The 72089-nt window shown below is 36.3% G+C and overlaps 3 protein-coding genes and 4 pseudogenes across 7 annotated transcripts; 2 read left to right on the plus strand and 5 right to left on the minus strand.

Annotated features, from left to right (window-relative positions):
• Window positions 1-3766: 3766 nt before the first annotated feature.
• Window positions 3767-5931, plus strand: LOC120209973 (glucan endo-1,3-beta-glucosidase 8-like). Its single transcript, XM_039208825.1, has 2 exons — window positions 3767-4224; window positions 4818-5931. The coding sequence occupies exons 1-2, from the start codon at window positions 3866-3868 to the stop codon at window positions 5929-5931; spliced, it is 1473 nt and encodes a 490-aa protein (XP_039064756.1). The 5' UTR covers window positions 3767-3865.
• An 11345-nt stretch (window positions 5932-17276) lies between these two features.
• LOC120209972 lies at window positions 17277-22876 on the minus strand (annotated as a pseudogene).
• A 344-nt stretch (window positions 22877-23220) lies between these two features.
• LOC120209970 lies at window positions 23221-24385 on the minus strand (annotated as a pseudogene).
• Window positions 24386-26147: 1762 nt separating this feature from the next.
• LOC120209975 lies at window positions 26148-27609 on the minus strand (annotated as a pseudogene).
• A 3580-nt stretch (window positions 27610-31189) lies between these two features.
• Window positions 31190-34341, minus strand: LOC120209977 (tudor domain-containing protein 3-like). Its single transcript, XM_039208832.1, is given in 7 exon segments — window positions 31190-31375; window positions 31466-31611; window positions 31614-31730; window positions 32125-32319; window positions 33298-33517; window positions 33798-33965; window positions 34048-34341. Coding segments are annotated over 7 exon segments (1281 nt in total). The 5' UTR covers window positions 34312-34341; the 3' UTR covers window positions 31190-31204.
• A 5032-nt stretch (window positions 34342-39373) lies between these two features.
• Window positions 39374-46486, plus strand: LOC120209978 (annotated as a pseudogene).
• Window positions 46487-46570: 84 nt separating this feature from the next.
• On the minus strand, window positions 46571-55337 carry LOC120209974 (transcriptional corepressor LEUNIG-like). Of its 5 annotated transcripts, XM_039208828.1 has the most exons (18): window positions 55238-55337; window positions 54753-54850; window positions 54555-54664; window positions 54185-54466; window positions 54023-54108; window positions 53834-53921; window positions 53646-53721; window positions 53520-53569; window positions 50070-50372; window positions 49829-49945; window positions 49266-49508; window positions 48672-48789; window positions 48459-48568; window positions 48190-48339; window positions 47740-47892; window positions 47500-47616; window positions 46676-47034; window positions 46587-46639 (listed from the first exon to the last, which is right to left on the minus strand). In XM_039208828.1, the coding sequence occupies exons 1-17, from the start codon at window positions 55267-55269 to the stop codon at window positions 46678-46680; spliced, it is 2490 nt and encodes an 829-aa protein (XP_039064759.1). In that variant the 5' UTR covers window positions 55270-55337; the 3' UTR covers window positions 46587-46639; window positions 46676-46677. The 5 variants fall into 5 exon arrangements, with proteins under 5 accessions (XP_039064762.1, XP_039064761.1, XP_039064760.1 ...); XM_039208831.1 differs by having other exon boundaries at window positions 46571-47034; window positions 54023-54084; XM_039208830.1 differs by having other exon boundaries at window positions 46572-47034; window positions 49829-49927.
• Between the last annotated feature and the right edge of the window lie 16752 nt (window positions 55338-72089).

A 72089-nucleotide genomic window follows, 5' to 3' on the forward strand; every position in this document is an offset into this window, starting at 1 on the left:
CCCTGAGCCCTGAGCCCTGAGCCCTACACCCTGAGCCCTGAGCCCTACACCCTGAGCCCTGAACCCTGAACCCTAAACCCTGAACCCTGAACCCTAAACCCTGAACCCTAAACCCTAAACCCTAAACCCTAAACCCTAAACCCCGAACCCCAAACCCCGAACCCCGAACCCCGAACCCCGAGCCCTAAACTGTTTCTGCTTTACAGTTTCTAGGTACATATTTTGTTCCAGTGTGATATTTGTATATCCATATGTTTGTCAATGTGTCTTCATGTGTGTGTGTGTGTGTTTGCGCCTGTACTTCAGACAGTTGTTCAAGCATTCCCTATTAAATAACTTTACTTTGGCTGATAGGGTGGATAGATTTGTTGATTTTTATGGTACCTCAACTTCACTGATTACAATTGTAATCATTATTCCTCTGTTTTCTTGAATTGATTTTTTGGGTACTGTTTTGTGTATATTGCTGTCCTTCCTACACATGCTACCTGTTTATTATTTTTTCTGCGTAACACCCTTCTGCTTGAAGATTTAGTCGAAGAAATATATATTTTTTATCCTCAGATGCTTTCAGAGCTATTATCTCAAGGAAGAACTGGCAAGGACTGCTTCCATTGGTTCACTGCTATTGCTTCATACGAGCAAATGAAGCTACAGAATCAATAATATCAGTAAGTCTGTTGTGCTATGATTTGTGTTTCTAATTGCTTCTGTCAGTCCAAAACCTGGATGATATTATTTCCCACCATTGTCTTGTCCTTTACATAAGCCACTGTTAATCCAGTTCATTTGGCAAGTTCCATAGGATGGAAAAACTGATCATGAATCTATGGTTATTTTATTCTTGCTGTTAAAACTGCATTTTGATATCTCAAATCTTTTACAGGAGGCAGAGTCTGCCCTAAATGCCAAAATAAAAGACCCAGTATTTCATAGGGCTAGGAATGTTGCTCCGAACAAGGTACACAAACTACTATATAATTTTAATCTTTTCTTTATTTTATAATTCCCATCTCTTTTCCACCAAAGCCCTCTTTGTCATCGAGGGTAGAGGAGTTTGCGCGGATTTCCAATAGCCTCTACTGAACCATGCACTTGATGGTGCAGGCAATGTTTTGCTTAAGCTTTAGGCTGCCAGAAGCGTGCTTTATTGAATACATCACTGACTCTACATGTCATGCCACTAGTGGGTTATGAGTTATGATCCGAAAAAGTATCCAATTTTTGAGTAAATGAAATTTTGTTGTAACTTGTAGTGTTAGTATTGGCTAGGGGGAAAACCCCATTCACAAAATTTGTCTTTTTTTATTATTGAGAAACAAGTGGCTTGCGGATAAAGAAAGGGTTAAGATTTGGACATTAAATTTGTTGGATGTCATTCATTTAGGTGTAATTGTATGAATCAATTGGATCAAAGTTCTGAATTCACAAGTTTATTCATCGTTCTCTCCTCCCTTGTATGAACGTTCAGGCATTGAGATACATCTCTCGGCTCTCTTCGAAGTCGGGGATAAAATCTTGCTGAGTATGTTGCTCTTTATCGCAACGGCTTCTAAGTTATTAGCACAATGCTATAAGTGGTCGTTTTTCAGTGCAACAACACTCAAAAAGAATAATACATTGTAAAGTGTAAAGCTAAATGGGGTTTCATTGTCCCTTTCTTCTCTGTAAAGTATAAAGCTAAACGGGGTTCCGTTGTAAATGGGATTTCATGTGTCATTAGTTATTATATTGGTGGTTGAGACAAGGTTATATTTTTTCGAAAACTCTCGACCTTTCGACATTGAACGCTCACACCCTTGATATCTATGGTACTCGAACTCGAGTCCTCTTGGAATAACAATTCCTTTACCATGATAGACAGCGGATTCGTGCTGCATATCTATACATTAATAGTCAGTTTCGGAATCAGCATGCTCTGGAAAATGGGTTTTAAGTGAATTAAGGAAGGAATCTTCACATTCCTTTTTTGCTTTTCTTTTCCTCTCTAGCTTTTGCGTATTATAAAGCCACTTTTACCTCGGTGATTAAGTGGCATTAACACTTTTATAGTATATATAATGAACGGTAAATTATAAATTTAGTTACTGAAATTCATTATAGCTCATATTTCTCTCATTGTACATTAAATCTTTTTAATTATTGTAAAAATGAACATGAAGTTTAGAACATATTTATTATATAAGGTTTAATAGAAAAATAAGTGTATGAACTTTGCATCGAAAAATATTTTAGTGCCTAAATAAATTTTCGTTAAAGATCGGTGTCTGTTTTTTTCGTTGTACTTTTAGGTCCTTACCGTTAAATTTGACAATGACACATGTCAATCTCTGTTAATTTTGAGAATTTATTTAAAAAATTATTAAAAAAACTAACATCTCATGAACCCCCTTCTCCTTTCCTCTTTTCCCCTTCAATGGTTGTCAGTCGGCCAACCGTGACTGTCCTGCTTAGGGCTGTAAGTGAGACGAGACAGATCGCGAGCTACTCGAGATCGACTCGATTAAGGCTCGATAAATACTCGGATCGAATGGATTCGACTCGAGCTCGAGCTCGACTCGAGTTCTTAACGAGCCGAAACGAGCTACTCGATATTCGACTCGAAAAGCTCGTGAGCAGCTCGAAAATATAATATATTAAGATTTTATTTTTTTAGAAAATAAATTATTAATAATATTAAAAATTTATGTATTGATTTATTTTTAAAATTAAGTAAGATTTTTATCTATTTAAGGTTCATGTTCGAGTTAAGTTTAAGATTTTTTTTTTTCATTTCGAGCCTTTTCGAGCTTATCACGAGCTTCAGTTCAGGATTTCGAGTTCGAGTCGAGCTTGAAAATTTTAAACTCGCGAGTTTTCGAGTCGAGTCGAGCTCTATTTCAGAGTTTTCGAGTCGAGCTCAGCAATACTCGAGCTCGACTCGGCTCGTTTACACCCCTAGTCCTGCCACCGTCATTAGTACCGACGTCGACCCCCGATCAAATCTCATGGATCTTTTGTCGTAAGCTATCACCATTTTCCGTGGAGAAGGGTTCAAATGTTCGTCGGATTTTAAGCCACCATCGTTGTTTTTCGTCGATTACGGCCGATTCCCACGACCATAAGTCACATCGCCAACACCATTCGAACCACCATGTAATTCCGCTTAAAACTCATCCTCGTTGTCACTCCATCGGTGCTCCTCCAGCGTTCAATTGTGGAGATTAATATTTTAAAGGTTTAGGGATTTGGATATTTGGGATTTTAGAGATTTAGGGGATTTGGGTGACGGTAAGGGCGACGTTGATCAATGGGTGGGTGACGACGGGTTGGTGATCGCTCGGCGATGACGATGGTGACCGGAGATGACTGACAACAATTGGTAACGGGTTGAAATGAGAGATTTTAGTTTTGTAGATTTTGTTTATAATTTCAATAAATTTATGTTTTTTATAAATAAATTAGGTTTCTTTAGTTTTTTTTTAATTTTTAAATTAAATAAACAATTTTTTTGTTATTAACAAATATAACAGTAGATACATATATCTATAACTGAAAAAAAACGCTGCGTATAAATTTTTAACAAAAAATTCTTTAAACACTAAAACGTTTTTCGATCTCAGACTTATTTTTATATCAAGGATTTATATAATTGTGATATATTTTAATCATGGTCTTTTCAATATCAACTGGAGAAGAGAAAAAAGAGTGACCACATCATACATTACTCGTTTCCTTCCTTCCCCAAGGCCTATAAAATCAAGAATAAAAGCCAAAGCTACTTCCCTTTCCCAATCATCATAATTCCTTTCTTGATTCTTTCTGGATCTAAGAAAGATCATTATTTCAAGAGAATCCCATTAAAAAAGGAGCAGAACAAAGAAAGATGTCACCAAAAAGAATGTTAGACGGCCAGTTTTATCATCTCTTGCCACTCTTCTTTCTTGCCTCAGTGACCCTGCTTCATGGTGGAAACGGTTTCGGGGTGAACTGGGGAACCATGACGACCCACCAGCTCCCGCCGGATAAAGTGGTGAAAATGCTGAGAGATAATGGGGTTCACAAGCTGAAGCTCTTCGAGTACAATGAAAGGATTATGACGGCTCTAATGGGGACGGATATTGAAGTCATGGTGGGGATTCCTAATAGCATGTTGAAACAGATGAGTGAAGATCCCGGAGCCGCCGCTTCTTGGGTTTATAATAACGTCACTGGTTATTGCTACGACGGCGGAGTTAAAATCAAGTAATCGAGTTATAATATATATATATGTGCGCGCGCGCGCGCGTAACAGTTTCTTGGCTCTGCATTTCTTCATGCATGCACTGTTCCTGTACTGTTTCATTCATTGATCTTCATTTCCATTGCTTGATCTTCAATGAACTTCTTGAATGGGGTTTCTTATCTTTAGTTCTTTTCTTTGCTAGTGATGATCGCTAGTGCTTTTAAGCTCGAATTCCCTGTTTTCTTTAGGTCATTTTGAGCCCTTGGAATATAGAGAAAGCCTAGGCTATGGGGATCTTGGGGAATGTAAGTTACTACTAAAAGACGTTCCATTTGGTAGGCTAAACTCAGATTCTGGGAATTTTAGAGTCTAATTTTTCCTTAAAATTGGATTTTCATGTTAGTGGTGACTCAAATCTCCGGCCAGGGGTTCAACTTGCATGCATGGTTTAACTATAAAAGGGTGGCCCAAGGGCGTATTGTTACCTTCGGAAATGTTCTAGCTCGGTAATGTCTTTGATATAGTCTCATTTCTGAGCTTTAGAACAAGCTGCATATGTATCACAGTTTTTTTTAGTCTTGTGGCATGAATTTGCTTTGATTTGGTTTGACAGGTATGTTGCAGTGGGAAATGAACCTTTCCTTCAGACATACAATGGCACTTATCTACAATACACATTACCAGCTCTCAGAAACATCATGAGAGCGCTTGATGAATCCGGGGTTAAATGCCGGTACAAAACCACGGTTCCTTTCAATGCCGACATCTATAACTCCCCGGAGTCCAATCCGGTTCCGTCAGCAAGTGACTTTCGGCCTGAGGTCAAGGACCTCACGATTGAAATACTCCAGTTCCTGTATTTACATGATGCGCCGTTCACTGTCAATATCTACCCTTACCTCAGCCTTTACGGAAACAATTACTTCCCCGTGGAGTTTGCATTCTTCGACGGATTAAGCAAGCCTCTCAGAGATGGTAATAAAGTTTATAAAAATGCATTTGATGCTAACCTTGATACTCTGGTTTATGCTTTGAGTAAAGCTGGATTCCCTGACATGGAGGTCATAGTTGGAGAGGTTGGTTGGCCGACCGATGGTGACAAAAATGCAAAGAGGTTTAACCAAGGATTAATCAAGCATGCTTTGAGTGGAGATGGAACCCCATCCCGGAAAGGAAAGATCGAAGTTTATCTATTCAGCCTCATCGACGAAAATGCTAAAAGCATCGAGCCTGGTGGGTTCGAGAGACACTGGGGGATTTTCGAGTTCGATGGAAAGCCGAAATATCAGCTCGATTTAACTGGTTTAGAACTCGAAAAAGGGCTAGCTCCGGTGGAAGATGTGAAGTACCAACTCAAAAGATGGTGCGTTCTGGATCCTAAAGCGACTGATTTGGATGAGTTGCCCGAAAGTGTTAGCTATGCTTGCAGTTTATCGGATTGTACTACTTTGGGTTATGGCTCTTCCTGCAATCACTTATCTGCTAAAGGAAACGCTTCTTATGCTTTCAACATGTACTATCAAATGAATAACCGGCAAGTTTGGGACTGTGATTTCTCCGGTTTGGCTATTGTCACCGACGATAATCCATCGGAGGGGAGTTGCCAGTTCCCCGTCATGATAGCTTCTGCTCATTCTTCCTTTCTGCTTCACAACTATGACTGTCTTTTGGTTGTTTTACTGAGAATTATTGGAGGATTTGTTACACTATTTTCACTTCTGATATGAAAGATCTTATGACAATTAGTTTCCTCTGTTCTTTGAATCCATATAATATTATAGGGTATAATACTAAAAAAAAGCTCCCAACGTTTATTATAATCATTATTTTGTCCCCTATTCTATTTTTAAAGCATTTTGACACCCAATATTTCACTTTAAGACATCAGTTGGTAAGAGCGAAAGGCTTTTAACCTTGTGGTCATGGGATCAAGTCTCACGGTGGGCAATTCATAATTCTGACTGCCGGAGGTCTCCAACGGAAGCTGCTCTCAACCTGGTGTTGGGGGCAACCTACTATCCTACCTCCCCTTACTCCATTACATATGGGAATAGGGTCAGCTAATTATTATTAATGCTCTAAAATAGAAGCTTTTTTAATTTAAAATAAGACGTTGAGGGCTAAAACATCCCAGAACAAAAGAATATGGGACAATGTGATTACTATGTCAAGTGTTAGGGTTCTTTTTAACTTAAAATAAAACGTTGGGGTCAAAATAATCAAAAAAATAAAATAGGAGACAAAAATGACCCTTTTTATAAACATTAGGAGCTAATTTCGGAGTTAAAGGGATATTAACAAAAGAATTAAAATATAATAATAGTTTAAGGGTTAATGTAAAATATTTTAAAGTTAAGGATCAACTTAGAATATGATATAGTTTAGGACATCTTATGTAAACTCCGTAGTTTATCTTATTTATCTTTTGCATCAATACGTGTATGTCTATAAATTGTCAACTGCAACAGCAAGCAAAGCTCGTCTAGCTCGGTCAGCGCAAGGCTCTTGTTGAGTTAATCGATCGACTTAATCGGTCAAGAGATGATAAATTGGTAATTAAAATTTTGGTGGAAGCTTTTGCAGAAAATTGAAAGTAATTGCACAGCGATTTAGAGTCGTTCGACTTTCTCAATCAAAGTCTACGTCTACTACCTTAGCTATCCACACTAAGGATTTTCCAACAAATTCACTAATTTGTTCTTTCTTTTGAGGCCAAAGAGATAAACTTACAACTCCCTCAAGAATATACCCTAATTCTTGAGAACACTCTTTCTCAAAGAGAAGACTACAAATTTACAAACTTACAAGGAAATCCTAATAAGATAGAATGTTTGCACAATTTTAGAACAAAGAAAATAACACTAAAAATGAATACAATTGAGTACAAGTAGTGTTCTTGAAAGTAAAATGAATATTGAATGAAAAATAGGCTTGAAATGCTCAAACTTGAGGTTTGATGTTTTCTCTTTGATTCTCTCTTGATTCTAGTTGATTGTTGTTTCTTGTTATTGATCAATGGCTTCTAAGCTTGTTTAAATATACCTTTAAATGATTCTGAACGTTGGGGATGATTAGTGGAGTCAATATAGTCGTTTAAGTGTGAAAATAATTAATAAAATCAGTTGGGAGCGTCAGTGCATCGATGCATACCCATGGTGCATCAGTGTAAAATTCAAATATTTTGACCGTTGGACCCTTAGTGCATCGGTGCACTACGAGTGCATCGATGCATCAAGTGCATTTGATGTTTTCATAAAATTCTGAGTGCATTGATGCATAGTATGTGCATCGATGCATAGTATGTGCATTGGTGTATGAAATGCATTCGATGTTCAATTTATTCATGGTGCATCGATGCATGTGTTGGTGCATCGGTGCATCACTCTGAAAAATTGATTTTAGACTTGATTTTGGTTCAAAATACTTTGTGAAAATTGTTTCAAAAATATATTAAGTATAAAACACAATTTTACACATTTAGTAAGGTTTGAAATTGATCTTGAAAGACTTTGAGTAATAATTTGATATTCGATTAAATAGATCGAATATACTTAGAAAATCATTTGTAAAATCTTAATATTCATTTAAACATAGTTTGTTATATCGAAATATCAAAATATTTTCAACAATCTCCCCTTTTTGATATAACAAAACTCTTGAGTAATTTTAAGATTTTCTTTGAAAATAAGTTTTGAAATCAATCTTGAAATTACTTCCCCTTATTATAACACTTCTCCCTTTTAAAACTTTTAACACTTAACATTTCTCCCCCTTTTTGTTAAATCAAAAAGACTCAAAAACTGAGTGAAAGAAGGCTTTGAAAAACATAGCCAATTGATTAAACATTTTAATTGAATATACCTTAAGCTGCTAAGATCAAAGATCAAAAGAGAGGTTAGCCATTAGTGTTCATAATCAATATTCAAATCAAATGTGAAATGATAAATTGGTCATAATGCAACTAAGATGTCAATAATGCAAAAATTAATAAACATGAAGCTCATAAAGATCAAACCAAATAAATAAAAAGTTCAAACATCTAACAATAGTTAAACAATTCAAAAACAGAAAAATGTTTTAACAATCCAAGTTTTAAGTTTTAATCCCAAATACAATCAAAATAAAATAAGTCTAGTCATCCATAGAAGGATCGGGAGGCGGAGGAGGAAATCGGGCTTGCATCTCAAGAGAGAGAGCATCCATGCGTGCAAGCATCTCCCTTTGAAACTCAATCTAACGAGCGTTGATTTACTGCTTCGTGAGTAGTAGTCAAGTGGAATTCGATGGAAGCATATTGTAGATCAAATGTCTCCAAAAACGAACGAAAATACGGAGGCATTTGATCCTCTTGTGGAGATGGTTCCAGTGCAGGCTCGTCATCGGGTACGTGATCAATGATGTCTTGCATAAGCTGTTGAAATTCAGGATCATCATCAGTAGTCGGAGCTAGAGGAGGAGGAGGAGCACGAGAGGAGCTAGGAGCAGCTCGTGAGGAACTAGCTCCCGGAGTTTGCTTACCGGGTCTAAAAATCCATTGATCGGTTACCTCGTCTTGTTTCTAATCTCCTTTCTTCAAGGATGTAAGATTGATTTGGTTTTGGAGTGGGATAGGATTGTCGAGAGAGACGTCTAGACCAATTTTGATAAAGAGGTTACTAAGAAGACATCCATAAACTAATGTTTCGACATGTTTTGAAGGAACAATGTTTATGACATCAACTAGTTGACTGAAGATAATGTGGGGTAGATTGATTTTGATTTTATTCTTGAGATGGTGCATCCACCATAAATCCCTAATATGAAGAGTGGAGTACCTACCTCCGGATGGTCTAAACCACCAAGAGATCATCAGATGAAGAAAACGATCGTGATGAGATCGTAGAGTACTAACACTAGCGTTTGGAACATAGGGATAATCTACAGTTTCATTCTCATTATATATCCCATCATCATCTAACCCAAAATGGAAAACTATAGTCTCGGGGTCAATATTAATATATTGGCCTAAAAGATAAGATCTAATGGCTATAGTTCCACATTGAGTTTCGTTTTGAATACATACCGCATTGGAATAGAAAATGCGGACTAATTGTTGATAGGCGATAGGTTTGACCTGAAACAATTTATCAAACTTCAAAGCTTTAAGAATCGGAAGGTATTCAAAGTTAATATCTATCATAGCTTGAAGAGAAGGAATACGCGCTTCCCGGATTCTATAAGTTTGAAAAGAATTTATGTACCTAGAGTACAATTCGTCTCTACGACGCTCAGGCATGTTAAAACAAGATCCTAATAGAGATGTAGGTGGAGGAGGAACGGGATTAGGAGGTTGGTTTGAACGAGAACGACTCGACGAAGTCCTAGGGCGTTTGGGATTAGACATGGTTTAGAGATCAAAAAAATGAACGAAATAGATAACCTGCAAATTGAAAAACATGTATGCACAATAATCAATCCCAAAACTCAATTGAGTCCGTAATAATCAAGGTTCTCTAAAACAATCCTAATGGGCAAAGTTTTGAAAACTATTTGAAAATATCATTGGAAATATTGTAATACATAAAGTTTTCATAAAACAATATAATGAAGTCAAAAACTCAATGATTTTCGAAAATATTTTTTTTAATTTCGAATTTCAAAGAAAATTTTGAAAAATTGTGTGTTTTTGATGAAATTTGTTGTAAAATCTAGTTTAGAATCATCATATAACCAATACCCAATATAATGTTCATCCTAGAACTAATCAAAACTAGCCCTAAGATCGAAAATTGATAAAATGAGTTTTTAGAAAAGTTTACCTTGAAATTTCGGATTGAGAGGGATGTATTGATGTTTTGCACGAATTAATGATTGAAGCAGGATTAGGAGTTGAAAAGCTCGAAGATTCCGATCAAAAACCAAGGATTTGGAGCAATTTTGAGAGTAGGAAATAGAGAGGAGGCGAACGGCTAAGAGAGTTTAGTTTTAGGTTTTGAAACAAATAAGAAAATAAGCTTTTTTAACCTAAAACCCGACGGATGCATCGATGCATGACCCTGTGCATCGATGCACATTCAAGGCGTGCATCGGTGCATCAGCAAGATGAATCGATGCACATTCAAAGGGATGCATCGATGCACTGTTAAGTGAATCGATGCATTAAGCACAAAAATGTCAAAAATCTGTTTTAAACACTCAAAATGCTAAATTAATTAGCTCTAATGGTTTTGGTAACTCATATTGAAAATTAATCATGTTCAATCAATCAAATTATTCTTTAAACTACATTTGAACATAAAATTAATTTTCACCAAATAACATAAACTCCCCCTAACTAATAGCATAGAATGCAATCAAAAATTATTATTATAAGCATTTTTCATTTATTCTTAAAAGTGCTAAAATTATTTTAAACACTAAGTGAAGATAGGTTGGTTAAACCTAATTCTCTCCTAAGTGTCCAAAATCGTTCCTTGTCTAAAGGCTTTGTAAAAATATCCGCTAATTGGTGCAAAGTATTAACAAATTCTAGAACTACATCTTCCTTAGCGACATAGTCTCTAATGAAGTGATGTCTTATTTCAATATGCTTAGTTCTAGAGTGTTGGATGGGATTTTTAGTGAGACAAATAGCACTAGTATTGTCACACTTGATAGGAATAGTACTTACTTCAATTCCATAATCAAAAAGTTGTTGTTTCATCCATAAAACTTGTGCACGACAACTACCGGCTGAAATGTATTTCGCTTCACTGGTAGATAATGCAACACAATTTTGTTTCTTTGAAAACCAAGAAATCAGCATATTTCCAATTAATTGGCAAGTACCGGAGGTGTTTTTCCTATCTAATTTGTATCCTCCATAATCCGCATCAGAAAAGGCATGCAAGCTAAAGCTAGAGTCTCTAGGATACCAAATTCCTAAACTAGGAGTGTCCTTAAGGTATCTAAATATCCTCTTAACATCTAGTAAATGTGATTCCTTATGGCATGATTAAAATCTAGAACATAAGCAAACACTAAACATAATGTCCGGTCTACTTGCAGTTAGATAAAGCAAAGATCCAATCATTGACCTATATAATTTAACATCTACACATTTACCTCCTTCATCTATGTCAAGCTTTGTCGATGAGCTCATTGGAGTGTTATGTGGCTTCCCATTTTCCAGTCCAAACTTCTTGAGCATATCTTTAACGTACTTAGCTTGATTGATGAAGATGTCATCTTTTCTTTGCTTGATATGGAGTCCCAAGAAAAATGAGAGCTCCCCCATCATGCTCATCTCGAATTCACTTTGCATTAGCTTAGAAAATTCTTGGCAAAGAACATCATTAGTAGAACCAAATATTATATCATCAACATAAATTTGAACTACTAATAAATCTTTACCTTTATGCTTTAAAAACAATGTAGTGTCAACCTTCCATTTTGAAAAACCTTTTTCAATTAAAAAAATATGACAATCTTTCATACCAAGCTCTATGAGCTTGTTTTAAACCATAAAGTGCTTTTGTCAATTTAAGAACATGATTTGAAAATTTTAAATCTTCAAAACATGGAGGTTGTTCCACATACACTTCTTCCTTTATAAAACCATTTACAAATGCACTTTTAACATCCATTTGATATAATTTAAATTCATGAAAACATGCAAATGCTAATAACATTCTAATTGCTTCCATCCTAGCTACGAGAGCGTATGTTTCATCATAATATATGCCCTCTTCTTGATTATACCCTTGAGCAACAAGTCTAGCCTTTTTTCTCACTATATTACCACTCTCATCAAGCTTATTCCTAAATACTCATCTAGTACCTACAGTAGATTTATTACTAGGCCTTTCAACTAGTGTCCAAACTTTACTTCTCTCAAATTGATTTTACTCTTCTTGCATAGCCATAATCCAATGTTCATCATTTAATGCTTCTTTAATATTCTTAGGCTCTATGCATGAGATAAATGCAACATAATTACAAATATTTCTAAGAGAAGATCGAGTTGTTACCCCTTTGGATGGATCACCTATAATCTCACCATTATTAACATAGTTGTATTCCTTTGGGTAAGAGACTTCCCTTTCTTCAATGGTTGGATTCTCGAGAGGATCATGAGTTTCCTTATTTTTTGTTTCTTCCTTTGATGATGGTTCTTCAACGTCATGTCTAATGTCATTTGTATTTATAACACCTACATCACCATTCACACAAGAATCCTTCCTCGGAAGAAGGTTATCATCGAAAACAACATGTATAGACTCTTCTACAACTAAAGTTCTTTTATTAAATACTCGATAAGCTTTAGAATTTAAGGAATAACCCAGAAAAAATCCTTCATCACTTTTAGCATCAAATTTGCCAAGATTATCTTTACCGTTGTTTAAAACAAAAACACTTACATCCAAAAGGATGAAAATAACTAATTTTAGGCTTTTTATTTTTGAAAAGTTCATATGGAGTTTTCTTTAAAATAGGCCTAATCATTACTCGATTTATAACATAACAAACGGTATTTGTACTTCCGCCCAAAATATTTTGGCAAATTGTTTTTAGAGAGCATTGTTCTAGCCATTTCTTCTAAAGTTCGATTTTTCCTCTCAACAACTCCATTTTGTTGAGGGGTTCTAGGTGCTGAAAAATTATGACTAATACCATTAGAATTACAAAAATCAGTAAATCCAAGATTTTCAAATTCAGTTCCATGATCACTCCTAACACTAGTTATAGAGTAACCATTTTCGTTTTGGATTACTTTTGAAAACGTGATGAATTTTTCTAATGTTTCATCTTTAGTACTTAAGAATATAATCCAAGTATATCTAGAATAGTCATCTACCAAGACAAATGCATATTGTTTTTCACCCAAGCTAGTAGTCCTGGTTGGCCCAAAAAGATCTATATGGATCAATTATAATACTCTACTAGTTGATACGTCATTAATGGATTTAAAAGAAACTCGCTTTTGTTTTCCTTTAGCACAAGCATCACAAATTTTATCATTATCAAATTTCAGTTTAGGCAGCCCTCTTACTAAGTCTCCTTGAATTAATCATTGCAAAACACTCATACTAGCATGTCCTAGTCTCCTATGCCATAACCAACTATCATTCTCATCTTTAGCAACTAGGCATAAATTAGTCATATCAATAGAGTCTAAATGCACCATGTATATGTTTCCTATTCTATGACCAACAAGCATAATTCGATTAGAAGCAATGTCAATAACTTTACAACCATTGGTTTCAAACATGACATTGAATCCTATATCACATAATTGACTAATACTCAAAAGATTATGCTTTAATCCATTCACATATAAAACATTCTTAATTTGTATGGAAGAGGTATTACCTATAGTGCCTATACCTTCAATGTGACCTTTTGAGTTATCACCAAAAGTCACTTATCCTCTATTTTTGGCGTTAAGCTCAATGAACCGGCTTTTGTCCCCGGTCATGTATCTCGAGCATCCACTATCAAGGTACCATAAATTTGAATTTGTTTCCCGTGCCTTGTAGCAATGCTCATTTTCCTACAAATATAGATTAATTTCTAATTTTTGGTACCCAAATTCTTTTGGGTCCTATTCATTAGTTTCCAAAATCCTAGTCCCCTTAGGTATCCATTTGTGTAGGATATCTTTATCTTTAGTAGTAATGAGTCCTTTAGGAACCCATATACTTCTAACGATTTTTCTATTAGAGGTTCTTTGGGGACCTCTATGATTGTAGTTTTTAAAACTTTTTCTAACAAAGTTGGATTTTGAATTTTCTTCTTTTTCAAAACATTTTGTTCCAACTTTATCAAAAAGAAGCTTTAAGATCATCAATTTTCTTTTGATGATCATCATTGACCTTTGAAAGTAAATTTTGCAAATCTGAATTTTTCTTTTCAAACTCTTCTAGTTTGATTTGTAAATCTTTGATTTTACTTTCAAGATCGTTGTTGGTTTTGGATATGAGTTTTTTTTCATTTTTCAATTTTGAAACATCATTTTTATATTTTAAAAACAATTTCTCATAATCTGAAGCCAACCCATTATATTCCTATAATAGCTCATCATAAGATAAACCATCAAATTCAGATGAGTTAGAGGTTACCTTAGAATCTTCCCCGAATGCCATCAAGCAAAAGTTTGCTACTTCTTGTTCCTCTTCATCGAAACCTTCTTCATCGCTCCAAGTAGCCACATGAGCCTTGTGCTTATTCTTTGATTGACCCTTTCTCTTCAATTGTGGGCAATCATATTTGACATGCCCCGGCTTTTTGCATTCATAGCAAATGATAGGGTCATTCTCTTTTGGTTTATTTTTGAGGCCTTCATTTCATTTGAATTTTCTTCCTCAGTAAGGTCTCATCATTTTTCTGAACCGTTTGGCAAACAATGCCATTTCCTCGTCATCTTCATCCGAATCACTCTCTTGTTTTGTGGATTTGAGAGCGACTCCAATGTTTTTCTTCTTCTCCTTCTCCTTTGGTGTCTCTTCAATCTTATCGAGGTCCACCTCATCTTCAAGCATCATTTCATGAGTGAGGAGATAACCGATTAGCTCTTCAAGAGTTAAGGACTTTAGGTTCTTAGCCTCGATGATTGCGGTCTTCTTGGATTAGAAGTGAGTAAACTAACTTCCTCACAAGCTTTTCGTTTGGAATGATCTCTCCATATGATTTAAGACCATTGACAATCGTTGAGAATCTATCCGTCACAACTTTGATATCTTCATTTGGTTTCATCCTGAAATTTTCATAGCTATGTGTTAGAAGACTAATTTTAGATTCTTTTACCTCGTCGGTGCCTTCATGAGTGACTTGAAATTTATCCCATATTTCTTTGGCGGTTGTAAAAGATGAAACTCTTTTCATATTCATCTGGTCTAAGAGCACAAAATATAATATGGATGGCTTTGGAGTTGAGCTGGAACATTTTCGTTTCTCCTTCGCTCCACAATCTTGGATGAGTGAGAGGCTTGATATATCTGTCTTCTACAACATTCCATGCTCCCATGCCACTTGCTTGAATAAAATACATCATCCTATTCTTCCAATAGGCATAGTTAGCACCATTGAAGAAAGGAGGCTTGTTGACGGGCATTGAATCGAGACCGGAGTCAAAGTTTGAAGTGGAGGTCATTGATGACTTGATAATCGATGTAACTCTTCCCGAATCGACTCAAGAGGCGATTAAACCTTCAAATGAGTTAGGATCTGGTACCAATTGTTGAGTTAATCGATCGACTGAATCGGGCAAGAGGAGTTGAATTGGCAATTAAAATTTTGGTGGAAGTTTTTGCTGAAAATTGAAAGTAATTGCACAACGATTTAGAGTGGTTCGACTTTCTCAATCAAAGTCTACGTCCACTATCTTAGCTATCCACACTAAGGATTTTCCAACAAATTCACTAATTTGTTCTTTCTTTTGAGGCCAAAGAGATAACCTTACAACTCCCTCAAGAATATACCCCAATTCTTGATAACACTCTTTCTCAAAGACAAGATTACAAATTTGCAAACTTACAAGGAAATCCTCACAAGGTAGAATGTTTACACAATTCTAGAACAAAGAAAAGAACACTCAAAAATAAATACAATTGAGTACAAGTAGTGTTCTTGAAAGCAAAATGAATATTGAATGAAAAATAGGCTTGAAATGCTCAAACTTGAGGTTTTATGCTTTCTCTTTGATTCTCTCTTGATTCTCTCTTGATTCTAGTTGATTGTTGTTTCTTGTTATTGATCAATGGCTTCTAAGTTTGTTTAAATACACCTTCAAATGATTCTGAACGTTGGAGATGATTAGTGGAGTCAATATAGTCGTTTAAGTGTGAAAACAATTAATAAAATCAGTTGGGAGCGTCAGTGCATCGATGCATACCCATGGTGCATCAGTGTAAAATTCAAATATTTTGATCGTTGGACCCTTAGTGCATCGGTGCACTAAGAGTGCATCGATGCATTAAGTGCATTCGATGTTTCAAAATAGCCAGAGTGTATCGATGCATCAAATGCATTCGATGTTTTCATAAAATTCTGAGTGCATCGATGCATAGTATGTGCATCGGTGCATCAAATGCATTCGATGTTCAATTTATTTATGGTGCATCGATGCATGGCTTGGTGCATCGGTGCATCACTCTGAAAAATTGATTTTAGGCTTGATTTTTGTTCAAAATACTTTGTGAAAATTGTTTCAAAAATATATTAAGTATAAAACACAATTTTACACATTTAGTAAGGTTTGAAATTGATCTTGAAAGGCTTGGAGTAATATTTTGATATTCGATTAAATAGATCGAATATACTTAGAAAATCATTTGTAAAATCTTAAAATTCATTTAAACTTAGTTTGTTATATCGAAATATCAAAATGTTTTCAACAGCTCATAACCTTGTGGTCGTGGGTTCGAGCCATAAGGTGGGCGAATGTTTTTGTCTTCGACTTATTTGCTTTCTTCTTTCAAGTACAAGTGCGGGTTTCTTCTAACGTTTTGTCTTCTCCCTTCGCCCCACAGTGGGCTCGGATTATTTTAAAAAAAATCGGGTTTGGATCGGGTTGAGTTTTTTTAATGTTATATTCGGGTTTATGGTGAAAAATATTTTATCTAAAAAAATCTGTAATTTTACCTTATATATTTAGAGATAATTACAATAGTATTATTTTATATATTATTTTATTTCAATTAGATTCATTTTTTTAATAAATATATTATTTCATGTCAGGTTTGGATTTTATCTAAAAATATTGGGTTGAATTCAAGACGGGTGGAAGGTATTTTTTTTGTCATATTCAAGTTGGGTGGAGGATTTATAATTTTCGGTCGGGTCAAGTGGACCGAAAATCCAACGCCCTACTCATAGTTGTCTTGTTAGTTGAAATTTGCATATAGTTTGATGATTCAAAGATTATTAACACCAATTCTAAGTTGCATGAGTTCCATGGACTCAATGTGATGTTCTTTCATGTAAAACAAGCATTAATGGTAAAGTAAAAGCAAGCATTCTCTCTTACAAACAAGCGTCATATTCTCAGCTTGAATTTTCATCTATGAATCGTTTGATGACTTTCATAAAAGCTTTGGATTGTTCAGAGTTTGGATTAATAGTAAAGAAGCCAACAATGCTTTGGATGGTTCAGAGTTTGGATTAATAGTAAAGAAGCCATCAAAGCTTTGGATGGTTCAGAGTTTGGATTAATAGTAAAGAAGCCATGTTGTTGTCCTTCAAATTCAACATATTCTATCTTCTTCAACCTCTCGGCATAATTATTTCCCCTTATCTTTCAACATATCACTTCAACCAACCACCACAAGAGTAGGGTCTAGAGACAGGTTTTCAAGCCTGCGACCTACCGGCCCGAAAGGGTTTTTAGTGGGTGATAGATCGGCATAAATAACCTCCAAAACCTGTCGATGAGCTCCAAATTGAGGAAAGCATCTTTAATTTGGACCCTCAGCTTCTGACGCTGTTAGAACTGTCCCGCCAAAGAACGGTACTAAAAGCACGTAACCTCATACTAGAACCAGGGCCAAATCAGGTGAACCAGGCCCTAGCTAGACCGCTAAGTTATAAGCGATATTACCACCGACTTAGTCACTGGATATAAACACCTTGCTAAAATCCGCTATATTAGTTAACTATGAATCAAGGTTATCAATCAAAGCTTAAGCTTGGAGCCATTTCACTACTGTGAAACCGTCCTCAATGGCTGCCGGAAGCCTGTTCTCCGGAGCCAAATGATAGTCTGGCGAAATCACAACGGCTTGAAGCTCCAAAGTAAGGCGGAAGCAGCAGTTTTGATAGTTAGGCCAGGCGCGTGACCTGATACAAAAACCACCACCATGGATGTAATAAAAGATGGGGAGCATAACAGATGAAGAAGGTTGTGAAGATGGCTTATAGATCTTAAGCTGAAAGTCGTGCTAAGGATCAAAGACGACATCTTTCCACACGATGGACTCATCATCTTCGATGGGAACGTTGAAGTTTGGCTTAGAAGAACGCCAAATGGAGTCGTCGCTGTAAACACGAATGACTCCTCTGTTAGGAAATAAACGAGAACGAGTAATTTCCCTATAACCAGATTAGTGAGAATGCGAAATAAAAGCAAAATAATAATACCCAAAAAATTGATAATGGAGTTCGGCCAATTATGCCTACGTCTCCAGACTGCTGCAGATCTTTTACTAAAGAGAGAAAATTTACAGGTGTTTACAAAATGCTCACTACTCACAAGAAATCTCTCTAGTATTGGGAGAAATAAATGATTTGGGATCACTCCTGAAGCAGTTCAAGAAGAACCAGCACCAGAACTGAGACGCTCCTCCAGAATTCCTAAACCAACCCAGTGTTATTCGCCTTCTTTACACTACTTGTTGCTGACTGACAATGGTGAACCAGAGTGCTATGATGAAGCAACGCAGGTGGAGGATTCAGTCAAGTGGGAGTCTTCTATGAAAGATGAGATGGACTCGCTTATGTCAAATCAGACGTGGGAATTAGTTGAATTACCACCAGGCAAGAAAGTGCACCATAACAAGTGGATTTACAGAATAAAATAAGAGCACGATGGGAGAAAACGCTACAAAGCAAGATTGGTTGTCAAAGGTTTTCAACAAAAAGAATGTATTGACAAGAAGGAAATCTATATGAGGCAGGCAGAAGGCTTCATAAAGGCATACAAGAAAAACCTGGTATACAGGTTGAAGAAGAGCTTGTATGGTTTAAAACAAGCTCCTAGATACAAGAAGTTTGATAGTTTCATGAGTAGCAGTGGTTTTACCATATGCCAAGCAGATCATTGTTGCTACATCAAGAAGTTTGACAACAACTTAATTATTTTATTTCCCAACAACTGGTATCATTAGCTTTTGGTTATGAATTTTGTCAATTTTTTGCGATGTTACTATTCATTACTATTCACATGAATAGTGAATTTTGTGAATAGTAAAAAAATTGTCGACGATACGAATTTATCGACGGATGTGTTCTAATACACGATGGTTCGCAAGAATTGTCAGAAACTATCCAAACGAAGCCAGATTCGAGTGGGAGCGATGGCTGCAGACGAAGGGAATGTGAAATTGAAAAATTCGATGGTACGGATTTTAGCGTTTGGAACATGCAGATTGAAGGTTTTCTGTTGTATCAGAAAAATCTATATCAACCTCTCTCAGGAAAGCAACCAGAGGGCATGAAGAATGAAGACTAGGCTCTTCTCGACAGACAAGCCCTCGGAGTTATCCGACTGCTGTTATCCCGCAATGTTGCTTTGAACATAGCAAAGGAAAAGACTATGGAGGGTCTTATGGCGGCTCTCTCCAGTATGTATGAGAAGCCATCAGCCTCAAACAAAGTTCATTTGATAAGGCGATTATTTAATTTGCGGATGGCGGAATGGGCATCAATGGCTCAACACCTAAATGAACTCAACACAATCACAACCCAATTGAGTTCAGTGGAAATTGAATTCGATGATGAAGTTCGAGCGTTAATTTTCTTACCATCTCTACCAGACAGTTGGAATGCTACTGTTACAGCAGTCAGCAGCTCGTCAGGAAATAGTAAATTAAAATTCGATGATGTTCGGGATCTGGTATTGAGTGAAGAAATTCGACGGAGAGAATCGGGTGAAGCATCAAGCTCCTCAGCCTTGCACACGAAGTCTAGAGGGAGAACTTTATAAAGAAATTCAAATCATGGTAGATAGAAATCCAGAAAGGGAAAATCAAGAACATGAAAGAAAGATTTTACCTGTTATAATTGTGGCAAGAAAGGTCACTTTCAAAGGGATTGTCGAGCACTGAAGAAAGATATCGGTGCACATGAATCTGCCAACATGACAGAGGAGACAGGTGATGCCATGATTCTAAGCGTCAACAGTCCGATTGAATCATGGATCTTGGATTCAGGGGCATCTTTTCACTCCACCCCATGCCAAGAAATCATGGAGAACTATATCAGTGATGATTTTGAGAAGTTTCATCTAGCCGATGATGAAACCTTGAAGATCGTCGGAAAATGAGACATCCGATTAAAGTTGTCAAACCATACCACCTGGAAGCTGAAAGGATTGAGACATATTCCTGGCCTCAAAAGAAGTTTGATTTCTGTTGGACAGCTTGATGGAGAATGATATAGTACAACCTTTTCAGGTTGTGAATGGAAGATTTCCAAAGGAGCACTCGTCATTGCTCGTGGTAAGAAGACTGGTACTCTCTGTATCCTCAAACTTAAAGAATATCATTACTGCAGCAGATGATGATGGAAAATCAAGCCTATGGCACCAAAGGCTTGGGCATATGAGCAAGAAAGGGATGAAAACACTTTTGTCAAAAGGGAAGCTTCCGGATCTAAAGAATATAGATGTCGAACTATCTGATAATTGCATCTTTGGCAAATAAAAGAAAGTCAATTTTGCAAAGATTGGTAAGACACCCAAGGCTAAAAAGTTAGAGTTGGTTCATATTGATGTATGGAGACCATCTCCAGTTTCATCCCTTGTAGGTTCACTATATTATGTCACCTTCATCGATGATTCTACAAGGAAGGTGTGGGTTTATTTTCTGAAAAAAAATCAGAAGTCTTTGACACCTTCAGAAAATGGAAGGCCATGGTGGAAAATGAGACTGAGTTGAAAGTGAAGTGGTTGAAGTCTGATAATGGAGGAGAGTACAAAAATATAAGATTCAGAGATTTCTACGCAAACAGTGGGATCAAGATGGAGACAACAGTTCCCATGACACCGCAGCAGAATGGCGTAGCAGAGCGCATGAACATAACTCTGAATCAACGTGCCAGAAGCATGAGGATACATGTCGGCTTGCCCAGATCGCTATAGGCTGAAGCTATCAACACTGTAGCTTACATGATTAACCGTGGGCCCTCAGTTCCCTTGGATGGTGGAATATCAGAGGAAGTTTGGAGCAAGAAAGAAATAAACCTTTCACACTTAAGAGTGTTTGGTTGTATTTCTTATGTACAGATAAATTCTGCTGAAAGAAGTAAACTTGATGCTAAGTCTAACAAATGTGTCTTTGTTGGTTATGGTGGTGATGAGTTCGGTTATCGGTTTTGGGATTACGAAAATTGAAAGATCATCAGAAGCATATATGTCATTTTCAATGAAAATGTGATGTACAAAGACATGTCAACCATAGAATCAAGTAGCTCCAATACTGAAGTAGAAACAAAGGAATTTGCTGAGTTTGAGGAGATTTCTGGAAATGATGTTCAGATCAGTCCTGAAGCAGTTCAAGAAGAACCAGACACACCAGAACTGAGACACTCCTCCAGAATTCCTAAACCAACCCAGCGTTATTCGCCTTCTTTACACTACTTGTTGTTGACTGACAATGGTGAACCAGAGTGCTATGATGGAGCAATGCAGATGGAGGATTCAGTTAAGTGGGAGTCTTTCATGAAAGATGATATGGACTCGCTTATGTCAAATCAGACGTGGGAATTAGCTGAATTACCACCAGACAAGATAGCGCTCCATAACAAGTGGATTTACAGGATATAAGAAGAGCACGATGGGAGCAAACGCTACAAAGCAAGATTGGTTGTCAAAGGTTTTCAGCAAAAAGAATGTATTGACTATAATGAAATTTTCTCTCCAATCGTGAAGCTGTCTACAATCAGACTGGTGTTGAAAATTGTAGCTGCAGAGAATCTATATCTTAAGCAGTTAGATATAAAGATAGCTTTCCTTCATGGTGATTTGGAAGAGGAAATCTATATGAGGCAGCCAGAAAGCTTCATAAAGGTATACAAGACAAACCTGGTATGCAGGTTGTAGAAGAGCTTGTATGGTTTAAAACAAACTCCTAGACAGTGGTACAAGAAGTTCGATAGTTTCACGAGTAGAAGTGGTTTTACCATATGCCAAGCAGATCATTGTTGCTACATCAAGAAGTTCGACAACATCTTCATTATTTTATTTCCCAACATCCTCGGCATTCATCGACTTCATAGGAAGGGGCAGCCATGTTTAGAATCTTTTCTCTTTAAGATGGTATTTCGTGAGGTTAATAAGAAGAGTAAAGGGAATGGAAAAGTTAAACGCAAGTGGTTATTTTCCGGTAAGGGCTGGTTTTAACTTGACCAATGGTGTTTTGTTTCTGTAGTTTTCTGCTGGTAGATTTTGTATGACAAATGGCTTTAATTTGTTTAGGATCACGTCACTGTCAATTTGATTCTTAAAATTAAAAAATTATGAATTTAATAATTAAAATATTAATTTTGATTTATTTTAGTATTTAAATTTTTAATTTTTTTAAAATCATTCTTAACATTTAGTTTTTATTTCATTTTAACACCTTACTGTTAAAAATTTAACATATTTAGTACTTAAACTATAAGTTTTGATCCATTTTAGTACTTAAACATTCAAAAAATTTCAAAAATTAATGTTAAATTTTGAACATATATACTAAAATAATACAAAAACTAAACTTTAGTTATGTTTTGAAAAAATTGAAAGTTTAGGTACAATTAAAATTGATAATTCAAGTACTAAACGTGTAATTTACCCATAAAAATTTCATACGAATTATTATAATTAATTAAAAATTTTAGGGTAAACTACATGTTTAGTACCTACACTATCAATTTTGCTTCGTTTTAGTATGAAAACTTTCATTTTTTTAAAAACCATACCTAACGTTTACTTTTTGTTTCATTTTTGTACCACGCCATTAACTTTTGTTTCATTTTAGTACCTAAATTTTTAACGGTGGGGTACTAAAACGAAACCAAAGGTAAATATTAGGTATGATTTTGAAAAAAAATGAAAGTTTAGGTTATTAAAATGGAACAAAAGTGACAGTTTAGGTACTAAATGTGTTCTTCACCCAATTTTTTATTTCGTCCATTAGGTATCAAACTATTAACATCAGTTGACATCACGGGACACACAAAAATAACACAAATTTAGCAGTCAAACAATATGGTAATCTTTATTTCAAAGCACAATCAAATGACAAAACTGTTTTCCCAGTACCAAATATGAAGTTCATACAATCTCTCAGACTTGTAACATTTCAGAAAATGAACACGCAGGCAATCGAAGTCAGCACCGTGGTCAGTAGTATCGAGACGAGGTCGACGGCGTTGTTGTCGAGACAGTTACGGCCGGAGATATTCCTCACCGTCGGTCCGGGTTTTCCGACAACCTGCAACGAGATCAAACAAGAAGTCACATTGGTGCTGCTGGGACATACATTGTTTCCCATTTCCATGGCCTATTGGCATCGGGCATACCTTGTCTCGGACGCTGCAGAAGCCACTGAACTGGAGGGTTGCTCCCACCAGAGAATCCATGACGCTTCCGAAGAGTCCAGCCACGGCGGAAACCGGTATGACCAATAGCTGCTTCATGGCCGGTGATCCATCTGAACAGCTTGTGGTGAGAATTTGGACAGAAACAAATGTTAAACCGATGGTGGCCCTCCAGACAGTGCGGATAGGAGTCCTATTTCGGTCACACCCCCGTTCGTGCCCCTTTGAACTCGCTGATAATCGTTTACCGTTACATTAGATAACCATATGCAGAGCAATAAAGTCTCAAACAGGATTTGGGAAGAATGAACGGCTACCTTAAAAGTGGTGATCAACCGCGGCATGACAATGCTGAGAAACCCGATCTCATAGGACCAAGAATCGCCGTTGCGGCAAGAGTAATGACCGATTATGCCGCCGATCAACGCCGTGACAAGAGTTGACTCTTTCGAGTCAAGGCAGTACTTGTCCTCCCATCCAGTCAGGTTCCCGAGAGCCACACAGAAGTGCCGCGACACCACCATTGAACAAAACTTGAATCCTGGAAAATGAAGAAAACAAGTTCAATTGAAGTTCAATTGTTCAAATCATTGTTGAAGAGAGTTATGAATGTACCAGTTTTTCTTCCACCTTCCTTGAATTCAGAGCCAAATCTGCTGAGCTTCGACGAAGTAATGATGAAGGCCAGCAACATTGCACCGAACCTGAGATTCCAGTTTCTTGACGACTTTCTTGGCAGCCAAACACTACAAAATAAAAAAGAAAATTAAAAAGAACGGACCTGTATCCGGCGACGAGGTGAACAGTCATGACCGGAAATAGGGCGAGAGCTCCGGACAAATCAAGATGCTTCATTCTCAAGTATCTAAACGCCATGAAGGAAGAGTATGAAACGGCGATCAATGGCTCGATTAGACTTCTCTCCATCTTCTTTCTTGCTTCAATCTTCACTGCCAAACAACAGTTTATATAGTTGGTGTCAGTTGGGAAAATGATAGAGACTGTTATAACTGTTTGTTTACTGTTTCACGCTGACCTTGTATATAATAGGGTAAAATTTTCATTTAGTGCCTAAACTATCATTTTTTATCCGTTTCAGTACCGAAACTTTTAAGTTTCAACTTTTTCAAAATCATACCTAACGTTTAGTTTTAATTTTGTTTTAGTATTCCTCCATTAAAAACTTAACATGTTTAGTATCTAAACTATCAATTTTGGTCAGTTTTAATACCTAAACTTTTAATTATATCAAAACTTGATGTTAAATTTTTACGGGGAATTAAAAAGAAACAAAACAAAAGATTTTAACGGTGGGGTAGTAAAATGAAACAAAAATTAAACTTTAAGTATGATTTTAAAAAATTGAAAGTTTAAGTACTAAAGCATATCAAAAGTGATAGTTTATGTACTAAATACGTAATTTACCCTATATAATATTGGACAAATTACTTGTTTAGTATCTAAATTATTAGTTTTGATATGTTTTAGTACCTAAACTTTTAATATTTTTTAAAATCATATATAACGTTTAGTTTTTATTTTAGTATCCTGTTGTTAAAAAAATTAACGCGTTTAATACCTAAACTATCAGTTTTGGTTCATTTTAGTACTTAAACTTTCAATTTGTTTCGAAACTTAACGTTAAATTTTTAATGGGTACTAAAATGAAACAGAAACTAAATGTTGGGTATGATTTTGAAAAAATTGAAAGTTTAGATACAAAAAAGGGACAAAACTGATAGTTTAGATACAAAACGCGTAATTCACCCTAAATTTTTCTCTAAATTCAAGTTAGAAGTGGGATTAATTATCAGATTTGTTGTCGGGATTATATTGATAATTTATCCAAAATTTAATCATTTTTGTTAACATGTCAAACGAGAATTAACGTTTCGATTATTAAATTATAATTTTTGCATTATATATACCTAATTGTTGTATATATATTATAAAATCATAGTAATATTTAAATATTTATTTAAAATATGTTTGTATGGTATTTACATATATGTTTGCTCTCAATCCTAGTGTTGGGGGCAACCTACTACCCTACCTCCCTTTACCCTATTACATATGGGAATAGAGTTTTGTTGTTGTTGTTGAAGATCAATATAAATTTATAAACAAACTCTTTACCATCATTACCTAAATATATTTACGCTTAAGGTCACTTTTATCCATGTAGTAGGTTCAGTTCATCATTTTTGTCTCTATCATATTTTCGTATCAATTTAACCTTTAAAGTTGTTTAAATTGTTTAATTGCATCATTTTACACCTTTCTTCTAACTTAAAACTCTAAAATTTAAATCCTAAGTTAGAATTTAGGGTTTATATTTAGAGGTTGAATTATGATTTATGATTTATAATTTAGGATTTCAAGTTAGGAATACGATAGGGGCAAAAATCACCCTTCATGCCTATACAAAAGACCCGACTAAAACTAAACTGACTCCAAATCTTTCCCTTCATGCCCATGAGCTTCAGCCTCACCAACTCTTTATACTATCATTTTTATCTTTTTCATACTTTTATACAATTTTTCAAATAAAATAACTAAAAACCATCATTTAAAGATTAAAAATAGATTTAAAATCTTTATTTTTAAATAGTAATTAACATACTTCAAACATAAATAGTACTTTTGAAGTTCATGATACAAATGGGATACATTTTCTCAGATTCTCTTCAACATTCTCACAAGAGTATGCTGTCTACGGTGAAACAGAATCAAGGGATCAGAAAATGTACACACAAGCAATTGAAGTCAGCAGTGTGGTCAGTAGTACCGAGACGAGGTTGACGGCATTGTTTTCGAGAAAGTTAAGGCCTGAAATCTTCCTCACTGTTGGTCCAGGTTTTCCAACAACCTGCAAAGAGATTTTAAAAATGAAATCATGATGGAAGAAAAGCTTAAATGGTTTACTTATCATGGCCTGTGTTTTAAAAAAATCTTGGGCATTGCATTATACCTTGTTTGGGACAGTGCAGAAGCCACTGAATTGAAGGGTTGCTCCCAGCAGAGAATCTATGAGACTTCCTAAAAGTCCAGCCACTGCTGAAAGAGGTATAACCAATAGCTGCTTCACGGCCATTCCATCTGAACATCTTGTAGTGAAAAATCCGACAACAACAAATGTTAAACCAATGACACTTCCTGCTGCCAAAGCTGCTAGAAGCCCTGTATTCGTCACACCTCCATTTGTGCCCTTTCAAACAGGCTGATATACACACACAACAAGAAGCAAAGTCTTTTCCCGTTATATCTGGTTGGTTATACGGATAAGATTATGCATTTAAGACGATATCCAAGCAATCAAGAATGCAAATCACTTATAATTGTTCCTTGAAATAACCAAATTGACATCATCAATAACATGACGATGAAGGTTGCAACTATAAATGCCTGGAGAAGAATGTCAACTGGCTAGTTGTTTTACTTAAAAGGAAAAACCAGCAGATACATTTCTCCAGAATAGATGTTGATTCAATCTTCAGAAAAACAATATGTTAGGAGGAACGTTGTTGGAAACTTCGAGCAGGACACAGCGGAGAGCATTGTGACTCTAGATAGACAACAATCCAAAACAATATGTTCCTATACCAAACTTGGGGAAAGAATACCAATCTTAAAAGTTGTGATCAACCGAGGCTGGTTGTCACTAAGAACCCCAAGCTCTGAGGACCAAGTATCACCATTGTAGCAAGAATAGTGACTAATAATACCACCGATTAAGGACGTGATAAGAGCCGAATCTTTCGAGTCCAGGCACTTGTCCTCCCATCCAGTGAGGTTCCCAATAGCCAGAGACAAAACTGCGGCAATGCCACTATTGAAAAAAACTTGTATCCTGGAATGAAGAAATATAGGAATTACACAGTCAAAAGAAAGAATCTACAAACCAATATACCCTTTTCTACTCCAAATATATCACAAATTCTTACTCGGATTCATCATAAAAGGAACTTCAAATCATTGCTCTTGAATATTTCTACCAAAATTAGCTCACTCAATTTCTGGTAAATTTCATTAGGCAATCACTATCTCTAAATCTACAAATCCTCATTATATGGGAACAAGGGACAGCCATTTTTTATATATAAGAGAAGAAGAAGAAAAGACCTGTATCCGACGGCGAAGTGAACAGTCATGACGAGAAATCCGGCGAGAACTCCGGATAAATCGAGAGACTTTCTTCTATAGGATCTAATCGCGATTAAGGAAGAGATTAAAACAGCGATTACCGGTTGGATTGGGGGAAAGGGGATGCAATGTAGCAGATAATTTTCAACAATTCAAGGTAAAAAAATGTCGCGCCGTAGTCCGGTCTTTTACTTAGATCACTATATATTATTTATAATCAATTAAGATATACTAAAGAAAAAATAATCTCAGTGACAAAAAATGTCTTATAATATACGATTTTAATCAATTTTTTTGGATTTGCCAAAATGACCAACTATACCGCTATGCAATCGATAATTCGCAACGCGATCTCCGGTATCGCAAATCAATTTCCAGATTCGCAACGCGAAAATCGACTATCGCAACTCGAACTTCGACTATCGCAATGCGATTTTCCAAATTCATTGCGATAGTCGAAGTTCATGTTGCGATTTATTCCAAGTTCATTGTGATAGTCGAAGTTCGCGTTAAATCGCAACGACTGGTGGTATTGCATTTGTTTCTTAAGAATTTTCTCTAAAAAGATAGTATTCGCGCGGACGTGTCGAAGACACGTATTACCACGACCACGACCCGAGATTTGCGTTGCGATAGTCGAAGTTCGCGTTACAATTTATTACAAATTCGTTGCGATAGTCCAAGTTCGCGTTGCGATTTATTCCAAATTCGTGGCGATAGTCGAAGTTCGCGTTGCGATTTATTCCAAATTTGTTACGATTTATTCCAAGTTCGTTGCGATTTATTCCAAATTCGTTGCGATAATCGAAGTTCGCGTTACGATTTATTTCAAATTCGTTGCGATAGTCGAAGTTCGCGTTGCGATTTATTCCAAATTCGTTGCGATAGTCCAAGTTCGCGTTGCAATAGTCCAAGTTCGCGTTGCGATTTATTCCAAGTTCGTTGCGATAGTCGAAGTTCGCGTTGCGATTTATTTCAAGTTCGTTGCGATAGTCCAAAATCGCAACGACTGGTGGTATTTCATTTGTTTCTTAAGAATTTTCTCTAAAAAGATAGTATTCGCGCGGACGTGTTGAAGACACGTATTACTACGACCACGACCACGACCCGAGACGAGACGAGACGAGACAGACGGCGGCGGCGCGCGAGAGTCCCCCTTGTTCTCTATCACTCAACAAGGAAGTGGGAAAACCAAGCCTTAAATACCATTCCTAATAGTGTTTCTAATATATGTGGGATTGAGCATTACTAATACTTGTTTCCAATACTATGTGATTATTCAGAAAATAATTAACAATCATGCACCTTAAAACAACTAAATCAGCAACCAATTGCATTAGTATTATACGATTAAATATGTCATAATTAAAAGTCAATCTACAATCAATCGCGATTATTGCAATTTTAAGCAAAACATTCAAAAAAAATTGCATCGCTCGCGAGAATAAAAAAATTTGTTATCGTGCAATTACAATCAATTGAAAATAAATTAGAATTGCATGAAAATTAAATGAACCACAAATACTTTTCATACAAATACTAAAGTCATTAACTATAATTCACAAATAATATCACTATTTAAGGCTCAATCCCACATAGTATTGGGAACAAGTGTTGGTAATGCTCAATCCCACATAGTATTGGAAACATTATTGGGAATGGTATTTAAGGCTTGGCCTTCCCACTTCCTTGTTGAGTGATAGAGAACAAGGGTGACTCTCGCGCGCCGCCGCCGCCACCGTCCGTCTCGTGGTCGTGGTCGTGGTAATACGTGTCTTCGACACGTCCGCGCGAATACTATCTTTTTAGAGAAAATTCTTAAAAAACAAATGCAATACCACCAGTCATTGCGATTTAACGCGAACTTGGAATAAATCGCAACGAACTTGGAATAAATCGCAACGCGAACTTTGATTATCGCAACGAATTTGGAAAATCACATTGCGATAGTCGATGTTCGCGTTGCGAATCTGAAAACTGATTTGCGATACCGGAGATCGCGTTGCGAATTATCGATCGCATTACGATTTAGTTGATCATTTTTAGATGGCACAAGTGATCGGTGTTTTTTATTTGGGAATTACTCTCAAACTGTAATATCCTTTTAGCACCTAGACTTTTAGTTTTTTAAAATCATATTTAAAATTTAATTTTTATTTTATTTTAGTATTCTGTTATTAAAATCTTTAATTTTTGTTTTATTTTAGTACTCGTTCAAAATTTAACATTAAATTTTGAAAAAATTAGAAGTTTACGTATTAAAACGGGCCAAAACTGATAATTTAGATATTAAACAAATTAAATTTTTAACAGCGGGGTAATAAAATGAAATAAAAACTAAAAGTCATATATAATTTTGAAAATATTAAAAGTTTAGGTGCTAAAATAAATAAAAATTGATATTTTAGATATTAAATGTGTAATTTAACCCAAAAAACTCTATGTATTTTCATCGTTCCGCTACTGTAAATTTCACACGTATTTGTTATAATATTTTGGGTAAAGTATAAATATATACAAATGATCCTCTAGGGGTGATGTTTTGTTAAATCTCGAATATTAAAAGTTATGAAATAATTTTTTTAACTATATGCTATTGTATTGTTGAATACCTCAACTATAAAAAATTATAAAATAATCACCTGATTATTTATATATTTTAAACTTTAATTGTGATATGATAAAGGAAGAGTTTAGAATATATAAATACTCTGATGAATATTTATAACTTTTAATAGTCGAGAGACTCAATAAAATTATATCTTATAATTAGAAGATAATTTTATGATTTTTGATAGCCGGAGAATCAATAAAACAACTCATAATCAGGTACCATTGATGTACTTTACCCTAGTATTTTCAAAAGTTTGTTGTGAAAGATAACATAATTTGTTTGAATTAAATTTTATTCAAAATCTAATTAAATTTTAAATTGATTCGTGATTATTTTATTGTTCTATTCGGTATTAATCTGAAAACTAAACGAATTACCCAAACTTGTTCTATTCAGTTAATTATTTTTTAAAAAAAATAACTCGATTAAAAATCAATTAATTCGATTTTGATTAATTTGACTCTGGTGCTATCAGATCGAACACAACTAGTTTTCTGTCGACATTCCCTCGTTCAAACCCAACGAGAGTTTAATGCAAAGTATTCAATCCACTAGACTTACTGTGTTTGTTCCAAAACTATTACCTGTCGAGAACAATGTAAATTTCACGTTTAGTAACTAAATTATTACTATTAATTTTAATCCGTTATAGTACTTAAACTTTTAATATTTTTAAAACCATTTTAAAGTTTGATTTTTTTTTATTTCAATATACCGTTCAAAATTTAACATAAAAATTAAAATTCAAGTATTAAATCAGACCAAAACTGATAGTTAGGTATTAAACATGTTGAATTTCTAACGACGATGACTAAAATGAAATGAAAACTAAACATAGGTATGATTCTAAAAAAATATGAAAATTTAGATACTAAAACAGACCAAAATTAATAGTTTAGATACTAAATGCATAGCTTACCCTAAAAATGAACTAAAAGGTTATATTGTACAAAAAGAGTGCATATATAGTATAGAGGTGAAGAGAAGGGTTAGACAAAACTCGCCCTCCCTCTTCCTCCTCTCCCCCTTCCTCTACCTCTCCCTCTCCCTCTTCCCCTTCCTCGACCTCCACGTTCCTCTGTATCTCTACCATCTTCTCCTCCATTGTTAAACATACTTCTTTTAATGTAATCTGCTTCAGAGTCATGCGTCCTTTGTGCCTAAACAAATAAAATGATTTTATTAAACATCACAAGGTGACATATAAACACAAATGGCAACCGAAACAACTTTGTTGCAAGAAAACTAACATTATAATCTTCCATGTCGAGTCGAGCCTGAAGCTGCCTAGCAAGGTCTTCATCACGACTGGTTTCAGGGTATTCATTTATCTGAGGTTTTGCGCCAACTTTCCTCTTTTCCCACTCATCTAAAGTGAACACCACGGGCTCTCTTGTTTTCCCTTTCCCCTGTAATTTCGACCTCTGGAATGTCGACCATCCTGGTTGGAATGGCCCATTTTCTGCAAGAGTTTCTGAGCTGCGGCTTGATTTTGAACAGGGACGGACTCGACTACTGGAAAAGGAAAGATATATAAGTTAACATAACACATTATCTAAACTTAAGGAAGTTGATAGTTAATAAACTAATTCTGTTCTTTTCCTATCATAACAATGCTTGTCCATTTTACTCGATAAAATCGACCTAAGATTTTAAGAAGTGATAGCCTTGCAATAGATTTCCCCTGATTATGTTTACAAGTAAATGCTAATAACACAATTTTTAAGCCAAGGTAGCATGTAGTATGGACAGATTCCCTTTACTAAGTACATCTCATTTTTCAACCTTTTTCCTGAAAAAGAAGCCCTCATGATATGTGCTGTTATGAAATTGAATTTAAAGGTGGTAAGTGGATGTGCCATTGTAGTTTTATTAAGTAAAAACAAAATAGAAGATAAAGCTGAAGCACCTTCTTTTGGTCTTGTTTCAGAGCTACTTGGATTTTCTTCCAATTTTTCAGCTATGGAAGCTGTCTTAAGACCATTATCCACATTATCTGGTTTTACTTCAACATTCTGGCTCCTTCTGCTCCACCTGCTTTCAGCATTACCATCTGAATTCGCCACAGTAGGTCCAGCTGTCTTGGATGATGACTCAGAGAAATCTGCACAATATAACCATGAGATAATGAACAACATATATACCCAATGCTCATCAAGAAAGTATAATGAATAATCACAGTTTGAGAGTCATCTAAAGCTTGCATTACAAATAGAACTGCTCATAAATGAAAAGTTAAGGAAATGAACAACTGTTCAGGAGGCCTTTTGAATAACAATGGCTCCTTAAGTTAAAGCTTCTCGATGCTCATTGTTCATCCTCAAGCTTAACCTTTAATGTTGCACAAAGTTGCAAATAAACTTTCTTAGAAGTTTAAAATTTGGAACATCTGCCACTAATTAACCACTAGTGATGGATGGCTGGTGCTTATTCATAATTGATGAGATTCAAGGAGAATAATTGTTTATGAGTGTGTTCTCATGATTCAAGAATACAATTCAGGACTTCAGTAATTGTGAATTATTTAGACGTTCCTAAGAGTCTCAAGTTTTTTTTTCTCCTGGACACCAAGTAATCAAAATAAAAGTTTCCTTTTTCTTTGAACCTGCCAATAATTGTTTCCCAGAAAAATATAAGAAAGATGAAGTACATTCATCAAAGGAATAAAAATCTACTGAAAGAGTCAGCACTTCAAGCATGTCCAATATGAAAAAGTAGTCAATGGCAAAAGGGTTTCATTTCATCTCTTCACATTGGCATACATATTGTAAATATTTTCTGCAATAACGTGAGCCATCATCTCCAATAGACAACAGATATCATACTGATAAGAGTTAGCAGCATGCTTATAAATAGCCAACAACAACGTTCATTCCAACCATGTGTTCTATGTCTATCACTTTGTTTCTCTAAGGCTAAACGTGGAGCCTATGTATTTACTGAACCAATTAAAGAGTGTTGGAACGAAATCTAAATGCGAAACAAATAAATGGAATGCAAAGAAAGAGGGAAACAAGATCAATTGATCAAATACCAGACATTTAAAATGATCCAGAATACCCACCATGTGATCTGCCTGGTTAAGCAAACCTACTTCTCGAAGGGGCCTCAATTTGCAACTTCTCAAATGGGGGAGGACCACAGGTAACACTTTCCTTGGATGAACGGGAGACACCTGAATACTTTTTATTCATCTTCCACTCATCATAGAGTGATTGAACAACACCTCCTAACACAGTTATCACTTTAGGGTTCAGGCATAATATGCCACCTTTTATCACGACTTTGTTTTCCAAGCGAATCTGCCAACCATAGTCCATAATTCAAAAATAATAATGTATCATGAAGAATTTCTAGAGAGGATGAACAAATTACAGGAAGCTATCATCACGAGAATTTAAAATTACTTCACAAATAAATATATAAACGATGGCCAAACGTTCAATTATCTTTAATTAAAGAAGTCAATGCCGATTTACTTGCGTAGCATTCAAATAATCCCCTTATATTTGAGTTTCAAATTGCACAATGGTCATAGAAAAAGTAGAGAAAAGCTCATTAAAGCATTTAAATTAACAATACCTTGGAACCAGGAAACACATCATCTGAAATTGCTGGAACATGAGTGAGCTCAATGGCAGTTATCTCACTATGCCCATCAGTCAGACCCAATCTCAGCAAACGTGAACCACTCGAATTCGCAGAAAATTCGGCTATGCTGCTTTTAGATATGTCCCTGACTGACGAAATCTAAAGCAAAAAAAAATGATCAAAAATCAATTCAAAATTATGCCAAAACAAAATCCAGAACGAGGAAGAGGAAGTAATTTACCTGGAGCACTCTGGGACCTAGAATATGAGAAGATTTCCGAAGATTGGATTTGAGTAAGGATATTCCACCGAAGGATCTAAGGTCCGTGTTAATGAGCTCCGATTCAACCTTATCGGCGATCGAACACAAGTCTACGTCGTCGGATAAAGCCTTGAATAGTACTACGAGAGTTTTGACTTGGTCCAGATCGCCTAAGCACCAGCCTCTGGTCTTTAGGGTTTCTATTATGGCTTCGGCAGATGCAGAAGCCGCGACACCCTCCATTGTTGTTTCTTTACCGCCTTTGATATTGAGTCGAGACTAATGAAAAGGGGGCGCGTACGAGTCGATTGGGCCATATAAACCTGACGTCGAGATTAAAGTATCCGTGTTCTGGCAAAATTGGCCTAGTAGGTCAGGTAAAAATATTAGTCCATTACCTATCTCGAAAATTAATTTAAGATCTACCTAAATATTATATTATAGGAAAAATTCATCACACTCTCGAATAATATTTATCTATTTAAATTCTTCACACTAATGTGGTGAATTTTAATAAAATATTAATTTTAAACTATCTCATTATTATATTGTTATCAAATAATATATCTATATTAAACTTTGATTGAAACTAATTATCACGATAAAAATAAGAGTAAATTATATATTTTGTTCTTAAATTATCAGTTTTAATTTGTTTAGTATTTAAATTTTTAACTTTTTGAAAAGTATATCTAACGTTTAGTTTTCATTTCATTTTAGTATATTGTCATTAAAAACTTAATGTGTTGAGTAACTACACTATCAGTTTCGGTCTATTTTATTACCTAAACTGTCAATTTTTTTCTAAAATTTAATATTAAATTTTAAACATGATATTAAAATAAAATAAAATAAAAAACTTAAGTTTTTCTAAAATTTAATATTAAATTTTAAACTGTCGTTAAAAACTTAATGTGTTGAGTAACTATAATAGGTAGCACATTTTTGACAAATCAGGATCTCTCGATACGATATACATCTGCTCCTCTCCCCCCCTTCAACAGGCCTCACTTTTCGGCCTTCCTATTCACTCCCGGATCGCTTCTCTTTGGGGCTTTGACAATTGACTGGTAAAATATCTCCTTCCCTTTTTATTTTTGCTCGGAATTCTTTGTCCCATGTTCCTTTTTCTACCCTTTGTATTCCTTCTTCTTTTAGTTACTTTTGCTCCGTGGTTTTCGTTCGTAGATTTAGCTCTGTTGTTTGTAGTAGCAGCGAGAAATTAGTTTTCTTTTAGTGAATCTTGACCAAATTGCTTTCTGATCTGTTAATTTTTTGGAATTTCTCAGTATTTTGGTTCTTGAAAATTATAGGATCTCGAGATTCTAAGGTTTGACTTGATTATTTATGGAAATTTTACTGAAAAAAGTTCAACATGTTTTGATTAAGGCTTTGAGTTGATGACATCTTAAACTTACATAGAATTTGTTATTTACTTGAAAAGTAGTTTTGCTTTGAGTAGGATATATTGGATCTATATTTTTCTACTTTGCTTTGAGTAGGATTTACTGGATCTGTATTTTTTTCATTATCGTAGACTCCTAGTATTCAATTCAATTTTTTCAAAAAAAATTGAAATTGACAGTAAACATTAGAATGTTTTTTATAAATTAACAATCAATATTATTCTATTTTCTTCCCTTTTAACACTAGGCTTTTAGCAATTAATTATAATCATTAATATTTACCCCCACATAATAATAAAAATCAATATTATTATATTTTCTTCCCTTTTACACTAGGCTTTTAGCAATAATAATAACAATAGTATTTTATAAATTAAAATCCTATTTAGTAACCAACTAGGCTTCTTAGTACCCCTCAATTCTCTAGCGTTTTATTGGTGCATCTCATGTCTTCTATGGATTCCTTTTTCATAGTTCCTCATAGCTTCGCCTATAGATGATTACTTGAGGTCATGTCTTTCTTTTAGATCCCATAGGGCGTTAAGGGGGCGGGCTCGACAGAGTGGTGTCAATGAGACTAGACTTAGAGTTTGTACGTTGAATGTAGGCACATTAAATGCTAGGCTGCTGGAGCTGGTCGATGTACTAAGTAATAGGAAAATAGATTTTGCATGTATTAAAGAGACTAGATGGAAAGGGGCTCGCGCCAGAGAGTGTAATGGGTACAAGTTGTGGTATTCAGGCGTAGATAACACTAGAAATGGGGTGGGTATCTTGGTATCCTCTAGGCTCAAGGAAAATGTAGTTGAAGTTTGTAGATACCGTGATAGGATCATGATGATTAAGGTTATTATAGAAGCGGAAGTGGTGAATGTCCTTTCAGTGTACGCCCCACACGTTGGCCTAGGAGAGGGGAAGAAACGTTGCATCTGGGATGCGTTAGATGATGTACTTAGGAGCATTCTGGAGGACCAAAGAGTTTTCATAGGGGAAGACTTCAATGGCCATATAGGTAGTGAAATTAACGGGTATGACGATGTTCATGGGGGTTTCGGTTTTGGTAATAGGAACGAAGAGGGGCGTACGTTGCTTGAATTTGCTACTGCACACGATATGGTGGTCACTAACTCTTTCTTTAACAAGAGAGATGTGAACTTGATTACGTTCCATAGCGTGGGACATTCTACCCAAATCGACTACATCCTGTTTCGAAATCGGGATCGATGGGCTTGCATTGACTGTAAGGTGTTCCCTGAAGAGGCATGTGCATCACAACACAGATTGTTGGTTTTGGTTGTCCGCGTACGCCACGGGCAGAGCACTGATAGGAGGGCTAAACTAGGTAAATCTAAGATCCTTTGGAAGAACTTACATGGACAACTGATGACTTTAGGAGTAAGGTTTTGTATCATACAGGTTTTGGAACTACAAAATCAAATAATGCAGATATGTTATGGAAAAATATGGAAAATTCTATCAGAGAGGTGGGCAAAAACACCCTTGGGTTATCGACAGGGAAGGTCAAGGAACATAAAGAATCATGGTGGTGGAACGACGAAGTCCAAACTAAGGTGAAGACAAAGCAAACTTGCTTCAAGGAATTGCTAAAATGAAATGACGACGAAGAAAGATCGAGAGTTAAATAAAGATACAAGGAGGCAAAGCGAGAAGCCAAGAAAACAGTGGCTAAAGCAAAGGATAAGGCATACGAGGAAATGTACAAGAGATTAGACACCAAAGAAGGACAAAACGGTATCTTCAGGCTTGCAAAAGCCAGGGAGAATAGAAAAAAGATCTAGGTATCATTAGGTTTATTAAGGACAACAATTGTATTCTTTTAGTGAAAGATCATGATATTAAGAGGGTTTGGGGTAGTTACTTCTTTGGCTTATTTAATAACAGTTCCACTCCCTGTAGAGATAGTAATGTTGATGGGTCAGTCGTCCATCATACTACGGCCAATGACTGCCCTACTAGCAGGATTGGGATTGAGGAAGTCAAAATGGCCCTTAGAAAGATGGGAGGGACAAAGCTATCGGTCTAGATCAAATTCCTATCTCTGTGTGGCTGACCCTAGGAGAAGAGGGAGTTAAGTGGTTGACCAACATCTTTAATATTATTTTAGAGATTGCCAAGATGCCAGAGGAGTGGAGAGAGTCTACGATGATACCAATCTATAAGAATAAAGGAGATCCCCAACGTTGTGGGAACTATAGAGGTATTAAACTACTCAGTCATACCATGAAGCTATGGGAAAGAGTAATAGAGGCAAGGTTGAGACAGGTTACTAGGGTTTTGAAAAACCAATTTGGCTTTATACCAGGCAGGTCTACTACGGAGGCGATTCATCTCCTTTGACGGCTTATGGAGAAATATAGGGGGAAAATAGAGATCTTCACATGGCGTTCATGGACCTTGAGAAGGCGTATGATAGCGTACCTCGCGATACAATCTAGAAGACCTTGGAAACGAGACGGATCCCAACTGCTTATATCCGGGCGATTCGTGATATGTACAGTAGATCTACTACATACGTCAGGACTACAGTTGGCGACACCGAGGCATTCCTGGTGGAAATCAGACTCCACCAGGGGTCAGCTCTTAGCCCTAATATCTTTGCCTTGATTATGGACGAAATCTATTGTGCGACACCAGACGGTGTTCCATAGTGTATGCTTTTTGCTAACGACATTGTCCTAGTTGCTGAAACAAAAAATGAGTTGAATAGTAGACTGGCTACCTGAAAGACTGCTTTGGAAGAAAAAGGTCTAAGGATCAATATTGAAAAGACGGAGTATTTATGTTCAAACTACAGTGGGAACCAAAAAGATGAAGATGTAGAAGTATGCATCGAAGGACACGTTCCCCCTCAAAGGATTGTTTCAAGTACCTATGGTCTATGATACATAGAGATGGGGGTGTAGATGATGACGTTTCTCACTGTTTAAAGGCGGGATGGCTAAAGTGGAGGGCTGCTACTGGAGTTTTGTGTGACAAGAAGGTGCCTCTAAAACTTAAGGGAAAATTTTATAAAATGGCAATAAGACCAGCTCTGCTGTATGGATCAGAATGTTGGGCAATCAAGAAGGATCACGTAAGGAGGATGGAGGCCACATAAATGAGAATGCATCGATGTGCATGTGGTATGACTCTGTGGGATATGACACCAAACTCGGCAATTAGGATGTCCTTGGGGGTGGTGCATGAATCCAAAAAATTGAGGGAGGGAAGACTACGGTGGTTTGGGCATGTCCTTAGGCGATAATCGTCGGATGCGGTCAGGAGGGTAGAGTCGATTACAGTCGATGGTGCCAGAATGTGAGGACGACCAATGAGGAAGTGGGTAGACTGTTTGAGATCTGATTTGAAGGATTTAACCCTTACCGAGGACATGACCTCAGATAGGAAAGTATGGAGACTTAAGACCAGGGTTGCCGAGCAGTGTGGGTCACAGCCATAGGGTGTAGCATCTCTGTCTTATTTTTTAATTGCCTTTGTAGTAATTTCCATGACCTTTACTTTTTATACATTTCTGTCATTGGAATTCATGAAGGCTTAGAACTAAGGTAGTAGAGTAGTGTTGCCTTAGTTTAGGTTTTAACCCATTTGACTTTATTCATTCTCGTAGCTTGCTATCGCTGACTTCTGTGTTTCCTTCTCTACATATGAAGATTGTTCAACTATGTATTTATTTATTTATTTATACATGCATTGTATTTTATCTTTATTTTTAATTTTCTGACTGCCGGAGGTATTCCACGGAAGCTGCTCTCAACCTGGCGTTGGGGGCAGCCTACTATCCTACCTCCCCCTTACCCCATTGCATATGGGAATAGGATTTTGTTGTTGTTGTTGTTGTTTTATCGGTGCAATATCTTGTTGTTTCCCTTGTTCCTATAATGCTTTCGGTTAGAGACTGTGCTCTGCTTATTGAAAGCATTGAGAGATGCCTTCAGCGTTGGAAGGTTAGGCAACTCTTGTATGTTGGCAGGTTACAATTGATTCAGTCAATTATTTTTTGGTATTAAGAGCTTTTGGAGTAGACTATTAGTTTTGTCGTGTGTTGTGCTTGACAAGATCAATTAGATTTGTGTTTGGATCTTCTGGAAAGGAGAGGACAAGCCTTTGAGGGGTGCCCGTGTTGGTTGGGCTAAGATTTGTTGCCCAAAGAAGGAGGGTGGTTTGGGGTTAAAGGATATTCAAGGTTGGAATCAGACATGCCTTATTCATCTTATTAGGCATTTGCTTCTTAAAAAGGGTTCTCTTTAAATTGTTTGGGTTGATCAATACATCTTGGAGGGCGTCTCCTTCTGGCAAGTGGAGAGCTCTTCGAGAGGCGGGTGGGTTTGAAGTAAGTTGCTCCAACTTCGGCCTGTTGTTGCTGTTATCGGGGGGTCTTGGAGGGGCTGCATGGTTCGATTGCAGCTATTTGAAATTATATTTGTGTACAAGGTGATAGGGTTAGAAGAAATTGGTTTGACACTCTGGGCATACCCAAAGTTTTCGCTTATTGCCTGGATGGCAGTCTTGGATAGGCTCCCTAGCAAAGGTCGTCTTATTTCTTTTGGTTTGTCCATGGATAGTTCTTGTGTTATTTGTTTGTCTGGGCCTGAAACTCGGGATCATCTTTTCTTTGAATTCTTTTTCTCTAGGCAGATTTGGAGCGGTGTGTTGGATGCTTGCGGAGTCTATCTTCCAGTCATGTCTTGGAGTTAGGAGCTTGAGTGGGCATGTCACAATGCTGAAGGTAAGTCTTTGCGTTCTTTTATATTTAGAATTCCTGGAATTGTTGTGTGGCGTTGCTTTGGAAAGAAAGAAATTACAGGATTTTCAGAGGATGTTTTACGTATGAATAGGGGGTTGTTGGGTTGGATTAAGGAGTTAGTATGTTTGAAGGTGGAGGGTATGAATGCGTTAGAGAGCAACTTAGCCATTCTTGGAGTAGGAATTGGGGATTGGGTGATGTAAGTAGTGAATGATTCTTGATTTATTCTTGTACAGGTTTCTTTGATTTCTTTGGAAATAATACAAGCATTTATCTAAAAAAAACTAAACTTTAAGTATGATTTCAAAAAGAATAAAAATTTAGGTACTAAAACTGATTAAATTGATAATTTAAATACTAAACACATAATTTACCCTAAATATAATTGAGGTTGAGAAAAATTAAGATCGAAACCTAAAAGTAGAAGTGCAACACTTAATTATTAGGTTAATTTGTATAATTTAGATTTTTGTAAGGCTGACATAATCTTCTGTTGTATGATTGAGAGAAGTTTTATTTTTGTTTCATATAGACTTATAGTAAAATTTCAATAAATCAAGAATCGATCAAATTAATCAAAATTAGTTTTTTTAATTATTTTTAAAATATGGTTCCGTTAATGATCAAATTTACGGAGGTTTCAATGTTGGTGGCAAAACTTCCTGTTCTATACAAGCATAGGGATTTGCATTTCTATCCAAGCTGGGCTTATACACTACCTTCTTGGTTGCTAAGTATTCCAACATCACTCAATGAGTCTGGCTTCTGGGTGGTAATTACATACTATGTGATTGGTTATGATCCTGACATAACCAGGTAATCTCGATTTCAAATAAATATTGGCTTGTATTGTGGCAGTTTAGTCTAAACAATGCAGATTTCTTCGACAGTTCTTGTTGTAGTTCTGTCTACACCAGATGTCTATAGCTCTTTTCCGTGTGATGGGATCCTTGGGAAGAAATATGATAGTTGCCAACACTTTTGGATCTTTTGCTATGTTGGTCGTCATGGCTCTTGGAGGCTATATCATTTCAAGAGGTAACTAGATAGGCATGTTTACCATGTGTGAGTGTGTGTAGTAATTGCTGATGCTATATGCTTATTTACTCTTGTTCAATCTGACAGATCAAATACCTAGCTGGTGGGTCTGGGATTATTGGGTTTCTCCTTTGATGTATGCTCAAAATGCGGCTTCTGTCAATGAGTTCCTTGGAAATTCCTGGCATAAGGTAATATCATAAAACATTTTTTATTATATTTTATGTATGCTTCTTAATAATTTGTAGCAATAGTAATGTTGTGTGGAGAAGATTAAAATCAGCAGAAATAACTGTTGAACAAGGGTTGATACTTGATACTTCAAGTGTTTAACGGTGCCATGACCATGCATGTTTAAGCTCGTGAAAATGGTCTCTTGGCACTCCATCTATTTATTTTGCTAAAATTAAGCTCTCTATATTAATATTTGTCTCGCTGTTCTCTGGGCTCTGTCATGTGAGAAACACGTTCTATGAACTGTGAGATGATTCAAGTTGGAATTTGGGTTGAATATATGTACGTAGATCAACTCTGGATATAAGCAACAGAAAGTTGTTTCTTAATTTACGGTTGCAGCATTATTGGTCTAGGGTGAAACTTGAAAATTGAAGCCCACTGTACTAAATTTCCTTGCTTGTAGAGAGCTGGAAACTACACTAACTTATCATTGGGTGAGGCATTGTTGAAAGCACGAAGCTATTTTCCAGAGATCTACTGGTATTGGATAGGTGTTGGTGCTTTGCTGGGATACACAGCTTTGTTGAATCTCCTGTTAACATTCTTCCTGGCTAACCTTAACCGTAAGCTATCCTGTTCTATTCAAATTTTATAGATCCTGAACTTCCTTTCCTAGCAAAACATTTAGCATATCTGGTCTAAATACAATTAATTTTATACCTTGTCATTTACTACAGCTCTGGGGAAGCAACAGGCTGTTTTCTCCAAGGAAGAGCTGCAAGAGAGAGACAGGAGAAGGAAGGGTGAAAGCGTTGTTACTGAACTGAGATATTATTTGCAGAATTCAGCCTCAATAAATGGTAACTAATAGACATTTTAGATCTTTATATCTTTTTAATTTGTATCAGCATTCATCCACGCATTTAAGTCTATTCAACTGCTGGGCAGGAAAATATTTCAAGCAGAGAGTAATGGTTCTCCCATTTCAACAACTTTCTATGTCTTTCAGCAATATAAATTACTTTGTAGATATACCTGTGGTATAGTCTGTTGACTTTTTTACCTTTTCTATTTGTTTTGTGGAGATACACATTAGTCAATTTTCCTTATCTATGTATCTTTTCAGGAATTGAAGCAACAAGGAATAACGGAAGAGAGGTTGCAGTTGTTGGTCAATGTTACTGGAGCTTTTAGACCTGGCGTGCTTACAGCTTTGGTTGGTGTCAGTGGTGCTGGTAAAACTGCACTCATGGACTTTTTAGCTGGTCAAAAAACCGGAGGGGTCATAGAAGGGAGCATACATATCTCTGGTTATCCTAAAAGGCAAGAAACTTTTGCAAGAATTTCAGGTTACTGTGAGCAGAATGATATTCACTCTCCTTGTTTGACTGTAATGGAATCACTTCTATTCTCTGCTTGGCTTCGGTGACCATCAGATGTTGGTGCCGAGACATAAAGGGTAATTATAAAAGGCCTTTCGTTTTCTTTTTTCAATTTAATTATATTGTCAGCTTAGTCTATCATATTGACTTATCTAGGGATGAATTTTCAGGCATTTGTTGAGGAGGTGAATGTGATGGAACTGGTGGAGCTTACTCCATTAACTGGGGCATTGATTGGTCTGCCAGGAGTTGATGGCTTGTCCACTGAACAACGAAAGTGCAGTACTGACCAGCAGGGCTATTTTCCAAAGGATGAAGAACTACACTGTAAACCACATCGAAGCTTAATTTTGTTTGCAATTTACAGTCCTTTACTCCACGGGGAAAGTGTTTCTAACTTCGTCTCTTGTTCCTTTCGACTTCTATAGATCTATGCTGTTTCAATTACCATTCGTATCGTGGTAAGTATATACAGACCTGCTGAGACTTGAACAATAATAATTGTAAATAATTTTACAAATGGATTAACTTATTCATATTCATTTTTGGCAGTTTGGCTTCATGTTTATAGCCTTGATATGGAAGTTTGACTTTGCACCCTTCATGGTTTTAATCATTGCCATACTAAATGATGGTGAGATGAGTTTTATCAGACTATTATTACTTTAATATGTCTTTGTAAAAGCCACCAAGAAACCTACCATTGTCTTGTATCTGAGTTATTTCATCATCACACACATCTATAGGTACAATCATGACAATTTCCAAGGACAGAGTAAAGCCATCTCCACAGCCTGACAGCTGGAAACTCAAGGAGATTTTCTCAACTGGCATTGTGCTTGGAGGTTACTTAGCACTAATGACAGTTTTATTCTTCTGGGCAATGAAAGACACCGATTTCTTCTCTGTAAGTTCAGTTTTACCTAATTTATGCCTTATTTTGATGCGTTTTTCTTTTGATTTTGCTAAGTTTCCTTTCTTATATTTCAGGACAAGTTTAATGTTAGGCCACTGAGGGATAGTCGGACAATTGAAACAAAATGGAAACCTCCTCCTTTAGATGTAATCAAGGTAAACTTCGATGTTAGTTTCAATCGAGAAGAAAATACAAGCTGGTCAGGAGTCATTATAAGAAATAGTGAGGTCTACGAAATGGGGGCTTGCAGAAGACAGACCTGGCGAATAACTTGTCCATTCGTCGCCGAAGCAGTTGCCAACCCTTCTATAGTCTTCATGGATGAGCCCACATCAGGATTGGATGCTAGGTCAGCTGCCATCGTAATGAGGACTGTCAGAAACATTGTGAATACTGGACGAACAATCGTGTGCACTATCCATCAGCCCAGCATAGACATTTTCGAATCCTTCGACGTGGCCTCTTTCTCTTTAAAATTTTGGTTGAGAGATTACATAACCTTATGACACGCACATATATGATGGCAGCTTCTTTTTTAATCTATGATTGCAGCTTTTATTTATGAAGCGCGGAGGAGAGTTCATATATGCTGGTCCACTTGGCCCCAAGTCTTGCGAACTCATGAAGTATTTTGAGGTCAGATTCTGATTGCTTATCTCCTATATGTTTCCTCGTTGTTCACTGAACTATGAACTTGGCCACTGTCAAAAGAAAAAAGGAAGTTGGTTTCATTCATGCTGACTCTATTGTCTTTCTAGGCAGTTGAAGGAGTGCCTAAGATCAAACCTGGCTATAATCCTGCTGCTTGGATGCTTGAGGTTACTTCAACAGCTGAAGAAAATCGATTGGCCGTGGACTTCGCAGAAATTTATCGAAAATCAAATCTATTTCAGTAAGGGATGCTTATTTCGGAATTCGAGCTGTTGCATTTGCTTATTCATTTAGTGTTTTAGTTCTAACCAGTAACCATTTTTCAAAAACTTCATCTAATTTCGTTGCACTACTTTGTTTCAGGCGCAATAGGGAGCTGGTTGAAAGCCTAAGCAAGCCAAGTAGCAACACAAAAGAATTGAACTTTCCATCCAAGTATTCCCAGTCCGTTTATAAACAGTTCTTAACATGTCTTTGGAAGCAGAATTTATCTTATTGGCGAAACCCCCAATATACAGCGGTTAAATTCTTCTATACTGTTGTCATCTCGTTGATGCTTGGAACAATATGCTGGAAATTCGGTTCGGAAAGGTTTACTACTTAGCATCCTTTTAAATCCAGTTGTCCTTGGAAAACAACAAAGCGAACATTTTCGTTTTATGCATTTCCAGTTTGTTAACGGATTGCCTTCCGTGCCTTAAATGCCATCTTCCATTATGGTTAGCTCATCTCTACTTATAGTCTATTGTTTCACTCACAGGGAGAGCCAGCAAGATTTATTCAATGCCATGGGGTCCATGTATGCCGCAGTCCTCTTCATTGGTAACACAAATGCAACTGTGGTTCAACCCGTTGTTTCCATCGAGAGATTTGTTTCATACTGAGAAAGAGCCGCCGGAAAGTATTCAGGCCTAGCCTTTGCCTTCGCTCAGGTCGATCTCCGATTTTCAGCCATTACACATGATCCAAAAATGTATTCATCCTTTGATCCATTCTGCTACTTCTCTGCAGGTTGCCATTGAGCTCCCGTATGTTTTTGCACAATCAGTGATTTACTGTTCGATCTTCTACTCCATGGCCTCATTCGAATGGAGTGCTTTGAAGTTCATTTGGTACTTATTCTTCATGTACACAACTTTGTTATATTTCACCTTTTACGGAATGATGACGACCGCCGTCACACCGAACCACAACGTGGCCACCATCATCGCCGCTCCGTTCTATATGCTTTGGAACCTTTTCAGCGGCTTTATGATCCCCCACAAGGTAACGAACCGATGAACTGTTTTATCGTTTCTCCACCTTTGCCTACTCTGCCATGTATAAAATAAATGACGTGTGTAATTCTGCAGAGAATCCCTATATGATGGAGATGGTATTACTGGGCCAACCCCATAGCCTGGAGCTTGTATGGCCTCGTGATTTCGCAATACGACAAGATGGTGAAGCTATCGAACGGAGTAGACTGGATGCCTACGCGACTGTTACTCAAGGCAGTGTTCGGGTTTCGGCATGATTTCTTGGGCGTAACTGCTGTTATGGTAGACTTCGTCGTCGTCCTTTTTGCGTTGATTTTCGGTTTTGCTATAGAAGCCTTCAATTTCCATAGGAGAGAGCCTTCAACCTCATGCAGTTCAATTTCAATTAATTACTTTAAAAAAATGATTCCGCGATTAAAACAAAGAAAAAATTACGCTTAATTAAATTATGAAAGTTCGATTCTATCGGTTAACCGAACCAACTGATTGAACACCCTATTCATACTTACCTAAGATTAAAAAAAAAGATTTTGATTAGATTAACCGAGGAACAAATTCGTTGAGTCGATACCAATTATTTTTTCTTCATGTCAATACTGAAATTAGTTATTTTGTCCTTTTATAAAAAAATGATATATATATATATGTGTGTGATATTAAAAAATGTTTAAATTATTAAATTTTGTGAAATTTATAAAAATATATATATAACTTGCAAAAATGTAAAAACTAATAAGGGTAAATGGATAAACTATTACTGAACAAAAGAAACTGCGATTCTTATCAATCCAACAGACAACATTAGCCTTCACAAAAACACATGAATAAATCTCAAAGCTTCAACTTGTTAGGCCTACGTGTGACCTTTTTCTTGGGCAAAAAAAATATCCTAAAAACACCATTTATTTTTGCTGCTTCGAGATTAGTTGACATGTCAGAAAACCCTGTTATATATAGTGTAAGGAACTATACCGGTTTAACGATACCGCGGATGAAAATGCCGCCCGGAGTTTGATCACTTCCAGAGCTTCACACACTTGTCATGGCTAGCTGAGGCTACCATGTGAGTGCTATTCGAGGCTGCCAATGCCGACACTAGACTCTCGTGGGCATGTCGGGTCAAAATTTTGTTCTCGATCATGTTCCACAGCTCCAGAGTCTTGTAACAGCCGATGACCAACAGGGAAGAGTAAGAGGGGTGAAAAACGCAAGTGTTGAATTTGGTGCCACTGCCAGTGCAGCTCAGTTCTTGAACACATTCTCCTTTGCCACCAGATCCAACCGTCCACACTCTCACCAAGTCATCACTTACAGATGCCAAAAACTCACCCGTAGCATCCCAGGAAACAGAATGGACGGTGCTTTTATGCCCCTGCGATGACGGTGCGATGAAAATGATTAGTTAAAATTGAGGCTTAAATGCGTATACTGTTTCGGGGAAATGATGGCATTCCATGTCCAAAATTACAACCAAATGGAATTGCATACAGGATGCCAAATTGTTTAATCAAACCTCTGAAATCTAAATAGAGAAGTTCGAGCACCATGGAGGTACAAGGTTTTAGAGCGTGTGGATTCATATTCATCTAAAGCCTTCGTGGCAAAAGGTATATACAAACGTTCAACAGTCGAAGCACTACATTCATTCTAGTCAAGACCTCTCCTAAGGCCTTGCATCACAAAAAAATCCAGGACCTTGCAACATTATGATCAATTAGTTTTCTTATTCTATATGCGATAAAGCTAGGGTGTAAGTGTATTCCATTAACAATTACTGATACCTCGTTTCATTGTAGGTGACAAAAGGCTAAAATGAAACTAGAAAGTCCCAACTAACCTGTAATTTAGCCCTGCAAACTTGGGCTTCTACATCAAGTAGGGATACGGAATTATCAATTGCAGCTGCAAGAAACCTTCCAACACGAGGCTGAAATCTTATCTGGGATGCACCACCCTGATAAAAGGGGGGAAATGAAGGTATTAACTGTAAAAATAAGATCTACAAAAGAGAAAAAGTAAAACAAGGATACGCATTGTCCAGAACCATTTCCTGAGAATCAATCGTAATGTTATATACCTTCAAAACTCCAGCACAACTACCATTTTTAATGCTCCAATATCGAATCTCATTATTATCGCATGAGCAGATAAGATCATCTTTGGTAGGGTGGAAGTCAAGTGATGTAACAGTTGTCGAATGTCCCATAAAAGTACGAAGTGAATAAGAAGGCTGCAAAATAGAACCAAGCATCCATAAGTCGAGAAATATAATAGAGAACTTCACTTGCAAATTCCAATGAGCAAATGGCTTCACATGACAAAATTTAAAGAAAATGTCTTTATGTTCTCAATGCCTAGCTGTCAGCTCTTTAGGTCATATACTGAAGCAGTTTCCAAAAGTAATAAACCAAAAAACACACAGCAGAATTGGTCAATTGCGAAGCAGCTACAGAGTGTTATTTACTAAAGACCAAGCTCCAATGTGATCATGAGACATTCCATTATAAAAGGATGCATGCTTACTTACATTATCAGCATCCCAGACCCTGACTGTTCTGTCAGCTGAAGAGGTAGCAAGCCTCGACATACTTGAACTGAAACGAACATCAGTTATCCATTGAGAATGTTCTTCAAGTGTTGACTTTAAAGCAAAAGACTCTGTGCACCACAGCGCCGCCTGTGCAATGATGTCATCAAGCAACATGTTTTTTTTATTCTATAGAAAAATTAAAAACTTATAACTGAAGTTTGCCTATCAACCAAAATAAGAGGTTTAAATATCTCATCATCCTGTACCTTTTTATCATGCCCACCAGTAGCAAGCAACTTCTCATCTGCTGAGAAGTGACAACATTCGACTTTACTTGTACTAGCCTGGATAAGCTGGACTTCCATAAATGTTAAACCTGACATTACAGAATTATTAAATACCTATTCATTTGATTTCACTCATTGTATGAAATTTCTGGTAGGCATGCCCCAATAGTAAAAAAACTAACATTAACATACCTTTGCTGACATCACCGTACCAACCAACTCTATCTCTAGGCTCTGGATCATCATGAGACAAGAATGACTCTATGTTACCATCGAGAGACCCATCATCCACGAAACGGTCTATATCAGCCTGTGATGTACTATCTCAAGTTACCCCACAGCAGAATGGAATATCAATCAAAATAACTAGAGGCAATCCGTAAATTTCATCCTATTAGTGCATCCAATCTAGGACTAAACGAGTAGACTGTCAGTTTTAATGGTTTAACTTCTGATAGTATCTCTTCTGAAATCAAGTTATTTAAAATTGATTCTTTAAGTTAAAGAGCCAATCCAAAATAGACACCTCTTTAATATATTGTCTATTTTATATACTTTTTAACCTCTTCGTAGGTTCTCAACTATATTTCCTGCTTGCTCTCAGGTCATACCAAAATCAGAATAAGAATATGATATATACACTTGGGATGCCAACTCATTTGCACCGGGAACTTTCTATAGAAATTAAAAGAACCAAATCCAAATTTCAGCGCAGCACGAAAATAAGATAAAGAAAATACAAAAGCAAGACACCATGTCAACGAAAAAATGGATAGGAGGTTTTACCAATGGATTAGGAGCTGAAGTAAGGGAACCCAAACCATCAGAGCCAAACATAAGCAACGACTTGGAGGAACCACTATTATGTGGCAAAGTGGGCATTGATACAGCATCACCAGGTGTGTGAGTAGAAGGTGAGGAAGGTGAACTTGGAGATGGTCCGGTGGTATTTGCAGTTCCTGAGCTATTGACTGGACCTGATGATGACCCTGGCTGCTTCCGCTTTCGGCCAATTTGATTTTTTGAAACCTTAAGCAAAGATGTAATACTAAAGTTAGAAATGCTGGCTGGATATTGATTTGAAATGCTGGTTTAACTAGCTTGCAAATGAAGTGGTTACGGTAATTCAATCCCAGACCATGAGATAGATCAGAAAGATCCAAAGGTCAAAACTCATAATTACCACGTCTATCTTTTAAAATGTTTAGGTATTTTGGGATAATGAATAATCTACAAACAACAAAAAAAGGGGGGAGAATAACAGATCGGTTTTTGATATGTTAAACCCGGTCCTTTCCAGTAAAGGTGTTTGATATGATACTATCAGGCATCATACTGCAGGTACCAACCATTTTATCTTGCTGTTGGAGTTGGGGATTTGAACTCTGAGACTGCTGACTTGAAAGTGGATTCTGTGCAAATTGTTGTGATTGTTGATGAGTTTGATGCAGTTGTTGCTGCTGTAAACTGAAACATATGAACACCATTAATCAAGGGTGAGGAAGCTACAGTCCTGCAACAGCTCCAAATCTAATGCAAGCATCGAGAATATTAACAATTGTCAATGATGTGCAGCACAGACAAAAATACCTTAACTGGCATATCAGTGTCGCCATGAGACAGAAAAGGAGACCCAATTTGCATAGGTGATCCAACTTTGGGAACCACGTTGCCAAGACAATTTAGTTGGCCATCTTTCCCAAGACCCATAATCTGATTGTTCAGAAGCATACGCATTTTTCTGCTTTCAAAATCATTTGCCGATGGGGATGATAAATTATGTTGTGCTTGAAGAAGAAGTTGTTGCTGTAGCTGAAGCTGACTGAATGGCTGAGAGGACTGAATCATAGTTTTCTGCTGCTGGAGAAGCCCTGATCGTAGTTGGTCCAGTCCCTACAATTGGTAAGATACAATTGGAAAAGTAACTCATATATCGATCTTGCAAGCCTTATTAACTATAAAATAATAAAATTTGAACAACAAACCCACACAAAAAACCTGATACACGTTTTACGCAGAAAAGTCAACAATCATTATAAGATTTCAACCAACAGCGTCGATTTCAATTCTTGTGAATGGGTCTCCTTCGGATGAGTTTCCAATGGCCAAAGGTTTACGACAAGGTTGTAGTCTCTCTCCATTATTGTTTAACATTGTGGGCGAGTTGCTTCATTTGATGCTTTCTAAAGCAGTGGACAAGGGTCTGTTCCAGGGGTTCGTAATAGGGAAAACTGATAATACTACTAAGTTGTCTCATCTTCAGTTCGCCGACGATTTAATCATTTTTTGCCAAGCTTCGATTACTCAGCTCAAGAACGTTAAAAGAGTGTTGAGGATATTTAGTATCATTGCAGGTCTGCATTTAAATTTGGTTAAGAGTAAGCTTTTTGGAATTAACATGGAGGAAGATGAATTAACAGACTGGGCATCACAAGTGGGTTGCTCAGTAGGTTCCTTTCCAACAGAATATTTGGGTCTTCCCCTAGGTGCCAAGAAGAATTCAGAGGCTCTATGGGATCCAGTTTTTAGGAACTTTAGTGCCAAACTTGCTGGGTGGAAAGCTTCATGTCTGTCATTGGCCGGTAGGACAGTTTTATTGAAGTCGGTGTTATCCTCCTTACCAATTTTTTTCTTATCTTTGTTTAAAATGCAATGCAAAATTGGTAAGAAGTTAAACTCGTTAATGGCCAATTTCCTATGGGGTGATAAAGAGGAAAAGAGGAGAATCCACTAGGAGAACTGGAGTTCGGTCTGCAGACCATTAAATTGTGGTGGATTAGGTGTTCTTGATTTGAACCTCACTAATCGGGCTCTACTAGGCAAGTGGGTGTGGAAATTTGCCAATGACAAAAATTCCCTTTGGAAAGGCGTGTTGTGCAGCAAACACAAGGTCAGCCGCAGTTCAATGTCTATTAGGGAGGTATCTCATCCTCAATCATCTTGGATTTTGAGAGGAATAGCTAATAACTATTTGAAGAATGATTCGGTAGGAGATTGTCTCAGGTCAAATTCGAAATTGAAAGTAGGAAATGGCAAGTCTATTTCTTTTTGGAATGACGTTTGGGCAGATGAGTGTTCTCTGAAATTCCTTTTTCCAAGAATTTTTGTGCTCTCTCCTAATAAAGAGGGGAAAGTTGAGGAGTTTGGCAGCTTCGAATCGAATGGTTGGGTGTGGAATGTCCAGACTAGGAGAAATTTGTGTGATTGGGAATTGGTCCAATGGTTGGAGTTGATGTCTAAGTTGAAGGATATTCAACTTTCAGAACTTGTGGATGATTTTTTATCGTGGACCGCTAGTGGAGATGGATTGTTCTCAATTAAATCTTGTAGAAACACTCTTGGTAATATGTCTGGGGGTACTGTTGTGTGGACGAAAGGGGTTTGGTTGGGCTTTGCACCACCTCGGGTGGAAGCTTTCCTTTGGCAGCTTGCTCACCAGAAAGTAGCAGTCAAAGTTGAGTGGTTAAGAGAGGTCTACCCCTAGGGGAGGATATTTTGTGTCCATTTTGTAAGAAACAGGAGGAATCTGTGCAACATCTATTCATCACTTGTAATGTTGTTTGGGAACTATGGAATAAAGTAGCTAGTTTCTGGGAAATTGTTATGGTTCTACCACAAGATCCTCCTTCTCTTCTTTGTTCCTGGGGTGAGTTGAGGGAGAAATCTACGATTTGGAAGTTTATTCTGGGAGTCATTTTTTGGTCTATATGGAAACATAGGAACGCAATGGTGTTCGAAGGAATTCTTTTAGACAGAGTGTCACTGTTCTTCATTGTTAGATTCAGGCTTGCTAAATGGTTCCATGCCAAATTTCCGGGTATTAATATACAAGAGGATGTGCTGATTGGTAATCCATCTCTTGCAGATGGTGTTTCATCTTGTAATGTTAAAGATCGTATTGTCTTTCGGTGGTTACCCCCCCCAGTAGACTTCCTAAAGATGAATGTCGATCGAGCTGTTAGGCAGAACGATTCGGGTGGAGGTATCGGAGGCTTATTAAGAGATTGGAATGGTTGCACTCTTTTGATTTTCTCAGAGAGTATTGCTCAAGCAATCCCCCCACTTGCTGAATTAAAGCTATAAAAAGAGGCATGGATATTTTTCTGTATTCTCGGTGGGCTTCAGTTGGTAGGTTGATCGTTGAAAGTGATTGCTCGTCTGCAGTGGAATGGATTCAGTCCCCGACTCTGGCACCTATTTTTTCTCGCCTATTGTTTATCAGATTTCGAGTCTTATCTGTGAAAAGGTTCATTCAGTAAGGTTGATTCCAAACGAGTGTAACGGAGAGGCAGATAGCTTAGCAAAGAAAGGGATAGGTTGATTGTAAGGGTCTATTTGTGGTTTTCTTGACCAAGTGTGTAGGTTTTTATGTTGGGAGGAGGAGTGTTTAAGTCTTATGTCAAGCAATTTAGTGCTATTTTTAACTTTTATGTAACTTTCAATATTAATAAAAGTTCCAAGGCACTCTTTTCCTCCTTCCTATGATTAACGACCTTTCTTCAAGGTCTTTAAATTAAGAAGGGGGTTTTTAACGAGGCCTTTCATTCCTATCAAAAAAAATTATAAGATTTCAACCATAGATAACAGGACTAAATCATCTCAGTTGTTCTACTCCACTCTCCTTTCCACAAGATGGATTTGGAAAGAATAATATTTAGTTCTATGGACTATAATTGTACAAATAAACTAATCTTCATCATGTATCCATTAGACAAAGTTACTTCAGCAGCTATCAATGGGGTAATCCATATCCCACACATACCCTTCAACCAAGGCATAAAACTTCTCTTGAAGCAGAATAGAGAAAGTTTTGGTATCCAAAGTACTGGAAATTAGTTACAGGAAATCAGAAAATCTAGCTTAAACATCTTTTTTTATTCAGGAAGAGATGCGCAAGTGCTCTTAGCAAATGATATGTTCAAAAGAGATCCCTAACATAGCATGTTCCATCATTTAGCAAGAACATTCATCGTCTTCACATGAAACTGTGAATATGGAGGAAACAGCAACTTCATATCAACTCTACATTAAAAGACTTACGGTTAAAGGCCATCCTTTCAGTGTCAAATTGCCACCAGCTTGATTTGATCCTGAAGAATGATACAAGTTAATAAAAGCAATAATTTATACCTTAAGAAGCAAATCTCTTGGGGTGAAAATTTTTACCATGAACTCCAACTAATGATCCATCAGGACCAGCAGCTCTTTGAGTCAACATTGAATTGATCTCACTCCTTGAATCCTGCATCAGCATACAGAATATAAAACAACCAAAGGTATTTAAAGGCTGACAAAAACTGCAATCTAAGTTAATAAAAAAATATACAAAAAAGAATAAAATGACAATTAAAAACCTGGGTGGGAACTGAAACCTGCTGAGCTCGATTCTGCATTTGCTGAAGACTTCCTGATATATTTCCAGGTGTGCCATGCAGTGTTTGCCTGCAAGTATACCACTAACAGTTTTTACACAGCACAAACATGACAAAAGAAAATAATAAATGATCCTTTTAAAACAAAAAAACACGAGAATTGAGAAGTACCCGGGAGGCTGGCCAATCATTGAGGCTGCTTTCATGATTGAAGCTTGATTAGGATCCAGAAGCTGGCCCAAATTATCACCTAGTTGCTGCAATTTATCTGATGTCAAAAAATGCAAGAATGGGCGAAAAAGGATGGAACCAATTCCTATCAAGCTAATGTACCTTCACAGCTGGTTCATCCAAGGAATCCCTTTGGCGTGGAAACCTGAAACTCTCGTCATACATCTTTCTTGTGGATGCAATTGCACTCGCAGTGCTATCCTTCATGAGAGGTTCACCGACAAGGCCATTGGCAGCATCGTTTGTTAACTGAGTCCCTTCCCTTCGCTGCTGTTGTTGTTGCTGCTGCTGCTGAACATGCCTCTGCAATAAGAGCTGCTGCATCTGCTGCATCTGCTGAGGCTTCTGATACTGTTGTTGTTCTCGAGCTTCAACCATTTGAGTCTGCCATTCTCAAACAATTCAATTAAACAGCACAAACTTGCTCAACTAACTCGCAGAAAAACAGCAATCGCAAGATGCAGAAACACACCTCAATATAAGAAGCAGCAACTTCTGAATGCTTCTCGTTTGTCCGTGCGATGAATATATCCCAAAATACAGACCACCACTCGAACAGAAAACCACCAGGCGCATCGATAGCTGGAAAACACATTAAAAAAATCAGAACCATTAAGTTTTCAAAAAACCATCTTTCAAAGCAAGAAAAGAAAAGAAAAACACATCATACCTACTGGATCAGTTGACACTTTCCCTTCAGCTTGAAATGCCTTTGCAGTAGCATTTAACTTCCTCTTCATCAGGTAATCATATATATACACATCCAACCTGTGCTCATAAGGAACAAACTTTAAAATTTCAGCTTTCATTAGCCAAAAGATAATATATTACTACATAAAGCTAGAAGCTTCAACAAGCAAAACCCTTCATTCGAACTCAAAAGCATTTGAAAAAAAAAACAAATAATGCTATCAGCTCTGCTCCATTGTGTACGATACTCTCAACAATAAAGGTGGAACAACAATGGGAAAATTTAAGAACCATTTTCATTGGTCTCCAACAAAACCCTAAATCAGTACATGGTACAAAATGAAAACTTTCATCAACACCCATCAAACAGTGAGGCTAAAACTCGAAACCCATGCTCAAAAAGAAGAAGAAATGAAATAAAAGAAACCCAAAAAGCAAAAAAAAAAACAGAGGAAAATAACTTACATTTTATCAGCTTCCCAGTTAGTCTGCGACATAGTTGTAAAATTTGATTTTTAAAGGTTGGGTCTTTAAAATCCTTGAACCCCTAAACAATGCAGGGAACTTGGTTAGGTAATCTAAAGCGATGAGTGTTCGATCATGCGAGGAAATGGTATAAGAAAATGGTTGACTACACTTTCAAGCAACCAGCGTCTCTCACATTTATATTAATTGTATTTAGAATCAATATATAATTTTTAAAGTAGATTTATTATTTAGTAGTTTATGGGGATTGGTACAAAATCTGGAAATTACATTAATTTTCACTTAATTTTATTTTTTCTCTTATTTTACGCATTATATTTTAGACTCGTTCAAATTTTTTACTGAATTTAACACATTTAGCACTTTTGGTCGCTCGATCATTTTTTCACTAAACGATGTTATAAACGAATTGTTATATAGATGCAAAACGACGTTATTTTGGTGAAAACTTTATTTTTCCAAAACAGCATCATATTAATGTCACGGAGAGCAAGGAGACAGCAACAGAGAACAAAGACGAAAGAAGAAAAACGAAGGAAGACAAAAAGCTACAACGATCCCAATCAACAGAGTAAAATTCAGTGATGGTTGATGTAATTTACCCTAGTTTATTATTTAAATAGGACATGTAATATATATTAAAAAGATTTAAGTATCTTATTTTGAGATATATATAAAAGGAAAGAATTCGCTCGTATCATATAAAATTTTCCTTAAAATTTTGTCAATAAATATGAGATCATGATATTATATTTTATATTGTTTATTCATAAGTTAGGGTAAATTATGTGTTTAGTATCTAAATTATCAGTTTTGGTATATTTTAGTACCTAAACTTTTAATTTTTCAAAACCATACTTAAAGTTTAGTTTTTATTTCATTTTAATACCTCGTTCAAATGTTAAGTTTTGAAAAAAAAATGAAAGTTTATTTACTAAAATGGATCAAAACTGATAGTTTAGATACTAAACGCATTGAGTTTTTAATGGTAGGTACTAAAATGAAACAAAAACTAAAATAATAGGTGTGATTTTAAAAGAATTGAAAGTTTAAGTTCTAAAATTGATCAAAATTAATAGTTTATATACTAAATGTGTATTATCATATAAGGTTTTAGATTTTTCAATGTACGGGTACAATGGGACAATTATAATAAGGGTAAACTACATCAAATACCACCAAACTTTTGGTGTTTATCGTTTATACCATTAAACTTTCAATTTTCTCAATTATATCAATGAACTTTGATTTTCGTTGTAATTATATCACTGAACTTCTAAATTGTTAACAACGTGATGACATGGTTGACGGTTTTCGGCGTAGACACCTCACCAAAACGACATCATTTTGGTACAATTGTTAATAATTTAACGGCTCATTGGTATAATTGAAACGAAAATTAAAGTTTTGTGCTATGATTGGCAAAATTGAAAGTTTAATGGTATAAATGATACAATGTCTGAAGTTTGAAGATATTTAGTGTAGTTTACCCTAATAATAATAATAAAGGTAAACTACATCAGATACCACCAAACTTTAGGTGTTGTATCATTCATACCATTGAACTTTTAATTTTGCCAATTATAGCATTAAACTTTGATTTTTGTTTCAATTATACCACTAAATTATTAAATCATTAATGACATGATGATGAGGCTGATGAATGACATGGCTGGTAGTTGTCGATATAACACCTCATCGAAATGACACCGTTTGGATCGGTTGTTAATGATTTAACATCCAGTGGTATAATTAAAATGAAAATCAAAGTTCAGTGCTATAATTAACAGAATTGAAAGTTCAGTGGTGTAAATGATACAATACCTAAAGTTTGGTGGTATCTGATGTAGTTTACCTAAAATAATGATAATAAGGTAAAAAGGATGATCGTCCTGCTATTTCTACTCTTTTTTATTTTATCTTTCATTTTTGTAAACTCGAGATTCCTTGTAAATCCCCTGTCACCACACTCTCATTCTCTTTCTTTGATGGTTTCTATCCGAAAAATCATTTTTGGTCCCGTCCTAACTAAGACGTCGGCCGAAACAATAGCAAAATAAAGCCCCATTTTTCTTCATTTCTTTCGTGTTTCATTATTCAACTCAAATATCAAAATGGTCGTAAATTTTATATGTGCTTTTTTGTTTTAGTTCTGATAATATGTTTTGGAGTGAACTCTGAACCAGTTCAAGACAAGCAAGCTCTCATTGCTTTCCTTTCACGAACCAAACACGAGAACCGAGTTCAATGGAACTCATCGACCCCAGCCTGTGACTGGGTCGGCATCGAATACGACGCCAAACAGAGTTTTGTCTTCACTCTTTGGCTACTGGGTGTGGGCCTCGTCGGTTCTATTCCGCCCGACACAATCGGTCGGTTGATCCTGTTAACTATAGCTTGAAGCTTAGAAAGAATGAACAAGAAAGAAATCCTAAAACATGGAATTTATTCATTATGATTTTACAGAAATGTGCAGCTATTTAAAGCTGTGTATGAATAGCTGCATGAACGGTTATAACTAACCTATAACCGTCTACCAGCCTAACCGAATATGGTTTAACATTCACACTGCTTCTTACAAACTTCCTTCAACTCAAAAACACACAGTTTACTTCTAAACAAATCAAATTTGAGCAAGGGAATAGGCTTTGTTAGAATGTCTGCTACTTGGCTACTAGTGGATACATAGTTGATTTGAACTTCACGAGCTGTCACCTTTTCACGCACAAAATGTAAGTCTAGCTTGATGTGTTTACTCTTTGTATGCAGTATGGGTTTGCTGCCATAGCTACTACACTGGTGTTGTCACACCACACCTTGGGCTCTTCGGGCAGTGTAACGTTCATCTCATTCAGCACAGCCTTAATCCACACGACTTCAGAGGTGGCATCAGCAAGGCTCCGGTGTTTGGCTTCTGCAGTGGACCTGGATACTGCACGTTACTTTTTTAAGCTCCATGCCAGCAGATGGTTCCCATTGTAGACACAATATCCAGAGATCGACCTCCTGTCATTAGTATATCCTCCCCAATCCGAGTCTGAAAAAGCATTGAGTGCCACCATCTTTTGTGCTTGAGTTAAAAACCAGAGGCCAGTCTCTAGTATCCTCTTAAGTACCTCAGTATGCATTTTACAGCAAGACAATGTGCCTCAGTGGGCTCTTGCTGGAACTGTGTTGCTTTATTGACTGCAAAAGAAATGGATGGCCTTGTATGACAGATGTACTGCAGTGCCCCTACTACACTTCTATACTGATGAGGTTTGCTTAACACTTCCCCATCGTTCTTACTAAGTTTCATTGTTGTTGCCATGGGAGTAGATGTTGAGTTTACATTCAGCATTTGGTTCTTTTATAGCAACTCGGTGACAAACTTCTTCTGGCTGAGGAACAAGCCATTGTCTGACCGATGAACTTCGATACCAAGGAAGTACTTAAGCTACCCAAGATCATTCAAGGAGAATTTCTCATGTAGTGCATGAATAATTTGATTGATTTCAAGTTGAGAGCTCCCTGTGATGAAGATATCATCCACATACACCACCATGTATACGACTTCACAATCTACTTGTCGAATAAACAATGAGGAATCTGCTCTCGAGGGCTTGAATTTTAAGCTAAGCAAGAATTCTCTTAGCTTAAGAAACCAATTTCTTGGAGCTTGTCTCAGGCCATACAATGCCTTCTTCAGTTTGCACACTAGAACAACTCCATCACTAGACTGTTCCTCAAAACTAGGAACTTGTTGCATATATATATCCTCGATTAGATCACCTTTTAGAAAGGAATTGTTCATACCCACTTTATTTGCCAGTGGCATGAAACAACCAGTGAAAGCAATATGTTTATTGTGAAAAATCAAACCACAGGACTGAATGTGTCCATAAAATCATAGCCTGGTATTTGGGAATACCCCTTGGCAACCAGTCTAGCCTTCAATCTTTCTACTGAGCCATCAGCATTCTTCTTCACCCTGAAGAGCCAATGGCTTTCCTACCAGCTGGTAACTCCACAATTTCCCATGTGTTATTGCTAAGAAGTGCATTGTATTCAACCATAACAATTGTCCTCCAGTCATAATGTTTGAGAGCATCTCAAATATCACCAGACACTTCCTTACATTTAGCTGAATAGATTTTTGGTTTAAAAAACCCATGCTTGCTTCGAGTTATCATAGCGTGAGTGTTGGTAATTCTAACATCTAGAACATTTTCTTTATTCTGAGCTTGCTCATGCTGAGAAGATGCAGCTTGATCATGTTGGGAATAAGCATAGGCATCAGATTCAAGAGCATGAGAGCCCGATTCATTATTTATTGATTGTTCTTCAGTATACATGCAGTTCATCGCCTGCAGCTGCATATTGGTATGTACTGCTAGCTTCAATCGTTTGACCAATACCAACTCCAGCATTAATACTTGATCCTAGGGCAGTCTGGCTTGCTCGTGTGGACTGAAAACAACTGGAATGACCCTCGATCGAACAGCTAGGAAGACACATAAATTCTTAAAGAATACCCTAGGAAGACACAAGCCCTGATGCATAGGAGAGTACCATGATCATCCATGCATTGATAGCCCTGATGCATAGGAGAGTACCCTAGGAAGACACAAGCCTTGGATCGAAAATCCAACTTGTGAGTATTGTACATCTGAGATTAGGAAAGCACTGGCATCCAAAATTTTTAAAGAATATGTAATCAAGAGGCTTATTATATAGCTTCTGATAAGGAGACACATTACCAAGGTTCTTTAATGACATCCTGTTGATGAGGTATACAACACTAAGAACTGCATGAGACCAAAAGGTTAAAGGCATTGAAGCTTCTGCTAGCAGAGTCAAGGTAGTTTCAACTATGTGCCTATGTTTTCTTTCCACCACCCCATTTTTTTATGAGGTATGTGGGCATGTTTTCTTGAGTTTAACACCTAATTTTCGTGAGATAACTTATAGGAATCGAAACTCTCCTTCATTGTCTATTTGTAAAGCAAAAATTGTAGTTTTAAACTGATTAGAAACCAAGGCTGAGAATACTTCAAAAGACACAACAACTTCACTTTTATTCCTTAGCAAATAAACTCAGCTATTTCTTGAGTACAAATCTACAAAACTCATAAAGTATTTGAAACCACTAGAAACAATAAGGCAAGACCTCATACATCAACTTCAACTAACTCGAAAGGTTATTTGTACACAGTTTGTGACATAGAAAAATGATGAGTTTTGCTTTTTCCCATCTGACAGGATGCACAAACCTCACTCTTGTCTACACTTAGTCTCCTATTGAGGGTTGTCATTACTTCCTCAGGTGTTGGATGACCGAGTTTTTTATGCCATAACCAGTACTCATTAGTATTTCTAACAACAGTGTAGTTAAGTGTTGTTGCTCCTTGAATAGTCTGACAATCAAAATTGTATAATCCTCCATCAAGCTTCCCTTGTACCAGCACGACTCTTGTACATTCATCCTTAACATAACAAGCATTTTTGTGAAATTCAAAGAAAACAAATTATCTTGTGTGAATTTCGAAACTGATAAGAGATTCTTGTTAATATTTGGAACGTGTAGTATTTGATCAAGCAAGAGATCCTTAGAGATATTTTTTAAAGCATTCCTATCAATGTGAAGGATTGGAATAGAGGAACCATCACCTAGATGAACCTTACCACTGCCAGTGTATGCTTGTTTACTCGAGAATGTGGAGGTGATGCCAGTCACATAATGTGTGGCTCCTGAATCAGGAAACATTTAGCATGATTCAAAGGACCATTAGCCATTAAATCATTGACCTGTACATTATCACTTGGTTCAATGGCAGATGCGTCTTCACTTCTTGCACTGCCACTTACAAAGGGACTGTAATGGCAGTCAGGTGTATGCGAAAAACATGAACACATATTTGTCTGTATGTCATTAGGTAAGGAGTTTTGTTGAGCGGTTACTCCTTTGAAATTTCTTTGCTCACAGCCACCGTTGGCTCATATTCGACTAGCAGTCCATTAAGAATAGTGGTAACGTGATCGATGTCTGAGATAGGGTTACCACACGTGGCCAAGAGATTAAATATTTCTTTGATGGCCATGGTGTAATCTCTCATAGACTGAGAGCCTTTCTTCATCGATCTAAGGCGACAATGCAGGGCCATTATTTTTGTGGTATAGTTTGGAATACAACCTGGTGATGGCATTCCAAACTGCAGCAGTGGATTCAACACCAACCGATTGAGGCAGAATGTTAGTACTAAATTGGAAAGAAACCAAGAGGTCAAAGAACTGTCTTGCTTGACATACAGAAGGTAAGATGGATTAACAGTTTGTTCTCCAACCTCATTGAGTATCAGTTTTACTGGAACCACCATGGATTCATTAAGAAAGCTTTCAAGACCGAGCCCTTTGATTGTGAGAATCACTTGTTGCTTCCAAAGAATGTAGTTCGAGTCAGTTAAGCATACATTGATTCTTTTATTAGCGAAGGTATGCGAGCTGGCTTATGTCAGCTGCTCATCCTCGGCCATCATTGTAATGCCCTGAACCATGACTGTTCTCGGAAGACAAACAAGAACCAGAAAGCACGAGTGAAGAAATAATGGCACACAGCAAGCTTTTTCAGGATCTAATGACGAATGATACCATGTTAACTATAGCTTGAAGCTTAGAAAGAATGAACAAGAAATGAATGCTAAAACATGGAATCTATTCATTATGATTTTAAAAAAATGTGCAGCTATTTAAAGCTGTGTATGAGCAGCTACATGAACGGTTATAACTAACCTACAACCGTCTATCAGCCTAATCGAATATGGTTTAACAGATCCAACTTCGGGTTTTGAGCTTACGAGCGAACCGTTTATCCGGTGAGATTCCGGTAGACTTCTCCAGCTTGACTCTCCTATGTAGCCTTTATGTTGAAAACATTTTGATATTTCGATATAACAAATTAAGTTAAATGCATTTTAAGATTTTCCAAATGATTTTCTAAGTATATTCGATATAACTATTCGAATATCAAAATATTACTCCAAATCGTTCAAAAATCATTTTTAATCCTTACTCAAGTGTAAAATTAAGTTTTAATCTTAAAACAATTTTTAAATAATTTTACAAAGTATTTGAACCATTTCAAAGCCAAAAATTCTAGATTGCTCAGAGGAAATGATTCCCCCCAATGGGGTACCGATTCTCCTCCTGAATGGTTTGGCTCTGAGAATTCCAGTATGCTCGGAGTGAACCGATTCACCCCCAAGGGGGTACCGGTTCCCCCCTGTGTAACGGTCGAAATATTTGAATTTTACACTTAGGGAACCGATTCCCCCCATGCTCCAAGCTGTTTTATTAATTGTTTTCACACTAAAACGGCTATATTATCTTCTCTAATCATCCCCAACGTTCAGAAGTGATTCAAGGTATATTTAAGCAAGCTTAGAAGCCATTGATCAAAAACAAGAAACATCAAGCAACAAGAAATCATAGAGAAACAAGAGAGAAAGCATCAAACACCAAGTTTGTTCAAATCAAGCCAATTTTCCTTTCAATATTCATTTTGCTTTCAAAGAACACCATTTGTGCTCATTTGTAATTATTTGTGAGTGTTCTTTTCTTGTTCTAGAATTGAGCAAACATCTTACCTTGTGAGGTTTTCCTTGTAAGTTTGCAAATTTGTGTATTTCTCTTTGAAAAGAGTGTGCTCAAGAATTTGGGGTATAATTCTTGAGGGAGCTGTAAGGTTACTCTTTGTCCTCCAAAGAAAGAACAAATTAGTGAATTTGTTGGAAAATCCTTAGTGTGGATAGCTAAGGTAGTGGACGTAGACTTTGGTTGATAAAGTCGAACCACTCTAAATCGTTGTGCAATTACTTTCAATTTTCTGCAAAAGCTTCCACCAAAATTTTAATTGCCAATTCACCCCCTCTTTCCCGACTTCGTCAATCGATTAACTCAATAATTGGCATCAGAGCCTAACTTATTTGAAGGTTTAATCGCCTCTTGAGTTGATTCGGGAAGAGTTATATCGATAATCAAAGTCATCAATGGCATCCGCTTCAAACTTCGACTCCGGTCTCGATTCGATGCCCGTCAACAAGCCTCCTTTCTTCAATGGGGCTAACTATGCCTATTGGAAGAATAGAATGATGTACTTCATTCAAGCAAGTGACATGGGAGCATGGAATGTCGTAGAAGAATGATACTTTAAGCCTCTAACTCATCCAAGATTATGGAGTGAATGAGAGACAAAAATGTTCCAGCTCAACTCCAAAGCCATCCATATCATATTTTGTGCTCTTGGACCAGATGAATACGGAAGAGTTTCATCTTGTACAACCGCCAAAGAAATATGGGACAAACTTCAAGTCACTCATGAAGGTACCGATGAGGTAAAGAAATCTAAAATTAGTATTCTAACGCATAGCTATGAAAATTTCAGGATGAAACCAAATGAAGATATCAAAGCTATGACGGATATATTTTCAACGATTGTCAATGGTCTCAAATCATATGGAGAGATCATTTCAAATGAAAAGCTTGTGAGGAAGTTAGTCTACACCCTCCCAAAATCATAGCAATCAAAGAAGACAGCAATCATCGAGTCTAAGGATCTAACATCCTTAACTCTTGAAGAGCTAATTGGTTCACTCCTCACTCATGAAATGATGCTTGAAGATGAGGTGGACCTTGATAAGATTGAAGAGACACCAAAGGAGAAGGAGAAGAAGAAAAACATTGGAGTTGCTCTCAAATCCACAAAAAATGAGAGTGATTCGGATGAAGACGATGATGACGAGGAAATGGCATTGTTTGCCAAACGGTTCAGAAAAATGATGAGACCTTACCGAGGAAGAAAATTCAAACGAAATGAAGGCCTAAAAAATGAACCAAAAGAAAAGGACCCGATTATTTGCTATGAATGCAAAAAGCCAGGGCATGTCAAATATATTACCCACAATTAAAGAGGAATGGTCAATCAAAGAATAAGCACAAGGCTCATGTGGCTACATGGAGCGATGAAGAAGGCTCCGATGAAGAGGAACAAGAAGTAGCAAACTTGTGCTTGATGGCATTCGGGGAAGATTCTAAGGTAACCTCTAACTCATCTGATTTTGATGATTTATCCTATGATGAGCTATTAGAGCAATATAATGGGTTGGCTTTGGATTATGAGAAATTGTTTTTAAAATATAAAAATGATATTTCAAAATTGAAAAATGAAAATAAACTCATATCCAAAACCAACAACGATCTTGAAAGTAAAATCAAAGATTTGCAAATCAAACTAGAAGAGTTTGAAAAGAAAAATTTAGATTTGCAAAATTTACTTTCAAAGGTCAATAATGATCATCAAAAGAAAATTGATGATCTTAAAGCTTCTTTTGATAAAGTTGGAACAAAACGTTTTGAAAGTGGAGAAAATTCAAAATCTAACTTTGTTAGAAAAAGTTTTAAAAACTACAATCATAGAGGTCCCCAAAGAACCTCTAATGGAAAAATCGTTAGAAGAATATGGGTTCCTAAGGAGCTCATTACTACTAAAGATAAGGATATCCTATACAAATGGATACCTAAGGGGACTAGGATTTTGGAAACTAATGAATATGGACCCAAAAGAATTTGGATACCAAAAATTAGAAATTAATCTATGTTTGTAGGAAAAGGAGCATTGCTACAAGGCACGGGAAATAAATTCAAACTCATGGTACCTTGATAGTGGATGCTCAAGACACATGACCGGAGACAAAAGCCGGTTCATTAAGCTTAACGCCAAAAATGGAAGAGAAGTGACTTTTGGTGATGATTCAAAAGGTCACGTTGAAGGTATTGGTACTATCGGTAATACCTCTTCCATACAAATTAAGAATGTTTTATATGTGAATAGATTAAAGCATAATCTATTGAGTATTAGTCAATTTTGTGATAAAGGATTCAATGTCATATTTGATATTAATGGTTGTAAAGTCATTAACATTGCATCTAATCAGATTATGCTTGTTGGTCATAAAATAGGAAACATATACATGGTGCATTTAGATTCTATTGATATGACTAATTTGTGCTTAGTGGCTAAGGATGGACATGATAGTTGGTTATGGCATAAGAGACTAGGACATGCTAGTATGAGTGTTTTGCAACGACTAATTCAAGGTGATTTAGTTCGAGGGTTGCCTAAGCTTAAATTTGATAATGATAAAATATGTGATGTTTGTGCTAAAGGAAAACAAAAGCGAATTTCTTTTAAATCCATTAATGACGTATCAACTAGTAGAGTATTACAATTGATCCATATAGATCTTTTTGGGCCAACTAGGACTACTAGCTTGGGTGGAAAATAATATGCATTTATCTTGGTAGATGACTATTCTAGATATACTTGGGTTCTATTTTTAAGTACTAAAAATGAAGCATTAGAACAATTCATCACGTTTTCAAAAGTAATCCAAAATGAAAAAGGTTACTCTATAACTAGTGTTAGGAGTGATCATGGAACTGAATTTGAAAATCTTGGATTTACTGAATTTTGTAACTCTAACGGTATTAGCCATAATTTTTCAGCACCTAGAACCCCTCAACAAAATGATGTTGTTGAGAGGAAAATCGAACTTTAGAAGAAATGGCTAGAACCATGCTTTGTGAAAATAATTCGCAAAAATATTTTTGGGCGGAAGCCACAAATACCGCTTGTTATGTTATAAATCGAGTAATGATTAGGCCAATTTTAAAGAAAACTCCATATGAAATTTTCAAAAATAAAAAGCCTAACATTAGCTATTTTCATCCTTTTAGATGTAAATGTTTTGTTTTAAACAACGGTAAAGAGAACCTTGGCAAATTTGATGTTAAAAGTGATGAAGGAATTTTTCTGGGTTATTCCTTAAATTCTAAAGCTTATCGAGTATTTAATAAAAGAACTTTAGTTGTAGAAGAGTCTATACATGTTGTTTTCGATGATAATCCCCTTCTGAGGAAGGATTCTTGTGTGAATGATGATGTAGGTGTTATAAATAGAAATGACGTTACATGACATTGGAGAACCATCATCAAAGGAAGAAACAAAAAATGAGGAAACTCGTGATCCTCTTGAGAATCCAACCATTGAAGAAAGGGAAATATCTTATCCAAGAGAGTACAACTATGTCAAGGATGGTGAAATTATAGGTGATCCATTCAAAGGGGTAACAACTTGATCTTCTCTTAGAAATATTTGTAATTATGTTGCATTTATCTCATGCATAGAGCCTAAGAATATTAAAGAAGCATTAAATGATGAACATTGGATTATGGCTATGCAAGAAGAGTTAAATCAATTTGAGAGAAGTAAAGTATGGACATTAGTTGAAAGGCCTAATAATAAATATATTGTAGGTACTAGATAGGTATTTAGGAATAAGCTTGATGAGAGTGGTAATATAGTGAGAAACAAGGCTAGACTTGTTGCTCAAGGGTATACTCAAGAAGAGGGCATAGACTATGATGAAACATACGCTCCTCTAGCTAGGATGGAAGCAATTAGAATGTTATTAGCATTTGCATGTTTTCATGAATTTAAATTATATCAAATGGATGTTAAAGTGCATTTTTAAATGGTTTTATAAAGGAAGAAGTGTATGTGAACAACCTCCAGGTTTTGAAGATTCAAAATTTCCGGATCATGTTCTTAAATTGACAAAAGCTCTTTATGGTTTAAAATAAGCTCCTAGAGCTTGGTATGAAAGATTGCCGAATTTTTAATTGGAAAAGGTTTTTCAAAAGGGAAGGTTGACACTACATTGTTTTTAAAGCATAAAGGTAAAGATTTATTAGTAGTTCAAATTTATGTTGATGATATAATATTTGGTTCTACTAATGATGTTCTTTGCCAAGAATTTTCTAAGCTAATGCAAAGTGAGTTTGAGATGAGCATGATGGGGGAGCTCTCATTTTTCTTGGGACTCCAAATCAAGTAAAGAAAAGATGGCATCTTCATCAATCAAGCTAAGTACGTCAAAGATATGCTCAAGAAGTTTGGACTGGAAAATGGCAAACCTCATGACACTCCAATATGCTCTTCAACAAAGCTTGACTTAGATGAAGGAGGTAAATGTGTAGATGTTAAATTATATATGTCAATGATTGGATCTCTACTTTATCTAACTGCAAGTAGACCGACATTATGTTTAGTGTTTGCTTATGTGCTAGATTTCAATCATGCCTTAAGGAATCACATTTACTAGCTGTTAAGAGAATCTTTAGATACCTTAAAGACACTCCTAGTTTAGGACTTTGGTATCCTAGAGACTCTAGCTTTAGCTTGCATGCTTTTTCTGATGCGGATTATGGAGGATGCAAATTAGATAGGAAAAGCACCTCTGGTACTTGTCCATTCCTTGGAAACATGCTGATTTCTTGGTTTTCAAAGAAACAAAATTGTGTTGCATTATCTACCACTGAAGCCGAATATATTTCAGCTGGTAGTTGTTGTGCACAAGTTTTATGGATGAAACAACAACTTTTTTATTATGGAATTGATGTTGGTACCATTCCTATCAAGTGTGACAATACTAGTGCTATTTTTCTCACTAAAAATCCCATCCAACACTCTAGAAATAAGAACATTGAAATAAGACATCACTTCATTAGAGACCATGTCACTAAGGAAGATATAGTTCTAGAATTTGTTGATACTTTGCACCAATTAGCGGATATCTTTACAAAACCTTTAGACAAGAAAATATTTTGGACACTTAGGAGAGAATTAGGTTTAACCAACCTATCTTCACTTAGTGTTTAAAATAATTTTAGCACTTTTAAGACTAAATGAAAAATGCTAATTTTTGATTGCATTTATTGCTATTAGTTAGGGGGAGTTTATGATTCTTGATGAAAAATTAATTTTATGTTCAAATATCGTTTAAAGAATAATTTGATTGATTGAACATGATTAATTTTCAATATATGAGTTGCCAATACCACTAGAGAAAATTAATTTAGCATTTTGTGTGTTTAAAATCATATTTTAGCATTTTGGTGCAGAGGGAATCGATACCCCCATGAGGGAACCGATTCTCCCTTTGAAGGGGAACCGATTCCCCCCACAGGGGAATTGATACCCCCCTGGGGTTCTGGTTTTATCGGGCAGAACCATAATTTTTGGCTCAAACCCTCTTCTCTTCTTCTTTCTTCCGTCGTTCTTCCCCTCTACACTCTCAAATCTCCATATTTTCCTCAAATCAACGTTTTTAATCGAAATTCACTTCAAATATCATCTTCTAAACCTGTTGGAATCATCAAAAATGTGCAAAAAACATCAAAATCTCACTCAAATCCGAAATCCTTCAAGGTATTTTTCCAAAACTTCTATTTCATCAATTTATGAACATAGAACTAGTTTTAATTAGTTCTAGGTTGAACTTTAGATCGGGCATTGATTATTTAGTAGTGATTAGAAACTAGATATTACAACTAATTACATCAAAAAACACAAGAATATTCTAAAAATTATTGAAATTTTCGAAATAATAAAAAAAATTGTTGTTTTTCAAATTATTGTGTTTTGATTGAATTATGTTGTTGTTATGAAAACTATACATATATTGTTTCTCAAAACCGTTTTTTTCAAAAGTTTTCAAAAATTTGCCCATTATGATTGATTTAGAGAACCTTGAAATATTGAGGACTCAATTGAGTTTTGGTATTGATTGAATTGCATACATGTGTTTTCTAAATTGCATGTTATCAATTCTATTCCGATTTCCTAAACCATGTTCAATCCTAAACGTGCTAGGTCATCATCTAGTCGCTCACACCGTCAACCAAATCCACCTCATATTCCTGAAATTCCAATTCCTAATCTTAATCTCATTGATCCTAATTTGACTATCCAAAACTCGTGCTTCAATCATCCTGGTCCTAGAAATCATCGTTTTTGATATTATCAATATTTCGACTCTTACAAAATCCGGGAAGAACGTATTCCTTCTCGTCAAGCTATGTTAGATATTAATTTTAAATATCTTTCTCTTTTACAAGAGTGGAAATTTGACAAACTCTTTGAACTTGAACCCAACTTGTTCGTATTTTCTATTCTAATACTGTTTGTGTTAAAAACCGAACTGAAACCGAAACCATAGGAATTCGTTCATACCTCCTAGGACAATTCTTATATATTGACTCGGCTTACATAGCCAATGCATTCGGATTAGATAATGATGGTATTTCAAATGAGAAATAAATCTTAGGATCTCGTTATAAAAGAAGGGATAGTGCAAGTGTCTTAGACCTTCATGAACGTTTTTTTCATCTAATGATTTCTTGGTGGTTTCGACCATCCGGAGGTCGTTATTCTACTCTTAGAGCCTTGGATCTTTGGTGGTTACATTGTTTTGAAAACAGTATTAAAATAAACCTACCTCAGATCATTTTTGCTGAAATTGTTGAAACTGTAAACCTTGTACCTAACAAGAAACTCTGTTCATCTCTAGTTTACGGTTGCATTTTGAGTAACTTATTTTCTAAAGCCGTGCTTAGAGTTGGTCTAGATGCCTCTTTCCTCTAAAGAAACAAATTAATCTTCTTTCCTTAATGAGAGCGGGATGGATAAAGGATAAGGAAACCGGTGAATGGATTAGATCGTCTGAACATACTCCGGGAGCTAGTTCCTCACGAGCTCAACCAGAAGCTGACGACGATCCCAAGCTTCAACAATTAATGTGAGACATCGATGAAGCCGAAGATGAGCCTGAGCAGCCCGAGGAGCAAGCACAACAAACGCATCAAATGCCTCCATATTTTCAATCTTTTATGGAGACATTCGATTTCCGATATGCTACCATGGATTCACGCTTTTCTTCTATAGAGTCCCATGTATCACAATGGGAGCTCAACAATTAGAAATTCTTCGGGAGATGCGTGCAAACAACAAAACAACCAACGCGCGTATTAATGAACTCACTCACAAAATGGCCGCTATGCGAGCTCATTTTCCTCCTCCTGATCCGGATATGTGATTCTATGTTTTGCTTTGAACTCCAAACTTATTGTTTTAACATTTTGAATATTTTGGAATGTTTGAATTTGTGGATTGATTGATTTTGAATTTGTTTGGATTTATGGATGATGTGAACTTATATATTTGATGTGATTTATTCAATATTGCATCATTTACATCATTATAGTAATATGACCAAATTTGCCATGTCACATTAATTATGAATATTGATTATGGAACTAATGGCTAACGTTTCTCTTGCTTGTGATCTTAGCAGCTTATACTATATATAATCAATTGGCTAAATGATTTCAAAACCTTGTTTAAATTCTTTAAAATGTCTTTTTGATTTAACAAAAAGGGGGAGAAGTGTTAAATGTGTTTTAAATGATAAATGGGAGAAGTGTTAAAGTAAGGGGGAGTAAATTTCAAAACTTGATTTCAAAATCTTAAAATTATTAAATGTTTTGTTATATCAAAAAGGGGGAGATTGTTGAAAACATTTTGATATTTCGATATAAAAAATTAAGTTAAATGAATTTTAAGATTTTTCAAATGATTTTCTATGTATATTCGATATAAATATTCGAATATCAAAACATTACTCCAAATCGTTCAAAAATCATTTTTAATCCTTACTCAAGTGTAAAATTAAGTTTTAATCTTAAAACAATTTCAAAATAATTTTACAAAGTATTTCGAACCATTTTAAAGCCAAAAATTCCAGATTGCTCAGAGGGAACCGATTCCCCCCCAAGGGGATACCGATTCCCCCCTGAATGGTTTGGCTCCGAGAATTCCAGTATGCTCGGAGGGAACCGATTCCCCCTGTGTAACGGTCGAAATATTTGAATTTTACACTTAGGGAACCGATTCCCCCCACGCTCCAAGTTGTTTTATTAATTGTTTTCACACTAAAACGGCTATATTATCTTCTCTAATCATCCCCAACGTTCATAAGTGATTCAAGGTGTATTTAAGCAAGCTTAGAAGCCATTGATCAAAAACAAGAAACATCAAGCAACAAGAAATCAAAGAGAAACAAGAGAGAAAGCATCAAACACCAAGTTTGTGCAAATCAAGCCAATTTTCCTTTCAATATTCATTTTGCTTTCAAAGAACACCATTTGTGCTCATTTGTAATTTTTTGTGAGTGTTCTTTTCTTGTTCTAGAATTGAGCAAACATCTTACCTTGTGAGGTTTTCCTTGTAAGTTTGCAAATTTGTGTATTTCTCTTTGAAAAAGAGTGTGCTCAAGAATTTGGGATATAATTCTTGAGGGAGTTGTAAGGTTACTCTTTGTCCTCAAAAAGAAAGAACAAATTAGTGAATTTGTTGGAAAATTCTTAGTGTGGATAGCTAAGGTAGTGGATGTAGACTTTGGTTGATAAAGTCGAACCACTCTAAATCGCTGTGCAATTACTTTCAATTTTCTGCAAAAGCTTCCACCAAAATTTTAATTGCCAATTCACCCCCTCTTGGCCGACTTCATCAATCGATTAACTCAACACTTTACTTGCAATATAATCAGTTTACCGACTCGTTCCCACCTAGTTTGACTCGTTTAACTCGTTTGGTACAACTCGTCTTTCTTCCAATAATTTCACCGGTCATACCCATTTCGCCATCAACAATTTAACTGAATTGACCCGACTATACTTGCAAAACAACACATAAATATTACATCAATAATATTAAGGCTAAACTACGTGTTTAGTACATAAACTATCAGTTTTGATCAATTTTTAAAAAATTATATCAAAAGTTTAGTTTTTGTTTCATTTTAGTACATCGTCGTTAAAAACTTTAATTTTTGTTTCATTTTAGTATCTCGTTCGAAATTTAACAATAATTTTTGAAAAAATTAAAAATTAGGTACTA

Source organism: Hibiscus syriacus, unplaced genomic scaffold (genome assembly GCF_006381635.1).
Source record: "Hibiscus syriacus cultivar Baekdansim isolate YM2019G1 unplaced genomic scaffold, ASM638163v2 tig00021167_pilon, whole genome shotgun sequence".
In the NCBI taxonomy this organism is placed as follows: domain Eukaryota; kingdom Viridiplantae; phylum Streptophyta; class Magnoliopsida; order Malvales; family Malvaceae; genus Hibiscus; species Hibiscus syriacus.

What these genes read in the sequence shown, in the direction of transcription:
- LOC120209973 (XM_039208825.1), top strand. Translation starts at nt 3,866, where the DNA reads ATGTCACCAAAAAGAATGTTAGACGGCCAGTTTTATCATCTCTTGCCA. An exon ending in GACGGCGGAGTTAAAATCAA is followed by an intron (nt 4,225 to 4,817) that starts GTAATCGAGTTA and finishes TTGGTTTGACAG; the next exon opens with GTATGTTGCAGTGGGAAATG.
- LOC120209974 (XM_039208826.1), bottom strand. Translation starts at nt 55,269, where the DNA reads ATGTCGCAGACTAACTGGGAAGCTGATAAAAT. An exon ending in CTTCAGCTCCTAATCCATTG is followed by an intron (nt 48,790 to 49,265) that starts GTAAAACCTCCT and finishes AGTACATCACAG; the next exon opens with GCTGATATAGACCGTTTCGT. An exon ending in GTTGTGCTGGAGTTTTGAAG is followed by an intron (nt 47,617 to 47,739) that starts GTATATAACATT and finishes CCCTTTTATCAG; the next exon opens with GGTGGTGCATCCCAGATAAG.